The sequence below is a fragment of the Ovis canadensis genome, chromosome X (assembly GCF_042477335.2).
Source record: "Ovis canadensis isolate MfBH-ARS-UI-01 breed Bighorn chromosome X, ARS-UI_OviCan_v2, whole genome shotgun sequence".
NCBI lineage: Eukaryota > Metazoa > Chordata > Mammalia > Artiodactyla > Bovidae > Ovis > Ovis canadensis.
The window spans coordinates 89,198,158-89,270,246 of NC_091727.1; the positions used below are offsets into that span (position 1 = coordinate 89,198,158).

The 72,089-nt window shown below is 40.6% G+C and overlaps 1 protein-coding gene and 1 pseudogene across 1 annotated transcript; both read right to left on the reverse strand.

Moving 5' to 3' along the window:
- Positions 1 to 1,580: 1,580 nt before the first annotated feature.
- Positions 1,581 to 55,900, reverse strand: FMR1NB (FMR1 neighbor). Its single transcript, XM_070290612.1, has 6 exons — positions 55,591 to 55,900; positions 23,951 to 24,070; positions 19,188 to 19,328; positions 17,183 to 17,279; positions 3,218 to 3,369; positions 1,581 to 1,736 (listed from the first exon to the last, which is right to left on the reverse strand). Exons 1-6 carry the CDS (start codon positions 55,898 to 55,900, stop codon positions 1,720 to 1,722), a joined length of 837 nt encoding a protein of 278 aa, XP_070146713.1. The 3' UTR covers positions 1,581 to 1,719.
- On the reverse strand, positions 7,608 to 9,038 carry LOC138930098 (proteasome subunit beta type-6 pseudogene; annotated as a pseudogene).
- Positions 55,901 to 72,089: the final 16,189 nt, after the last annotated feature.

Below are 72,089 nucleotides of genomic sequence, written 5' to 3' on the forward strand. Positions count from 1 at the left end.
CAGCTCAGCACCACTATCTTTCCAGTTGGCCCATCATTCAGAAACCTGAAATTCATACTCTCCTTTCAGCATGCTAACTCTTGCCACACATACATTAATCACCAACTCCTATTGATGCTACACACTTAACAGCTCTCAAATCTACCTCTATCCACAAGTGCCACTATCCCAGCCCAGGCCACACTTTCTCATCCACATTAATACAACAGCTCATAACTGGCTCCCTTGACCCCAATGTTGTTCACTCCCAATTATCCACACAATAGTCAGACTGACTTCTAAGGATTAGCTCTAACCATACCATCCTTTTGCTTGAAATCCATCTTTGTTTCCCTTTGGTCCACAGGATAAAACCCCACCCTTTAATGTGGGTTATAAGTTCTTCTGTTTTAATATCTAAGTCAAAGTTGCTGCACCCCTAAACTGTTTGCAGTGCTTCAAATACTCCATGAAATTTGGCCTTCATATATGAAACATTCCTGCCACTACAGTGACTGCATGGCAAACCCTGTTCAGCCCTCTTATCTTTCATTTTATCTCTTTCTAAAGTCTGGGCTAGTTCCCTTGCCATCTGCTCCCATAGAACTTGGTACTCCTCTTATCACAGCCCTGTCATTACTTCTTTATGTGGCTTCCTCCCCAGCTGGATGGTGAGCTCCTTGAAGGAAAGGTTAAGTCTATCTTGCTCATGACTATGTCCCAAGTACATACTCTGCTAAGTCACTTCAGTTGTGTCCAACTCTGTGCGACCCCATAGACGGCAGCCCACCAGGCTCCCCCGTCCCTGGGGTTCTCCAGGCAAGAACACTGGAGTGGGTTGCCATTTCCTTCTCCAATGCATGAAAGTGAAAAGTGAAAGTGAAGTCGCTCAGTTGTGTCCAAACCTCAGTGACCCCATGGACTGCAGCCTTCCCGGCTCCTCCATCCATGGGATTTTCCAGGCAAGAGTACTGGAGTGTGGTGCCATTGCCTTCTCTGTGTACATACCCTAGCAGGGGCTAAAGCAATGTTTGTTGAATGAATGAGCAACAAGCCCAGGTAAACTTGAGCCCTAGACATTTCAAAGAGGAAAGTAAATCATTAAAAATATCAATTTCTTAAAAAGTCAATTTTATGTATGTCACAGGATGTAACTGTTTTCTTTAAAAAGTAAAAAAAAAAATATAGTAACAGTATTCTGCTCTGGGCGGTGGATTATGGTTGATTTTTCCCTCTTTCTTCTACATAACCTTTTTACCAAGTTCTCTGTAATGAGTATGTCTTACTTTCAGGGTGGAAAAAATGTTATAAATTATAAACTACAAAGAACACTAGTATAAAATACTTTTACCACTTTTCCTCAAAACAAAGTGTCATATACAGTGAAATTTGATCACTGTTTTTTTCTTCACTTTGCTTGAAGGTGAATAACAAACAGCGTGATATCTCTGCCTTAATTAATACCAACAGAAGTATATATGTTGATAATGTAACCCAAGTTGCGAAAATCCATCACTGTCCGGGACCTGAAATGCAAGCAGTACTTTTCATACGTTTTAAAATTCTATAGCAGCTACTTTTAATAAGAATTTGGATTACGGTTTGATGCACACAAACTAAACTGCAACTTTATTTTATATCTGAAAATAAGCACAACAGAAGTTTTTATCCTTCTAAAACGTTCCACCAGATTTAGATGACTAGGACAGTCTCTTCTGCTCTGAAAGGTATGCGGTCTTCTCAATAGGAAAATAATGCTGTAAGAGAAAAGTAAAGCAGAGTTAAAACAACTTCAAAACTAGTACACGTACATCATACTTTGTTATACAAGAACTGACTGCAACAAATTTCTCAAACTATATACTGAATGCTACAATTAGTTTATTTTCAGTTTGCCAATATATCATCTTATTACAGTGAGGCATACAAAATATTGATATACTGTAACAAATACCATTATGCTGGCAATTTCTGAATAACAAAGGTAAATCCCATGCCCTGGAGAACTGCCCACAGAAATCAAGTTTTGTTAGTCTACTTATAATGTCGTGTGTACGTGCATATAATATGCATGCGTGTACTGCATTAAAGTTATACAGGGTAATATATAGGTATGTGTAATAATATACATGTATTATTATTATTGTATAAACTTATGTATTACCTTATATAAGTAATATATCAATTACATACACATATATAATACCTTGAATAAGGATTTTATTTTGTTTTTTCTGATGTAAGTCACTTTTCTTATTCATATAGTCCAAATCTCTATTTTGCAGTTTAATCAACTGAGCAAAGGTTAAGGGACTTACCCAAGCTCCCACTGTAAATAACAGGAAAACTAGGAATAAAGCCAGAATCTCCTGACACTCAGTTTAATGGTCTAGTATTCCACTCTTGCCCTTCTCCATAACTGAGGCTGGAAATTAACACCTCTTATTTGAGTAACACACTGCAATTTTCAAAGCATTTTCACATATGTTATATTGCTTCAGCTACACACACACACACACACACACACACACACACACACACACACACAAATATCTCAGCTAAATCAAGAACCTGAAAGGTTACTTGCCCACAGAAACACTAGTTAATGGCCTGAGTCTCCTGACTCTCAATCTAGTCCTCTACTCCTTGAGGAACACTCCTTTTCCCACAGATCATTTTATTCTCACTTGGTCCCTCACAATTACTCTGGGAGAAGGGAATCCAGGCCAAGGCTCGGGGATCTGTAAGTCTACACAAATGAAGTGAGGCCCACATAGTCCCTGGTGTGTGATTCTGGGATCCCCTTTCTGAACCTTTTCTAATACTACATTGTGTACCTTTGGGGAGCAGGAAGCTGAAACTAGGATTAGCTAGGATCTAGGATTGGATATGTCATGTAGTCAATACAACATGGAGGCCCATGGCCACTATTATACTTAGCAAGGGTGTCTATTATGGAGCTTCAGAATTAGGGCAAGCAGATTCTATTTCTGTTTCTATTCTATTTTTGTTTCCCTGAAGGGCTGAACTACATATACCAAATAGTATGGTACCCAAACAACCTAGAACATTTCTTGTCCACCTTCTTTCCATCCAAATGGTAATAATGACATTATTTCAGAAGCTGATACTCCTGTGGTCCAAACATTTGCAGGATAAAAAAAATAAGTATCAACTGAACCAAGATGAGGATAACAATCAAATGTCAAATACTTCAACTTTAAATCCTTGTCATTACCTATAGTCTCCTGGTCCTTTACGTCACCGTATCCTTCCTCATCCACTGCTGTTTCCAACATTTCAGTATCCCTCTTTCTGTGTTTCTTTCTGTGTTTCTTCAAACGCTTTAAAGCTCTGTTCAATCTTCTTTGTAAAAGACCAGCCCATTTGCTGTAATATTAAAAGTTCAAAGTGAAACTTTATTTCTCAACAGTGATAAAATAATAAATAACAACGGTGGGTTATAAGGAAAAGGTTATTTGGTAACATAACCCTTTACTGTGAGGAGACATTCCACGTCCAAGGGCAGAGAAGCCACAGCAAGACAGAAGGAGGGGCGAAATTGGGACCCAGAGACCCCAAAGAGACTGAGACAGAACTGTGTTGAGTATCTACTGAAGAGGTATGAGTCAGCAGTGGACTGCTGCAGCAACAGGGGCTCTGGGTGCAGTAGACCTGGCTATGGCATAAGCACTCTTGGAAGAAGTCGCCATTAACCCAACCATAGAGCCAGCAGAACTTACACAGGACTGGGGAAACAGACTCTTGGAGGGCACAAATAGAACTTTGTATGCACCAGGACCTAGGAGCAAGGAGCAGTGACCCCACAAGAGACTGATCCAGACTTGCCTGTGAGTGTCCAGGACTCTCCAGCAGAGGTGTGGGTCAGTGGTGGCCTGCTGCAGTGGTGGAGGCACTGAGTGTAGCAGTGTGTGCATGGGACCTTTTGAAGGAGGTCACCATTATCTTCATTACCTCCACCATAGTTTGGCCTCAGGTCAAATAATAGGGAGGGAATATAACACCACTCATCAACAGAAAATTGGATTAAAGATTTATTGAACATGGCCCTGCCCATCAGAACAAGATCCAATTTTCCCCTCAGTCAGTCTCTCCCATCATGAAGTTTCCAAAAGCCTCTTATCCTTCTCCATCAGAGGGCAGACAGAATGAAAACCACAATCACAGAAAACTAACAAATCTAATCACATGGACCATAGCCTTGTTTAACTCAATGAAACTATGAGCATTGCTGTGTAGGGCCACCCAAGACAGACAGGTCATGGTGGAGAGTTCTGACAAAACGTGGTCTACTGGAGAAGGGAAAGGCAAACCACTTCAGCAATGTCACCTTATGAACCCCATGAATAGTATGAAAAGGCAAAAAGATAGGACACTGAAAGATGAACTCCCCAGGTGGGTAGGTGCTTAATATGCTACTGGAGATCAGTGGATAAATAATTCCAGAAACAATGAAGAGATGGAGCCAAAGCAAAAACACCACCCAGTTGTGAATATAACTGGTGAGAGAAGCAAGGTCTGATGCTGTAAAGAGCAATACTGCATAGGAACCTGGAATCTTAGGTCCATGGATCAAGGCAAATTGGAACTGGTCAAACAGGAAATGGCAAGAGTGAACGTTGACATTTTAGGAATCGGCAAACTAAAATGGACTGGAATGGGAGAATTTGACTCAGATGACCATTATATCTACTACTGTGGGCAAGAATCCCTTGGGAGAAATGGAGTAGCCATCACAGTCAATAAAAGAGTCCAAAATGCAGTAATGACAAAATGATCTCTGTTTGTTTCCAAGGAAAACCATTCAGTATCACAGTAATCCAAGTCAATGACCTGACCAGTAATGCTGAAGAAGCTAAATGATTCTATGGAGACCTACAAGACCTTTTAGAATTAATACCCAAAAAAGATGTCACTTTCACTATAGCAGACTGGAATGCAAAAGTAGGAAGTTAAGAGACACCTGGAGTAACAGGCAAATTTGGCCTTGGAGTACAGAATGAAGCAGGGCTAAGGCTAATAGAGTTTGGCCAACAGAACACACTGATCATAGCAAATACTATCTTCCAACAACACAAGAGAAAACTTTACATGTGGACATCACCAGATGGCCAACACCGAAATGAGATTGATTATATTCTCTGTAGCCAAAGATGGAGAAGCTCTATACAGTCCACAAAAACAAGACCAGGAGCTGACTGTGGCTTAGATCATGATCTCCTTATTGCCAAATTCAGACTTAAATTGAAGAAAGTCGGGAAAATCACTAGACCATTCAGCTATGACCGAAATCAATCCCTTACGATTGTACAGTGGAAGTGGAAAATGAAACTTAAGGGACTAGATCTGACAGACAGAGTGCCTTATGAACTATGGGCGGAGATTTGTGACATTGTACAGAAGACAGGGATCAAGACCATCCACAAGAAAAAGAAATGCGAAAAAGCAAAATGGCTCTTTGAGGAGGCCTTACAAATCACTGTGAAAAGAAGAGAAGGGAAAAGCAAAGGAGAAACGGAAAGATATACCCATTTGATTGCAGAGTTCAACGAATAGCAAGGAGATATAAGAAAGCCGTCCACAGTAATCAATGCAAAGAAATAGAGGAAAACAATAGAATGGGAAACACTAGAGATCTCTTCAAGAAAATTAGAGATACCAAGGGAATATTTCATGCAAAGATGGGCTCAATAAAGGACAGAAATGGTATGGACCTAACAGAGGCAGAAGATATTAAGAAGAGGTGGCAAGAATACACAGAAGATCTGTATAAAAAAGATCTTCATGACCCAGATAATCACGACGGTGTGATGACTCACCTAGAGCCAGATATCCTGGAATGTGAAGTCAAGTGGGCCTTAGGAAGCATCACTACGAACAAAGCTAGTGGAGGTGATGGAATTCCAGTTGAGCTATTTCAAATCCTGAAAGATGTTGCTGTGAAAGTGCTGCACCCAATATGCCAGCAAATTTGAAAAACTCAGCAGTGGCCACACTGGAAAATGTCAGTTTTCATTCCAATCCCAAAGAAAGGCAATGTCAAAGAATGCTCAAACTACTGCACAATTGCACTCATCTCACACACTAGTAAAGTAATGCTCAAAATTCTCCAAGCCAGGCTTCAACAACACGTGAACCGTGAACTTCCAAATGTTCGAGCTGGATTTAGAAAAGGCAGAGGAACCAGAGATCAAACTGCCAACATCTGCTGGAATATCGAAAAAGCAAGAGAGTTCCAGAAAAATATCTATTTCTGCTTTATTGGCTATGCCAAAGCCTTTGACTGTGTGGAACACAATAAACTGGAAAATTCTGCAAGAGATGGAAATACCAGACCACGTGACCTGTCTCTTGAGAAATCTGTATGTAGAACTGAACATGGAATAGCAGACTAGTTCCAAATCACGAAAGAAGTACGGCAAGGCTGTATACTGTCACCCTGCTTATTTAGCTTCTAGGCAGAGTAAATCATGAGAAACACTGGGCTGGATGAACCACAAGCTGGAATCAAGATTGCCAGGAGAAATAACAATAACATCAGATACTCAGATGACACCACTCATATGGCAGAAAGTGAAGAAGAACTAAAGAGCCTCTTGATGAAAGAGAAAAAGGAGAGTGAAAAAGTTGGCTTAAAGCTCAATATTCAGAAAACTAAGATCATGGCATCCGGTCCCATCACTTCAGAGCAAATAGATGGGGAAACATTGGAGACAGTGATAGACTTTATTTTGGGGAGCTCCCAAATCACTGCAGATGGTGACTGCAACCATGAAAATAAAAGACGCTTGCTCCTTGGAAGAAAAATTATGACCAATCTAGACAGCATATTAAGGAGCTGAGACATTACTTTGCCAATAAAGGTCTGTCTAGTTATGGTTTTTCCAGTAGTCATGTATGGATGTGAGAGTTGGACCATAAAGAAAGCTGAGCACTGAAGAATTGATGCTTTTGAACTGTGGTGTTGGAGAAGACTCTTGAGATTCCCTTGGACAGCAAAGAGATCCAACAAGTCTATCCTAAAGGAAATCAGTCCTGGGTGTTCACTGGAAGGACTGATGTTGAAGCTGAAACTCCAATACTTTGGCCACCTGATGCGAAGAACTGATTCATTGGAAAAGACCCTGATGCTGGGAAAGATTGAAGGTGGGAGGAGAAGGGGACAACAAAGGATGAGATGGTGGGATGGCATCACCATCTCAATGGACATGAGTTTGAGTAAGCTCTGGGAGTTGGTGATGGACAGGGAGGCCTGGCATGCTGCAATCCATGGGGTCACAAAGAGTCAGACACGACTGAGCGACTGACCTGAACTGCACCTTTTTTATGGAGTGTGACTTTCTATCTTGGATACTTTTATATATTTTTATTAGACTATGTGCCCCTTGAAAGCACACACCATGATCTGATTCACCTTTTTGCCCTTCATAGCACCCAACAGAAGGCCTGGAATCAATATATTCTTGAATGAATTTTAAGTTCTTTTTTTTTTTTTCTCACTAACAGAATGAATTTTAAGGTCATTTTTTTTTTTCTCACTGACAAACTGTTTATTGAATTTTGCAGCAATATGAGGTGTCTCTTATTGTATCTTAGAATCTCAAGATTCAGAGAGGTGGTAAAGTGGCATTGGTGGAATTTGGGACTCTGATCTCCCAGAAGTACCTGCCACTCTACCCCTGATTCCTCAATGGCTGCCAGGTGGATCACCCCTCCACTGGAGCCATCCTGCTCCATTTCCAAAGTGAGAGCACTAGCAGTGAACTACAGGCATTCTTCCTTGGTCATGCCTTCCTTTTGGGTAGCACTGACACAGCCAAAGATATAGGAGCTCCCGGAGCCCCCAGTGGCAAAGGACTGTTGTACTATCATACTCCTCATGGGCACTGAGTACACCTACCCCCCTTCTTGGGGGTTCCAGCCGGCAATGATTATTTCTGTCATCAGGTCTTCTTGGTATCAGTAACACATTTCCTTAAAGAGGCTGGCTGCCATGTATACCAGCAGAGGCTCATTCAGCTCAATGCTGCAGAAACCAAGCTGATAAGTGACTCCATCAGCTACTGCCTGGGTATCAGCTGCTGAGCCTGAGTGGCAGCAGAAAATACAGTCATGAATAGGGGTTGTGAAACATGGTCACAAACAGGGGTCAGCTTGTCACTCACTCGATAGGTGATGTATGACCCAGTGGTTGATCTGCAGTCAGTTCCTAGAACCACCCCCTCAGCAAACTGCATGACCGTGACAGTGGTCCCTGTGGAAACTTCCCTGTTTTCCCAGTCAGAGGCAATGGCTTCAGGCCCCTAGGATGGTGCCTGCCCGGCTCCCCAGGGAACACTAAGGTGGTCGCCATCTTCCTCTCCCGGTATTGCCCAAATTTTAAGTTCTTGAATGATATAATGAGATGAAATAATGCTGTTTTAGGGAGACAAGCCTGGCTGGATGTAACAGGGTGAATTAGAAGGAGCGTAGATGAGGAATCCATGTATATGTCCAAATTAGCTTGGCAAACATCCTTACTCACTCCCTCCATGTGAAAGGCACAGCCATACTTTCCTACTGAAGTACCAGGGAAGTTCTCCAGGACCTAACTCTTAGCCATCTTCCAAACTCCACTTGCAGCCCAATTCCAGTTATTGTCTCTCTTGTGTAAATTATTTGGATTGGATGCATCATCTCAATGTTCTCCTCAGTTTCCAATTCTGCATTTGCATTTGAATGCCAGCTAGCTTCCTGTTACAGACTGAATGTTTGTGTTCCTAAAATTCATGTTGAAGCCCTAGCTCCCAGTATGGTTGCATTTGAAGACAGTACCTCTAGGGAATACTTAAGGCTCAATCAAGTCATAAAGGTGGGGTGCTGATCAGTAAAATTAATGTCAGTATAAAAATAATAAATTTTTGTTTTACTAAAAATCAGAGTGCCTGCTCATCTTACTCTCACACACATCATGGAAAGGCCATGTGAGCACACAAAGAGAAGGTGGCCATCTGCAAACCAGGAGGAGAGCCCTCACCAGAAACCAAATCAGCTGGCATCTTGATCACTGACTTCTAGCCTACAGAACCTTGAGAAAATAAATGCCTATTGTTTAAGCCAACTGTGGTATTTTGCTATGACAGCACTGGAAGACTAATACATTATGCCCTTCTTTTGCACCTCGGGAAACCACTTACTTATTACGACAGCAGGTGACAACAGGACTAGGCCTGGACTAAGCTGTGACTATCAAATATGAGAAGAGGTGAATCCCCAATTCATCCCAAAGGAAACCAAAAAAAAAAATGACAGGGAGTCTAAAAGAATAGAATTACATATTAAAGATAAAGGAAAGTAAATAGTCACAGATGATTCCCAGGATTCTAGCCTGAGAGACAAAAGAAATCACTGATAGAAATGAATAGGTGTCAAGGGGAGATGATTTGGGAGAAAAGTCTAGTTTTGCACACATTGCATTAAATGCAGTTAGAAATACAAAACAGGTAGAGGTGATTTCAGGATGTATGAGTCATTTATCCAGAGAAACCCAGAACACTATGTTCAAAAAGGACTTCAGAAATTAACTCAATTCTCTACTCTAATATTATGAGAAAATCAACATCAAAAGAAGCTCACTATAAAATTGGTAGTAAAGGCAGAACTAGAACAAAGATCTTTTAAAATACTCTTCCTGCTACATACTTGTAATATTTTCTGATAGATAAGAATAAGGCTTTGGGAGAACACCACAGTTGGGAAAACAAAGAAAACCAAACTGAGGTGGATCAGAATGGGAAGGGGAACAATGAAATCCAAGGAAGGAAACTTTCAAAAAGGGAGCAGTCAACAGTGTACTTATGTGATAAAAATGTCAAGTCAGATGGAAATTCAGAAAAGGTCACTGCATTTTGCAATGAGGTTATTAGTTACTTGGCAACAAATTCTTCCTTTTAATAGTACCTAATATCCTAGAATTTTCTTAAATGCTGCCCTTGGAGTCCTTGCAATAAGAACACCTCGGACATATAATCCGCATATAATGAGGTTCTCTTATTATTTCAATAACTAAATTACCTTTAATGGGGTCCAATAAGAACTGGTGTTATGTGAATTTCAAATCTATAGTGACTCATGTTCAAGAAGGGTTCCAGTTGCTCACTTTCTCATCTGATCATATTTTATCAAAGTTCTTAGAGCCCAGCAATACTTTTTATAGACTCTATTTCCTTTCTTTGAATTCATGTCTATAATCCTAGGAACTTCAAACCTTTCAGCAGTTGGCTAATTACTGCATAAACCTTTCCAAAATAACATTACTAATTATACTGTACAGTATAATGAGACAAACAAACATGGGGATTTGAAAATATAAATGCTCATTTTTAAAATTCAATGGGTCATGATTTTTAGGCAGTTTTTGGCATATTTATTCCCAATTCTTTACCTCCCATTCTATGAAAGTAAGTGGTAATAAGACTGTCTACATAATGAAAACCACATTATAATACAGAGAATCACTCAGCAGGATTTGTCTAAATGTAGAAATTTTCAGTAGCAGCCATCTGGCAAGCAGCAACACTGAAAGAGTATGGGGGATGTGCTATTTACATCATCTGTGTATCAGATGATCTACAATCTTAAAAAACACTGTTTTATTAGTTGAAAGAAACATAGTCTTGTCATTTTCACACTGAGTGCTGAATTTTCTTAATTTGAGGTTACAAATTCAATCTGATAGGAAGAAAAAGAACATGAAAATACATTTCATCTGATTTGAACAGGCATTGCATTACAGTGTTTGAATCTTTCCCCTTGCCAAAGCTATGTATACACTCAAGTATCATATCCCTATATAATAAACAGATGTTTAACTGGCATATAAATACAGATTAAACTTTATATAAAAACAGGTAAATATTAGAAGCTAAATTCGCACTTGAAACTACTGTTCTTGGCACTCTACAACTGTAACAGGAATAATTCAGCCACTCGCCTTCTCTCTCACTCTAGACCCCCACCTGCTTCCTTTTGTCCCAATCCACCTGATATTTTTGCTTTTCATCTCTATGTAAGTCTTAAGTCTACCAGTGACACTTAAACCTAATGAAGCTTCTGATCCCTATTAATGAGAATAAAAATAGATCTTACATAACCTTTGAGGACATAATGAATTTCAAAATGCATCTTATATATAAGTTAATAAGTCTATCCCTAGCAAATTCTTAGAAAGCTTTTCACTAATATTCTCTGCTCCCTATTGTATATGTGAACCAGTTCAAACTAGCTTCTCTGTTTACATTTGAACTCAAGTCAAGTAGAAGTAAACTACACACACAAAATAAGTAAACTACAGATTCAGTTATAGATTATTAAAGGGGCAAAGTTCAGCCACTCTTGCTAAGAAATGACAGGCATTTAAGGGGTCTACATTATTAGGGAGACTACATCTGAATGTAATGAATTCTGTGGGGGAGCCCCCTTCCCACCTAGCCCAAATGTTGTTCTCCCTTCAGAAATTTAGCTCAAATAGCATCTCCATCATGGAGCCCACCTGCTCTCTTCCATTCAACCTGATCCCCAATGCCTCAGAACTTTTACAAGTCACTGTCACCACTCATTTTAATCCTTAATTATATTCCACCTTTTATTGTTCTTAGTGTGTCATGATTGGGATTTATTTTAAGGTATATTAATTCCTCAAAATGAAAATCCATCTCTTAAGACATTTCTGTATCCTAATATCTAGCATAAGTAGTGACCGAATATGGTCAATTGTAGAAAGCATGAATTAGACATTAAAAACGAAATGCATTTGTCTTTGGAAAGTGACTATTCTCTTTACATAAACTGCTTTCATTTCTCCCCTCTCTTCATATTATTTCTTATTTTTCATCCCTCCAACTCTTGCAGGTTGTTAGCTCCTTAGGTTGGGGCTTTCCTGGTAGCCTAGATGGTAAAGAATCCTCCTGCAATGCAAGAGACCTAGGTTCAATCCCTGGGTTGGGAAGATACCCTGGAGGAGAGCATGGCAATCCACTCCAGTATTCTTGCCTGGAGAGTCTCCATGGACAGAGAAGCCTGGCGGGCTACAGTCCATGGGGTCATAAAGAGTTAGATATGACTGAGCTACTAAGTACAACATAGCTCTCCTTAGGTTGCTGGTGGTTGTTTAGTTACTAAGTCATGTCTGACTCTTTGAGACCCCATGGACTGTATCCTGCCAGGCTTCTCTGTCCATGGGATTCTCCAGGCAAGAATAATGGAGTGGGTAGCCATTCCCTTCTCCAGGGGGAATCTTCTCTGAGATGGAAAACAGAAAGTGAGTTAATGGGATAGCTCTAAAAAGACACCTTGCCCCCAAAAGAAGGATTTAGCAGACTTTGGCCTTCATTTAAACTCCTTGTTTGCTATCAAGGATAGGATCTGTAGTCTAACACAATGATTGCCTTTGACTCTAAAATCAGCTTATCAGGAAAAACTGCCAGTGCCCCATCCACCCTCAGCCATCCATTGTTCCTGAAACTTCAGCTAAGCAGCAAGCTGAAACTGACACCTGCTCTGAGGCTGCAATGAACAGCTCAGGACAACTGAAGGTACCTACTACTATATTACACAAAATAGTAAAATAAGTAAGTAAATAAATAAATCATAGTAAACCAAAGTTTATAGTGTTCAATATATACATGCTACTCACATTGTTTAAGTCTCTCAAGCAGTTTGTTTATTATCTAAAAAGAAGAATATATATTCCTATCAAGGGATAATCCTCTGGAATTCATTTTAGAGAAAAATCCAGTGTACTTTAACATCCCCATACCTTGGCAGAGGAACACTAGGAGGGGCCATAACAGAGGTATTATACAAGGCAGAATATATCAGACACTCTATAAATTGCTTGGCAAAATGCTAGCTCTGATGCTGTAAGAGCAATATTGCATAGGAACCTGGAATGTTAGGTCTATGAATCAAGGCAAATTGGAACTGGTCAAACAGGAAATGGCAAGAGTAAACGTTGACATCTTAGGAATCCGCGAACTACAATGGACTGGAATGGGTGAATTTAACTCAGGTGACCATTATATCTACTACTGTGGGTAGGAATCCCTCAGGAAAAATGGAGTAGTCATCATAGTCAACAAAAGAGTCCAAAATGCAGTACTTGGATGCAATCTCAAAAAAGACAGAATGATCTCTGTTCGTTTCCAAGGCAAACCACTCAATATCATGGTAATCCAAGTCTATGTCCCAACGAGTAATGCTGAAGAGCTGAAGCTTAATGGTTCTATGAAGACCTACAAGACCTTTTAAAACTAACACCCAAAAAAGATGTCCTTTTCATTATAGGGGACTGGAATGCAAAAGTAGGAAGTCAAGAATCACCTGGAGTAACAGGCAAATTTGGCTTTGGAGTACAAAATAAAGCAGGGCTAAGACTTACAGAGTTTTGCCAAGAGAATGCACTGGTCATAGCAAACACCCTCTTCCAACAACACAAGAGGAGACTCTACACATGGACATCACAAGACGGTCAACATCGAAATCAGATTGATTATATTCTTTGCAACCAAAGATGGAAAAGCTTTATACAATCTCCAAAAACAAGACTGGGAGCTGAATGTGGCTTAGATCATGAACTCCTTATTGCCAAATTCAGACTTAAATTGAAGAAAGTCGGGAAAATCACTAGACCATTCAGCTATGACCTAAATCAATCCCTTACGGTTATACAGTGGAAGTGGGAAATAATACTTAAGAGACTAGATCTGATAGAGTGCCTGATGAACTATGGATGGAGGTTCATGACATTGCACAGGAGACAGGGATCAAGACCATCCACAAGAAAAAGAAATGCAAAAAAGCAAAATGGCTCACTGAGGAGGCCTTAAAAATCACTGTGAAAAGAAGAGAAGGGAAAAGCAAAGGAGAAACGGAAAGATATACATACCCATTTGAACGCAGATTTCCAAAGAAGAGCAAGTAGAGATAAGAAAGCCATCCTCAGTGATCCGTGCCAAGAAATACAGGAAAACAACAGAATGGGAAAGACTAGAGATCTCTTCAAGAAAATTAAGAGATACTAAGGGAACATTTCATGAAAAGAAAATCTCAATAAAGGACAGAAATGGTATGGACCTAACAGAAGCAGAAGATATTAAGAAGAACTGGCAAGAATACATGCTTGGGGCTGGTGCACTGGGACAACCCAGAGGGATGGTACGGAGAGGGAGGAGGGAGCAGGGTTCAGGATGGGGAACACGTGTATACCTGTGGCGGATTCATGTTGATGTATAGCAAAACCAATACAATATTGTAAAGTAATAAAAAAAATTAATCTTAATAAATTAAAGAAAAAAAAGAAAAAGAACACACAGAAGAAATATACAAAAACGATCTTCACAAACCAGATAATCATGATGGTGTGATCACTCACCTAGAGCCAGACATCCTAGAATGCAAAGTCAAGTGGGCCTTAGGAAGCACCACTTGGAACAAAGCTAGTGGAGACGATGGAATTCCAGTTGAGCCATTTCAAATCCTAACAGATTGCTGTGAAAGTGCAGCACTCAATATGCCAGCAAATTTGGAAAACTCAGCAGTGGCCTCAGGCCTGGAAAAGGTCAGTTTTCATTCCAATCCCAAAGAAAGGCAATGCCAAAGAATGCTCAAACTACTGCACAACTGCACTCATTTCACACGCTAGTAAAGTAATGCTCAAACTTTTCCAACCAGGCTTCAACAACACGTGAATTGTGAACTTCCAGATGTTCAAGCTGGTTTTAGAAAAGGCAGAAGAACTGGAGATAAAATTGCCAACATCCGTTCGATCATCAAAAAAGCAAGAGAGTTCCAGAAAAACATCTATTTCTACTTCATTGACTATGCCAAAGCCTTTGACTGTGTGGATCACAATAAACTGTGGAAAATTCTGAAAGAGATGGGCATACCAGAACACCTGACCTGCCTCCAGAGAAATCTGTATGCAGGTCAGGAAGCAACAGTTAGAACTGGACGTGGAACAACAAACTGGTTCCCAATAAGAAAGGGAGTATGTCAAGTCTGTATATTGTCACCCTGTTTATTTAACTTATATACAGAGTACATCATGAGACATGCCGGGCTGGATGAAGCACAAGCTGGAATCAAGATTGCCAGGAGAAACATCAATGACCTCAGATATGCAGATGACACAACCCATACGGCAGAAAGCAAAGAGGAACTAAAGAGCCTCTTGATGAAAGAGAAAGAGGACAGTGAAAATGTTGGCTTAAAGCTCAATATTCAGAAAACTAAGATCATGGCATCTGGTCCCATCACTTCATGACAAATAGATGGGGAAACAGTGGAAACAGTGATAGACTGTTTTGGGGGGCTCCCAAATCACTGCAGATGGTAACTGCAGCCATGAAAATAAAAGACACTTACTCCTTGGAAGAAAAGTTATGACCAACCTAGACAGTATATTAAAGAGCAGATAAAAAAAAAAAAAGAGCAGAGATATCACTTTGCCAACAAAGGTATGTGTAGTAAGGCTATGGTTTTTCCAGTAGTCATGTATGGATGTGAGAGTTGGACCATAAAGAAAGCTGAGCACTGAAGAACTTATGCTTTTGAACTGTGGTGTTGGAGAAGACTCTTGAGAGTCCCTTGGTCTGCAAGGAGATCCAAGCAGTCCATCCTAAAGTAGATCGGTCCTGAGTGTTCATTGGAAGGACTGATATTGAAGCTGGAACTCCCAATACTTTGGCCACCAGATGCAAAGAACTGACTCATTTGAAAAGACCCTTATGTTGGGAAAGATTGAAGGCGGGAGAAGGGGACGACAGAGGATGGGATGATTGGATGTCATCACCGACTCAATGGACATGAATTTGGGTAAACTCCGGGAGTTGTTGATGGACAGGGAGGCCTGTTGTACCGCAGTCCATGGGGTCACAAAGAGTCAGACATGACTGACTGAACTGAACTGAATCCTAGCCACCTATTTCTAAGAAATAATATTTCAGTTTTACTCATGGGTTTTCTTTTACATGAACACAAGCTCTCAAGGGAAGATGAAAGTATCAAAGATTCTACCCCTATTCCCATTCACCTGTGAAAAGAAACAAAAGAAATAAGCCTAGGAATAGAGATAACTCACTCAGTATAGGAAACTAAGTAAAAACTGAGAAAAAAATTGACAGTTATATGCAAACTGGAAAAGCTGAAAGAAAGGCTGTGATCCAACAGTGTCTTCAAATTTGTCTGAGAAAGTTATGAAAGCATGAGAACTTTTAAATCAATATACAACTGCCTTCCAGGCTAGCCATCTCCAACCACTGTATTCCTTTGTTTGTTCAAATACTCATTTATTCAACAAAAATATATTAAGCATCCACTGTATCTGAGGCACTTTGCTATAAATTGAAAATACAATGAGGAAGATGACAGATTCACTAGACTTAAAAAAAAGGTACAGAAAAGAAAAAAGACAGAATCTTTATGCAAAATAAGGTAACGTGTATAGTCTAAATCTTCCAGTGAAATCTAACTCGAATAGAAACATAAAATATGCTTAATCTTCAACAGGCATTTTATCAGAAAATTTAATAGGTACTTGTTCTCAGGGTTGTGCTAGTGCCAACCTTGCACTTGCACAAACCTGACAGTGAGCACCTCACTCACTCCATCTTGTCCTGGCCCTGCTCTCTACCTCTACACACACTCTGTCTCAGTAGGCGGGAAGCTGTTTCAAAAAAAAAAAAAAAAAACTTACAAGCATCATGCCAACAGCCCACTGGGATTTTGATAAGAAATCTGATACAAATTGGCTTGAAGTCAGATCAAGGCTTTCAAACCCAATAGTAGATGACCATCTATTATATGGAGAGTAGCGCTTCTGGGAATCCTTCTGATTTGCAGTTAACCACCTCTACTCCACATACCCTCACCTCGCTGATTTATTTTTCCTTTCAATTGGGATTTTGTTTTGTTTGATGAGGGAATGTACAAATTAGGACATGCAAGAGGATGTCTTAAATGGGTGGAAAAATTAAAATAGCATGCATTAAGAAATATTCTGGTAACTTAACTTTTTCCCAAGCTACCTTGTTAAGCAAAATGGACCGAAACGTAATCCCTGTACTTTTGAAGCTATGAATGAATGTGTCTACACAGGAATGCTCAAGTATACTCAGCAATTGGCAAATAAAAGTTGTTTGCTTACCTCCTCCAGCAAAAAGAGCAGCAATAAATGGGCAGACATCCCAGGAATATCATGCTCATCACACCAAACCCAAACATCCGGAACATCTGTGTAGGCTCTGGTGGTTTAATTATATCCTGTTACTTTTATGACTTAAGCAAGAGAAGCAAATCTGAGCTCTTTCATAAAGTCTTTATTTAAAAAACTATTAGTTAATAAAGTAAAATGAGATATTCTTACATGGCAGGTAAATATCATTGGTACTCTATAAACAGCAGGAGTTTATGAAATGTTCTAGGAACACAACTAAAGGTTCAGTTTGTGTGTTCTCTCCAATGGACATGATTTAGCAACTGAACAACAACCCCAAAGGAAGCCTTAACAAAACAATCCTGTTTCTGTTAATATACTAGATTATTACTATTCAGACTATATATGTTTCTTCCTGTGATGTAAGCATGTTTTTTCCTTGGCCATATGTTATACATTCTTGAATACTCAGGGAGTGAATCAATCTATGAATAGCTAACTTGATAAAGGAATGGTTTCTTAAATGTTTACTTCTAAATATAAAACATTATATTAAATGAAAAATCAAGAATTTGTAGGTGATTAAGTATATTTTATTCTTATATTCATTGGGAAATGCATTCTAATATGATTGGGGGATTGTAAGTCATGGTTCAATTTTTCCCTCTACAAGAATCAAATGTTTTTTTCACACATAATATAAAGACTAAATCAATGAATGAATTATAACACCATGTGACACTGTTAAAACTGTAATACTATATTCACGATAGAGTTTAGGTTTATATCATTAATACTAGATGCTCAACAATTGAATGCAGAGAAGGCAATGGCAACCCACTCCAGTACTCTTGCCTGGAAAATCCCATGGGCGGAGGAGCCTGATAGGCTGCAGTCCATGAGGTCGCATAGAGTCGGACACGACTGAAGTGACTTAGCAACAGCAGCAGCAGCAACAATTGAATGGGGCCTATATTAACCTAAGACACTGTTCTGTATGCATTTTTAGTACCATTTGTTAGTGCTTAATCATATCAATCAAATATATCCATCAAGGGACCAACTGGTAGTATGTCCCCACTATCCAAATGAAGGAGCAAAAGCAGATGGTCTGGTGCTCAAAACATTGTAAAGAAAAAAAAAAATCTTAAGAGGAGAATCTAATTCATAAACAAAATAACAAAGAAAGAAACTGATCAACAGACTTAACAAGAAACATTCAATTTACTGTTACATACTGAGATGTTGAAGAAAAAGATAAATGAGAAGAATTCTACTCAGGAAGAGAAGGTGGGAAGAGAAAGTAAGCTAAGGCATGCCTGACTGGTATTGTCTCCCAGGCACATGGATGGTTACATCTCGTAAAGCCTGTGATCTGTGGGAGAAGACAGTGACTAAAACAAACTCAAAATGCAACAGTTAGGACTTCCCTGGTGGTCAAGTGATTAAGGGGCTTCCCCGTTGGATCAGCAGTAAAGAATCCACCTGTAAGGCAGGAGATGCAGGAGATGCGAGTTGGATCCTGGGTAGGGAAGATCCCTGGAGGAGGAAATGGCTACCCACTCCAGTATTCTTGCCGGGAAAATCCCATGGACAGAGGATCCTGGTGGGCTACAGCCCATGGGATCACAAAAGGTCAGACACAACTGACTGAGCAACTGAGCATGCAGGCACCAGCGGTTAAGACTCCATTCTTCCAATGCAGGGCATGTGGATTTGATCCCTGTTCAGAAACTAACATCCCACATGCCACTTGGCCGAAAAATTGTAATAAATACAACAACAAAAACCCGCCATAGTCACACCTAAGAACTAAGCAGAAACAGCTCATGAATAGAGGTCTCCAGGCCTTTCTATAGATGGTAGTATTGCTCTAGGGCTGGGAGCCTCCTTTAAGGGTTAAGCTAAGAGATCCAACAGTAAACATATGCCATTGTGACCTGTTTATTCAATTTTAAAAAACAGAAATATAATAAATGTAAAAGGATTAACTTACTGTCTCTCAGCGGGGCAAAACAGCTAACCGTAGTGGTCTTGAGTGAAGAATAACAGCATTTGTATTTCAAACATTCATCCTTGCTAAGATCTTGCCCCTGCTTGCAAGGCTTTAGCACCTGACCCTCCACTGGAACGCATGCTTTTAGAAACAAAATGCAAGAAAGAGATTTCAGCATGGTTAATAAGCACTCCCCCTAAATTAAATAATTATGAAAGACAAAAACAAAGAAAAAACAAACCAGCTTGTACATTTAAAGAAAAGATTGAATGGCATATATAAATAGTAATGAATGCTGAAAAAATAAAAGTTTTCACAAAATTACTTCACGTCACATTTCCAATTCTAGATGAACTCCAGAAAAATATAAATTGTTAACAGATCATTGGTAAGGTAGTTTTAAAATTACTTTAAACATAAGTTGAGCAGTAGTGATACAAATATAACACAGAACAGAAGGTGTTAAATAGCTAGAACAGGCCAAATGCCTTTAAAACTAACACCTTGTTAAAAGAATACCACAGATACCCTCTTATTCAATGTTACTAAGCTACAGAAATGTACTGAATTTATCAATGAAAATGAATGCAAGTAAAATTCACACCATTCACTGCTAGAAAATAAAGTAATATTATTGGCATCAACCTAGTTTCTGTCAACACTTAATCATATTGGCACTGAAATATGTTTTAAGATTCTTCCTTTTGGCCTTAAGTTACAACTCTAATTCTGAATAGGCAATTATTTATGGCATGAATACCAAGATTCATGCAACTACAATAAGTTCATACATAACTGAATCTGTAAGATTCACAAGCTCAAATAGCTGATTTTTTTTTAAAACATCCTGCTTTATATGAGAAACAAATGACAACTAAATAGGCAGATATCAGATTTTTATTCAAAAAGAAAACCTCTACAGTATGGCTTAAGGTCAGCATAGAATCAATCTCCAATATTATCAACAACTACAGACTTAGAAAAGTAGTTAAGTGATGTTTGGGCGTCCCTGGTCTCTCACAGGTTAAAGCATCTTCCTGCAATGCGGGAGACCTGGGTTCAATCCCTGGGTCGGAAAGTGCCCCTGGAGAAGGAAATGGCAACCCACTCCAGTATTCTTGCCTGAAGAATCCCAAGGACGGAGGAGCCTGGTAGGCTACAGTTCATGGGGTTGCAAAGAGTTGGACACGACTGAGGGACTTCACTCACTAAGTGATGTTTTACAATCAGTCTAAAGCACTTCAACATCAGCAAAAAAACAACATAATGGTTATATTATTACCTCCTGGTATGTTCTTATTATATTCCGCTTCTTTAAAGATTGACAATTCCTGAAGCTCAGGTAAAAATAATAACAGCTACCATTCATTAGTCATCTATTTGGGCCAAGTATCTTGCTTTATACATATTATTTCTAATCTTCACAACAAACTCTTAAAATTGGTTTTATAATCTCCAGTTTTAAAATTAAGAAATAAAAGATCAGAGGAACTTGTGCGAGGTTACAAATTTAATACATTACTGGTTGGCCTGGATACTCATTTCCCAAACATTTTAGACATGTGAGAAATTAGCCTACTTTGTTGTTATACTCTAAACAGGTTGTTCTTCAATCTTGCCAGGCCCAGAGTGACTCTCCTCCCCAGGATGGACTGCATCTGGAATACCATGTGCAGTCCTGGACATCACACACTCAAGAAAGAGTGACAACTGTCAGGCTCTGGTCAGAGAGCTGATGAACTTCCTGTGTGCTGAGTTCCTTACTATTGCTGCTACTGCTAAGTTGCGTCAGTCGTGTCGTGTCCAACTCTGTGCGACTCCATAGACGGCAGCCCACCAGGCTCCCCTGTCCCTGGGATTCTCCAGGCAAGAACACTGGAGTGGGTTGCCATTTCCTTCTCCAATGCATGAAAGTGAAAAGTGAAAGAGAAATCACTCAGTCGTGTCTGACTCTTAGCAACCCCAGGGACTGCAGCCTACCAGGCTCCTCCGTCCATGGGATTTTCCAGGCAAGAGTACTATTGGTATTGTTCAAAGACCACTTTCCAAGAATGAAAATCATACAAGAAAAGATTTTAAATCATAGAAGAGACTGGGCTAGATCATCTGTAAGGTCCCTTCTAATGCTGGGCTTCTGTTATTTTATATCTAAATTAGTATCTGGAGTTTATGCCAGATACTAAAATTAGCTTTCAGATTCAAATCACTAATTTTGAATAATAAAAAGGTAGAACAATTTTTATCAGCTATAAGCATATGATTTTGTCCAAAGGGAGGAGGACTATGGGACCTCTCAAGGTTCCCTGTCTGTCTCAACATTATCATTTAAATCTGCAAGAGATGAATCTATTACTCTGCATGCATGCTAAGTTGCTTCAGTCATGTCTGACTCTTTGTGACCCCATGGACTGTAGCCTGCCAGGCTCCTCTGTCCATAGGATCCTCCAGGCAAGAATGCTGGAGTGGGTTGCTATGCCTACCAAAATACTAAAAACAGTCTAACAATGAAATGACAGTCTTTTTGCTAGTGCTTATGTGGGACGGATATTCATTTTTAGTTACATAAGGGAAGAAATATATTGGCTAAAAGTATTTTATATTTTATGAACTTTTTTTCTTTTTTGAGAATAAGGTATTTACATTTTATAAGTACTAATATTTAATCACTGTTGAAAGATGTGAATCAACCTGTGTTGTGCTTAGTCTCTCAGTCATGTTCGACTCTTTGCGACCCCATGGACCGTATCCTGCCAGGCTCCTCTGTCCATGGATTTTTCCAGGAAAGAATACTAGAGTGGGTTGATATGCTCTCCTCCAGATCTTCCCAACCCACGTCTCCCATATTGCGGGTGGATTCTTAACTGTCTGAGCCAGCAGGGAAGCTCTGAATCAACCTAGGTATGATATTTCTCTTAAAATGGGACAGTTTGATTTTACTGGGCAAAAACATCAATTTATAAATTGGTTTTCACTCAACTTACTGCACTAGGTTGGAGGAGTATTTCATAAACGCAGATATTTTATTTTGACTATTTTTAAAGGTGGCTTCCGTGTTTGTATAATGTACTTATTATAAGTAGCTTGGGATAGTTTATATCTGCTATCTTCTTGAGCTCTAAAGCTTGAATCATCATTTGTTGTTTATGACCAACTCCAACACCCATTAAACTATTCTCTTAGCTTCACAACAAACCATCTTATCAGACTTCTCTTTCTCCAATCAATTTAACCATAGAAGTACTTTTAAACAAATTACTTTAGTTTCTTTATTTTGCTCTTCTCATTAGTAGTAGGTGTTATAATGCTTGTTTTGAACTTGAAATCTCTACAGAGAAACATGAAGAGATTTATGCAAAGTCATAGAAGAATTCAGTGGTAGAGTCTGGAATTAAACAATGGACACAATTTTGTGCTTATATTTGTATATCAAATTTTGTTAGAATAAACTCTGCATGATTTTTAATAAAAGCTTCATCTTTATAATTCACATGTCAATTTATTTGAACTTTCTCCTTGAAAAGGCACTACATGCTGTACAAAATGAAACGTGTTTATTTGTGGTTAATCTCAGGAGCCATCATGTGCTTGATAAACACATTATATACAGAACCACAAAAAGACAAAGATAATGTGACTTGAAACCTGAACTTTTTATCATTGCTGGGCATACACACCAAGGAAACTAGAATTGAAAGAGACACGTGTACCCCAATGTTCATTGCAGCACTGTTTATGATAGCCAGGACATGGAAGCAACCTAGATGTCCATCAGTAGATGAATGGATAAGAAAGCTGTGGTACATATACACAATGGAGTATTACTCAGCCATTAAAAAGAATACATCTGAATCAGTTCTAATGAGGTGGATGAAACTGGAGCCTATTATACAGAGTGAAGTAAGCCAGAAAGAAAAGCACCAATGCAGTATACTAATGCATATATATGGAATTTAGAAAGATGGTAATGATAACCCTATATGTGAGACAGATGTATAGAACAGACTTTTGGATTCTGTGGAAGAGGGCAAGGATGGGATTATTTGGGAGAATGGCATTGAAACATGTATAATATCATATATGAAATGAATCACCAGTCCAGGTTCGATACATGATACTGGATGCTTGGGGCTGGTGCAGTGAGACGACCCAAAGGGATGGTATGGCGAGGGAGGAGGGAGGGGGGTTCGGGATAAGGAACACATGTATACCTGTGGTGGATTCATGTTGATGTATGGCAAAACCAATACAATATTGTAAAGTAATTAACCTCCAATTAAAATAAATAAATTTATATTAAAAGAATAAAAACAGGAGGTTTGGTACTGAAAAAAAAAAAAACAGATGGGGAAACATCTGGTATATTCCATAATATTAGAGCTACAGTGTACCCTGATTAATGCCGCAGAAGACACTGCTTTCACAAAATTGGGTCAGTGACTAAATTTCAAGCAATGCCATTAAGGTAAACTGAGGTTTAGAAATTTGTAAAGGAAAAGTATTATATAAAGAATAACAAGCATTTACGGAATGCCTTAAAATACTACCTCAATTTATCTTCACAAATATTTCTGATATGCATTTTCATTTTAAAGATGAAGACATTGAGGTTCAGAGGTTATTTTGCCTAAGGCAAAGGGCAGAGTCAGGATTAAAACTCAGGTGTATCTCACTCCAATACCAATAGACTACACTGCCTCCTAAACATTTAACTACTGTTTTCAAAACGAGGACCCTGGGAGGAATAAAATAAAGCAGGAACTTACTTGTTGGAAAGAAAAATCTTATCAGAGATCTCAAGGCAGAAGTTTCATTCAGAGATTGCCCATCAGCATTTTCACGGCTCCACAGAATATAGTTATTTGCAGATACAGAATCCGTAAACCCTTAAGAAAAGTGAAATTATTAACCCCAACATAAAGTTATCACCTTCCTTGACCCTTTAAAAGAAATTACCTTTGCTTAAGTTAAATATGGAAAGTCTAAGAACTAACAGACATTGTATTTAAAACTCATAGCAGCAGCTGCTGCTGCTGCTGCTGCTAAGTTGCTTCAGTCATGTCCGACTCTGTGCGACCCCATAGACGGCAGCCCACCAGGCTCCCCCATCCCTGGGATTCTTCAGGCAAGAACACTGAAGTGGGTTGCCATTTCCTTCTCCAATGCATGAAAGTGAAAAGTGAAAGTGAAGTCGCTCAGTCGTGTCTGACTCTTAGCAACCCCATGGAGTGCAGCTTACCAGGCTCCTTCGTCCATGGGATTTGCCAGGCAAGAAAACTCATAGCAGCTAGGTACAATTAATAATCAGAATACGTTTTTGCTGTGAAACTAAAAAACTGAGTATTAAGTTTAAATAAATTAATTTAAAAATACATTTTAAGATGTTTAAACTATAGGCTGGAACATGCCATTGTTGACTACAATAGTCAATTTGCCTCTGATAGTCTTGACATCATCTTGACATTGTATATTGTCACCCTGCTTATTCAACTTATATGCAGAGTACATCATGAGAAACGCTGGACTGGAAGAAACACAAGCTGGAATCAAGATTGCCGGGAGAAATATCAATAACCTCAGATATGCAGATGACACCACCCTTATGGCAGAAAGTGAAGAGGAACTAAAAAGCCTCTTGATGAAAGTGAAAGAGGAGAGTGAAAAAGTTGGCTTAAAGCTCAATATTCAGAAAACGAAGATCATGGCATCCAGTCCCATCACTTCATGGGAAATAGATGGGGAAACAGTGGAAACAGTATCAGACTTTATTTTTGGGGGCTCCAAAATCACTGCAGATGGTGACTCCAGCCATGAAATTAACAGATGCTTACTCCTTGGAAGAAAAGTTATGATCAACCTAGATAGCATATTCAAAAGCAGAAACATTACTTTGTCGACTAAGGTCTGTCTAGTCAAGGCTATGGTTTTTCCAGTAGTCATGTATGGATGTGAGAGCTAGACTGTGAAGAAGGCTGAGTGCTGAAGAATTGATGCCTTTGAACTGTAGTGTTGGAGAAGACTCTTGAGAATCCCTTGGACTGCATCTAACCAGTCCATTCTGAAGGAAATCAGCCCTGGGATTTCTTTGGAAGGAATGATGCTAAAGCTGAAACTCCAGTACTTTGGCCACCTCATGTGAAGAGTTGACTCACTGGAAAAGACTCTGGTGCTGGGAGGGATTGGGGGCAGGAGGAGAAGGGGACGACAGAGGATGTGATGGCTGGATGGCATCACTGACTCGATGGATGTGAATCTGAGTGAACTCCGGGAGTTGGCGATGGACAAGGCAGCCTGGCGTGCTGTGATTCATGGGGTCGCAAAGAGTCAGACACGACTGAGTGACTGAACTGAACTGAACTGAACTGAGTCTTGACATTCGGTGTGAAAGTCATTCAGTCATGTCCTACTCTTTGTGACTGCATGGACTGTAGCCTGTCAGGCTCCTCTGTCCATGGAATTCTCCAGGCCAGAATACTGGAGTGGGTAGCTGTTCCTTTCTCCAGGGGATCCTCCCAACCCAGGGATCCAACCCAGGTCTTCTGCACTGCAGGTGCATTCTTTACCATCTGAGCCAGAAGGGAAGCCCAAGAATACTGGAGTGGGTAGCCTCCACTTGCGGAGGATCTTCCAGACCCAGGAATTGAGCCGGGGTCTCCTGCATTGCAGGCAGATTCTTTACCAGTTAAGTTTCCAGAGAAGTCCTTGACACTCAGAGGCCCAATCAATTAACAACTTGGAAACAGTATGTATTCCAATTAAACCAGATGCCATCACAGAAACTCTTGGCAAATATGCTGGCTTCTTTATTTACTGATTTAAAAAAAAAATCAAGGTTTTAGACATTATAAACATTATCTCCTTCCTTACCACTTCAGAATAATCTGGTTTTAGTTTTACTTGCATGATTCCCTCCTATATAAGGGGAGAGGATATCCATCCTCATTCCATAATAAGGATTTGTCCATATCATTAAGGATTTTCCAACATTATCTTTAATAACAGCATTCCATTATACAACTCTATTATAAATGAGTTGATAATTTCTCCCATAGAAAGACATTTAAGTTTTTTACAATTTATTGATATTACAAAGAACACTGGAGAAGGGAATGGCAAACCACTTCAGTATTCTTGCCTTGAGAACCCCATGAACAGTATGAAAAGGCAAAAAGATAGGACAGTGAAAGATGAACTCCCCAGGTCGGTAGGTGCCCAATATGCTGCTGGTGATGAGTGGAGAAATAACTCCAGAAAGAATGAAAGGATGGAGCCAAAGCAAAAACAACACCCAGTTGTGGATGTGACTGGTAATGGAAGCAGGGTCCAATGCTGTAAAGAGCAATACTGCATAGGAACCTGGAATGTTAGGTACATTAATCAAGGCAAATTGGAAGTGGTCAAACAGGAGTAGGCAAGAGTGAACATCGATATTTTAAGATTCAGCAAACTAAAATGCACTGGAATGGGTGAATTTAACTCAGGTGACCATTGTATCTACTACTGTGAGCAAGAATCCCCCAGGAGAAATGGACTAGCCATCAGTCAACAAAAGAGTACAAAATGCAGTATTTGGATGCAATCTCAAAAATGACAGAATGATCTCAGTTCGTCTTCAAGGCAAACCATTCAATATCATGGTAATCCAAGTCTATGCCCCGACCAGTAATGCTGAAGAAGCTGAAGTTGAACGGTTCTATGAAGACCTACAAGACCTTTTAAAACTAATACCCAAAAAAGATATCCTTTTCATTATAGGGGACTGGAATGCAAAAGTAGAAAGCAAGTAACAGGCAAATTTGGCCTTGGAGTACAGAATGAAGCAAGGCAAAGGCTCATAGAACTTTGCCAAGAGAATGCACTGGTCATAGCAAACACCCTCTTTCAACAAAACAAGAGGAGACTCTACACATGGACATCCCCAGATGGTCAACGGTGAAATCAGATTGATTATATTCTTTGCAGCCAAAGATAGAGAAGTTGTATAAAGTCTGCAAAAACAAGACCAGGAGCTGTTTGTGGCTTAGATCATAAACTCCTTATTGCCAAATTCAGACTTAAATTGAAGAAAGTCAGGAAAATCACTAGACCATTCAGCTATGACCAAGTCAATCCCTTACGATTATACAGTGGAAGTGGGAAATAATACTTAAGGGACTAGATCTGATAGACAGAGTGCCTGATGAACTATGGATGGAGGCTCATGACACTGTAAAGGAGACAGTGATGAAGACTATCCACAAGAAAAAGAAATGCGAAAAAGCAAATTGGCTCTTTGAGGACGCCTTACAAAACACTGTGAAAAGAAGAGAAGGGAAAAACAAAGGAGAATATAAAAGATATACCCATTTGAATGCAGAGTTCCAAAGAATAGCAAGGAGAGATAAGAAAGCCTTCCACAGCAATGCAATCAGTGCAAAGAAATAGAGGAAAACAATAGAACGGGAAAGACTAGAGATCCCTTCAAGAAAATTAGAGATACCAAGAGAATATTTCATGCAAAGATGGGCTCGATAAAGGACAGAAATGGTATGGACCTAACAGAAGCAGAAGATATTAAGAAGAGATGGCAAGAATACACAGAAGAACTGTATAAAAAAGATCTTCATGACCCAGATAATCATGATGGTATGATGACTCACCTAGAGCCAGACATCCTGGAATGTGAAGTCAAGTGGGCCTTAGGAAACATCACTATGAACAAAGCTAGTGGAGGTGATGGAATTATAGTTGAGCTATTTCAAATTCTAAAAGATGATGCTGTGAAAATATTACACTCAATATGGCAGCAAATTTGGAAAACTCACCAGTGGCCACAGGACTGGAAAAGGTCAGTTTTCATTCCAATCTCAAAGAAAGGCAATGCCAAAGAATATTCAAACTAGTGCACAAATGCACTCATCTCATACACTAGTAAAGTAATGCTCAAAATTCTCCAAGCCAGGCTTCAACAATATGTGACTCGTGAACTTCAAGATGTTCAGGCCGGTTTTAGAAAAGGCAGAGGAACCAGAGTGTAGGAGACAGGAAGAATAAAAGAAAAGCATGCCCCGGTAAGGGCTACAAAAGAAATTTATAATTATTGATAAACTGGATGCTATAAGGCATGAGACTCTTGGAACAAGTCCAGAGGGAAGAGTTCATAGTCTTGAAAACAAAATATGATCCTGGGTTCAGAAAACCGACCCCAGACTGTTTCTCAACTGACATCTCAGACTCACATGTTTAACGTATCTGGTGGAAAATCTATAGATAAGAATATTAGTCTTAGTTACTGATTTGTTATTGACTACTGTTTCTTAGTTACTCAGTGGTTAATGATCATTTTGTTCTTTGGCCCTGAAGGCCACATGAGCTTAACTCCCCACATATGCTTTCATTAATAAAGCTGGCTTAGATTCAGTTTCGGCACCTTCACCTTGGAGTGGTGTTGGTCCCCTGATCCTCGCTTTTCACTGAATTCTTGTGTCTTGTTTCTCATTCTCTTGCCATATCGTGCTTTCAGAAACAGTGCTTGTCGAGGGGGTCTTGACACCAGAGATCAAGTTGCCAACATCTGCTGGATCCTCAAAAAAGCCAGAGATTTCCAGAAAAACATCTACTTCTGCTTCATTGACTATGCAAAAGCCATTGACTGTGTGGATCACAATAAACTGTAGAAAATTCTGAAAGAGATGGGAATACCAGATCACCTGACCTGCCTCTTGAGAAATCTGTATGCAGGTCAGGAAGCAACAGTTAGAACTGGACATGGAACAACGGACTGGTTCTAAATGGGAAAAGGAGTATGTCAAGGCTGTATATTGTCACCCTGCTTATTTAACTTATATGCAGAGTAAATCATGAGAAATGCTGGGCTGGAGGAAGCACGAGCTGGAATCAAGATTGCCGGGAGAAATATCAATAACCTCAGATATGCCGATAACACTACCGTTATGGCAGAAAGTGAAGAACTAAAGAGCCTCTTGATGAAAGTGAAAGAGAAGTGTGAAAAAGTTGGCTTAAAGCTCAACATTCAGAAAACTAAGATCATGGCATCCTGTCCCATCACTTCATGGCAAATAGATGGGGAAACAGAGGAAACAGTGGAAACAGTGGATGACTTTATTTTGGGGGCACTCCAAAATCACTGCAGATGGTGACTGCAGCCATGAAATTAAAAGACTCCTTGGAAGGAAAGTTATGACCAACCTAGACAGCATATTAAAGAGCAGAGACATTACTTTGCCAACAAAGGTCTGTCTAGTCAAGGCTATGGTTTTTCCAGTAGTCATGTATGGATGTGAGAGTTGGACTATAAAGAAAGCTGAGCACCGAAGAATTGTTGCTTTTGAACCGTGGTGTTGGAGAAGACTTTTGAGAGTCCCTTGGACTGCAAGAAGATCCAACCAATCCATCCTAAAGGAGATCAGTCCTGAGTGTTCATTGACTCATTTGAAAAGACCGTGATACTGGGCAAGATTGAAGGCAGGAGGAGAAGGGGAAGACAAAGGATGAGATGGTTGGATGGCATCACCAACTCAATGGACATGAGTTTGGGTAAACTCTGGGAGTTGGTGATGGAAAGGGAGGCCTGGTGTGCTGCAGTCCATGGGGTCGCAAAGAGTCAGACTGAACTGAAAGAACACTGCCTAAAACACTCCTAGATACAGTGAATAGACTGGTGGCTACAGATGTGGTGGGGTGGGAGAATTGGGTGAAGTGGGTCAAAAAGTACAAACTTCCAGTTATCAAATAATTAACTCCTGAGATAAGGTACTGCATATTTGAAAGTTGTCAAGAGAGTAAATCTTAAAAGTTCTTATCACAAGAAAAAAAAATTTTGTAACTGTGTATGGTAACAGATGTTAACTAGACTTAACTGTGGTGATTTTACAATACATACAAAAATTAAATCGCTATGTTGTATACCTGAAACTAATATAATGTTAGATGTAGATTATATTTTAATTAAAAAAAATAAAGAACTCTACAATGTAACAATTATCACTGGAGCTATATATCTGCAGATATTTATTTAAAAAATCCTTAGGATAAATTCTTAAGGAATAGCTCTTGACCTTGGCCACACTACCCTCCAGTAAGGCTGCTGCAAAGTATACATCTACCAGCAGTGCAGGCAAGTGCCAACATTCTTGGACCTTCACCTTTTTGTTGTTGCTTGTCAGTTTGATGGCCAAACTAATGGTATTCCTTGTTTTAATCTGCACCTTTAGTTATCAGTGAGCTGATCTCTTTCATATATTTGTTGTGTAGTAGAGAATTTAACTCTTAATCTGCCACATACATTGGAAATATTCTTCAAAGCAGTCAGTTACCTTTATATTTTTTATGATGTTTTGGGAAATTGAAAAGTATAAAATGTTTTTGGACTTCCCTGGGTGGTCCAGTAGTTAAGAATCCTCTTTTCAGTGTAGGGGACATGGGTTTCATTCTTGGTGGGGGATCTGAGATCCACATGCCACAAGCAGGGCAACTAAGCCCATGCACCACCAACTAGTGAGCCCAGGTGCCACAATTAGAGAGCCCACATGCCAACTACTGAGCCTGCATGCTCCAGAGCTAGTGCGCCTCAACAGCTGACTCCGTGCAGGCAAAGTTAAAAAAAAAAAAAAAGCTTAAAAAGTTTTATGTAATCAAAGGTATCAATCTCCTACTAAATATTTCTGCATTTCAGGTCATGTTTTAAAAGGCACTGTGGACAAAGAATGTCACCAACCATTACAGTAAACAAAGAATGTTGCCGGCCACATCCAGTAAGTCCTTAGACATTGCAGCTGCCAAAGACAGTGTACCCTGAGGGGGGATCAGGATGGAGAAAATCAGGATACTGGTCCTAGATAGTTAAGATGCATATCAAAGGAATAATTTCAATAAGCCAAGACTCTTACATCTTCAAGTATACAGAAAAGCACTAAATTCATTCACTTGAGATGTCTGTTTTTCTTTAATTAGCAGTAATCTTTTGATGTTTGACTCCTTGGGTGTTTTTTTTGTTTTCATTTTGTTTTTGCCAAAACTCCTATATATCCTGGCTCCTCCCCTAGTTCTTTTGGAACGGTCCTTCAGAGCTATCTCAGAGGCTGTTTCCAGGCTTAAGTCCTCAGAAAGTCTGCCAAATAAAACATAATTCTTAAATTTTACGTTGTGCATTTTTTCAGTTGACAGCATTTTAAACTCTAACAGTTCCTTCTACACTTTGTTTCACTTTTTATTTTTTATGGGCTTAATTTTTTATTTATGTTGTTGTTTTATTTTAATTTGAGGCTAATTACTTTACAATATTGTAGTGGTTTTGTCATAGACTGACATGAATCAGCCATTGGTGTACATGTGTTCAGGATCCATCCTGAACCCCGCTCCCACCTCCCTCACCATCCCATCATTCTGGGTCATCCCAGGGCACCAGCCCTGAGTACCCTGTCTCGTGCATCGAACCTGGACTGGCGACCTGTTTCGCATATGATAATATACATGTTTCAATGCTATTCTCTCAAATAATCCCACCCTCGCCTTCTCCCACAGACTCCAAAGACTGTTCTATACATCTGTGTCTCTTTTGCTGTCTCGCATACAGGGTTATCATTACCATCTTTCTAAATTCCATATATATGTGTTAGTATACTCTATTGGTGTTTTTCTTTCTGGCTTACTTCACTCTGTATAATACGCTCCAGTTTCACCCACCTCATTAGAACTGATTCAAATGTATTCTTTTTAATGGCTGAGTAATATTCCATTGTGTATATGTACCACAGCTTTTTTATCCATTTGCCTTCTGATGAACATCTACGTTGCTTCCACATCCTGGCTATTATAAACAGTGCTGTGCTGAACATTGGGGTACACATGTCTCTTTCAATTCTGGTTTCCTCAGTGTGTATGCCCAAAAGTGGGATTGCTGGGTAGTATGGCAGTTCTATTTCCAGTTTTTAAGCAATCTCCACACTGTTCTCCAGAGTGGCTGTACTAGTTTGCATTCCCACCAACAGTGTAAGAGCGTTCCCTTTCCTCCACACCCTCTCCAGCAATTATTGTTTGTAGACTTTTGGATAGCAGCCATTCTGACCAGCGTGAGATGGTATCTCGTTGAGGTTTCAATTTGCATTTCTCTGATAATGAGTGCCGTTGAGCATCTTTTTCATTGTGTTTGTTAGCCATCTGTATGTCGTCTTTGGAGAAATGTCTATTTAGTTCTTTGGCCCATTTTTTGATTGGGTCTCTTATTTTTCAGGAATTGAGCTGCAGGAGTGGCTTGTATATTTTTTAGATGAATTCTTTGCAGTTGCTTCGTTTGCTATTATTTTCTCCCATTATGAAGGCTATCTTTTCACCTTGCTTATAGTTTCCTTCGTTATGCAAAAACTTTTGAGTTTAATTAGGTCCCATTTGTTTATTTTTGCTTTTATTTCCATTACTCTGGGAGGTGGGTCATAGAGGATCCTGCTGTGATTTATGTTGGAGAGTGTTTTACCTATGTTCTCCTCTAGGAGTTTTATAGTTTCTGGTCTTACGTTTAGATCTTTAATCCATTTTGAGTTTATTTTTGTGTATGGTGTTAGAAAGTGTTCTAGTTTCATTCTTTTACAAGTGGTTGACCAGTTTTCCCAGCACCACTTGTTAAAGAGATTGTCTTCTTTCCATTGTATATTCTTGCCTCCTTTGTCAAAGATAAGGTGTCCATAGGTGCGTGGATTTATCTCTGGGCTTTCTATCTTGTTCCATTGATCTATATTTCTGTCTTTGTGCCAGTACCATACTGTCTTGATGATGGTAGCTTTGTAGTAAAGCCTGAAGTCAGGCAGATTGATTCCTCCAGTTCCATTCTTCTTTCTCAAGATTGCTTTTGCTATTCGAGGTTTTTTGTATTTCCATACAAATTGTGAAATTATTTGTTCTAGTTCTGTGAAAAATACCGTTGGTAGCTTGATAGGGATTGCATTGAATCTATAGATTACTTTGGGTAGTATACTCATTTTCACTATATCGATTCTTCCAATCCATGAACATGGTATATTTCTCCATCTATTTGTGTCCTCTTTGAGTTCTTTCATCAGTGTTTTATAGTTTTCTATACATAGGTCTTTTGTTTCTTTAGGTGGATATATTCCTAAGCATTTTATTCTTTTCGTTGCAATGGTGAATGGAATTGCTTACTTAATTTCTCTTTCAGTTTTCTCATTGTTAGTGTATAGTAATGCAAGGGATTTCTGTGTGTTAATTTTATATCCTTCAACTTTACTGTATTCATTGATTAGCTCTAGTAATTTTCTGGTGGAGTCTTTAGGGTTTTCCATGTAGAGGATCATGTCATCTGCAAACAGTGAGAGTTTTCCTTCTTCTTTTCCAATTTGGATTCCTTTTATTTCTTTTTCTGCTCTGATTGCTGTGGCTAACACTTCCAAAACTATGTTGAATAGTAGTGGTGAGAGTGGGCATCCTGGTCTTGTTCCTGACTTTTGGGGAAATGTTTTCAATTTTTCATCATTGAGGATAATGTTTGCTCTGGGTTTGTCGTATATAGCTTTTATTCTGTTGAGTTATGGTCCTTCTATGCCTACTTTCTGGAGGGTTTTTATCATACATGGATGTTGAATTTTGTCAAAGGCTTTCACTGCATCTATTGAGATAATCATATGGTTTTAATCTTTCAATTTGTTAATGTGGTGTATTACGTTGATTGATTTGCAGATATTGAAGAATCCTTGCATCCCTGGGATAAAGCCCACTTGGTCATGATGTATGATCTTTTTAATATGTTGTTGGATTCTGTTTGCTAGAATTTTGTTAAGGATTTTTGCATCTATATTCATCAGTGATATTGGCCTGTATTTTTGTGTGTGTGTGTGGCATCTTTGTCTGGTTTTGGTATCAGGGTGATGGTGGCCTCATAGAATGAGTTTGGAAGTTTACCTTCCTCTGCAATTTTCTGGAAGATTTTGAGTAGCATAGGTGTTAGCTCTTCTCTAAATTTTTGGCAGAATTCAGCTGTGAAGCTGTCTGGTCCTGGGGCTTTTGTTTGCTGGAAGATTTCTGATTACACTTTAAATTTTCATGCTTGTCATGGGTCTGTTAAGATTTTCTATTTCTTCCTGGTTGAGTTTTGGAAAGTTATACTTTTTTAAGAATGTGTCCATTTCTTCCAAGTTGTCCATTTTATTGGCATATAGTTGCTGACAGTAGTCTCTTATGATCCTTTGTATTTTTGTGTTGTCTGTTGTGATTTCTTCATTTTCATTTGTATTTTGTTGATTTGATTCTTCTCCCTTTGTTTCTTGATGAGTCTGGCTAATGATTTGTCAATTTTATTTATCTTCTCAAAGAACCAGCTTTTAGATTTCATTTTTTCTATGGTCTATTTCTTTTGCATTTATTTCTACTCTAATTTTTAAGATTTCTTTCCTTCTACTAACCTTGAGGTCATTTCTTCTTTTTCCTGTTGCTTTAGGTGTAGAGTTAGGTTATTTATTTGACTTTTTTCTTGTATCTTGAGGTATGCCTGTATTGCTATGAACCTTCCCCTTAGCACTGCTTTTACAGTGTCCCATAGGTTTTGGGTTGTTGTGTTTTCATTTTCATTCATTTCTATGCATATTTTGATTTTTATTTTGATTTCTTCTGTGATTTGTTGGTTGTTCAGAAGTGTGTTGTTCAGCCTCCATATGTTGGAATTTTTAACAGTTTTTCTCCTGTAATTGACATCTAATCTTACTGCATTGTGGTCAGAAAAGATGCTTGGAATGATCTAAATTTTTTTTAATTTACCAAGGCTAGATTTATGGCCCAGGATGTGATCTATCCTGGAGAAGGTTCCATGTGCATTTGAGAAGATGTAGTTTCACTTTTTAAATGTAAATCTTTAATTCCTAGAAAATATTTTGATATATGAAGTAGGGATACATTTTTTCAGTTTTCTTAAGTCCATTTATTAAATCCATCCTTTCCTACTTATGATATCACCAGAATATTCTAAGTCCTCAGTCATAGATTTGTTTCTTGACTTCCTATTTTGTTCCATTAAACTATCCATTCATGTACCACTACCACTGTTATAATTTATCTTTGATTGTCACAAGATTTAGTAATTGATCTGGCAATCTTTTCATTAATCCTCATTACCAAAATTTTATTCTCAACTCTGAAGAATTTTTTAGATGAAACTTAGAATCATTCTGTCAATTCAAAAAATCCTATAAATATTTTTATGGTAATTATGTCCATTATTTAACATTCATTCAAAAACATTTATTGTGTGCATTTTATACCTGGTTTGAATTTTCTTACATGTAGATTCATTGAGATAGAATGGATAATAGTACAAAATTACCTCACTCAAGAATCTCACTCATTCAAGTCTCTTTTTTATCTCCCTGAGTAAGGTTTATAGTTACATTCATATAGGTCTTATACCATTCTTATTACACTTATTTCCATATGTCAGGTATATTTTCTTTTTATATGAATATGATCTATATCATCACATTTTCTAGCTGATTATTGCTGGTATGTAAGAAAGGTAAGGAGTTTATTTTCTAACTTACTACTTTGTTTGACTCTCCTTAGTGCTCATTGGTCTTCAGTTTCATTTCAGACCTATACAACCACAATATCACTAAATACAGATGAAGACCAGAAATTTCTGGCTTAAGAGAGAATTTTTTTACTAAATTAAGAATGTACTCCCTTAGTCCTGGTTTACTATAAATTTTCTATTATTTTCCTTTATTTTTAAGCAAGAATGGAAGTAGGATTTCATCAAACACTTTTAATATTTACTATCATGATGATATTTTCCTTTGCCTCTTAATTGCTAAATATTAACATATTCCCCAATATTAAAACATTCTTGCATTCCTGAAATAAAGCCCAAAGTATTAATGCTGTATACAGAATTTGTGGATCAACATTTCTAAGTCAAGTGTGCCTGCAGCTTTCTGTTGTTTGCTATCTCTATAGGTTTTGGCATGACGGTTATATCTTCTTCCTAAAATAATCCGGGAAGCTTTTCATCTTTTTTTTTCTATACTTAAACAGTTTAAACAGAATAAGAAATATTTGATCCATTAAAGGTTTGGAAAAACTCATCCATAAATAGTCTGAGTCTGTAAGTTTTGAAGGGGGATGGTTCCTTTCTAGACGGTTCTATTCTATAGAAAATAACTATTGCTTCATGCTCATGAGTTTATTTTAATTTTCCTAGGAAATCATCTGCTTATAAAGTAATTATCAAGATGGAATCATAAGAATATTCACTTGCAATTTTTAAATCTCCTTTATATCAATGAAAATATTCTTTCTTATTTTAATGAAACCAGCTTCCATACACATGTACCTGAGTGTATATTCTCAGCCTGTAGGGTACTTTATTGCAATATGGACTTTATTATATGAATATGAACTTTGTTATACATGTTCAGTCAGTTCAGTCGCTCAGTCGTGTCTGACTCCTTGTGACCCCATGAAATGGAGCACACCAGACCTCCCTGTGCATAACCATCTCCTGGAGTTCATTCAAACTCAGGTCCATCGAGTCGGACATGTTATACATGATAAATCAATCTAACTGTATTATTCAAATGGTCAATATTTTTACTTTTTTCTGTCAAGTACTAAAGTATGTGTATCATAGTCTGCCACTACAATTGTATATTTGTCCATTCCCAGTTCAATTTCTAAGACCATTTGTCTTACATATTTTAGCATTATGCATAAATATTCATTCATTATAGTTTTATCTTCACTGTGTACTACAGTATCTTGGCAATGTTAAAAATACCTCATTTTGTTCTGTTTTATCCTAACCCCTACTTGTTCAATAAATATGTTTTTAGTGCCTATTATATTTGAGGTTTTGGGAATATATCAGTGAACAGATCAGGTAAGATCCCTACCCTCATGAAGCTCACGTCTGCAATGCAGCAGACCCCAGTTTGATTCCTGGGTTGGGAAGATCGCTGGAGAAGGGATAGGCTACCCACTCCAGTATTCCTGGGCTTCCCTTCTGGCTCAGCTAATGCCTATTATAGTTGAGGTTTTGGGAATATATCAGTGAACAAATCAGATAAGTCCCTACCCTCATGAAGCTTACGATATAGTAGAGAAAAAAAAAACTAAACTAACAAATGAAATAACTATAAATTGCAATGTGTGTTATAAGGAAAGTGGCTATCAATACAATATAGGGTAGAGGATCTACTTTAAACAGAACCTGACCTCTCTGAGATATTTCAGCTTACAAAAAAAAACTGGCCATACAAGGGGCTTGGAAGCCCAGGGAACAAGAAATTAGATTAACATTGCCAGCCATATTTTGCCACATTAGAGGGCTCATTGCTCTGCATCATACAGGAAAGGAGCTACAGTTGGAAGGAGACTTGACAGGATCTTTGTGTTCTGTACTGCCATTTGTTCACTCAGTGCCGACCTTGACTACCCTTGTCAACACGCCATTTGAAGGAAGTATCAGCTGGCAGCAGCATAAAGTGACCTGAGTCTCCATACTAGGTTGTCTTCTGCAGGGAGTGTGCTCTCTGGAGTTCTTGCAGGATGCAGATTGATCTCCAACTCAGGGTACTCTAGCCTCCAAACCCTGCCTGACAGGCTTGGCTTTAGCTGAAGTGAAATACAGGTCTGCTGCAACTTCTCTCAGTAGTGTCTAGCTTGGCTATCTTTCAGAAACCCCTCCAAATTCCTGGTATATAATGATAGCACCCTTCTTGGCTCTCTGAGTTTTCAACTATTACAGATCTTTTGGTCACTTCAATGAGTACAAAAGGAAGAGGCAATTAAATGTTTTACTCAGGTAAGCACCTATCAGCAGCAGCCTGAACCAAAAGCCTCCAGCACGTTTAATCTGCTCCCTACCACTGCTCTCTTCCCTACTCTGAAAGACAATTATTTTTAAATTAACATGAGCACTATTTCCCAAAGTATATAGAAGTATCATCAGCATTACATGATTTGATTTTAGGTGGAACACAGCTGAATATTTATGGGTGTATTTAATTTTTACTATTTACGTATTTATTATGAAAGTGTAGAAAAAAATATACATGACTAGCATAGAAAAACTACCATGACACCAAACAAGGTTTGACATCACTCACCATATGGCAAACCTTTATAAAAATCCCCTTTGATATCCCTGTTCTTTCATTTTCAGAAGCAGCTGTCCTTTTCTCTCTCCAGAATCTCCCATCAGCCAGTACCCAGGTCTTTTCAGAGCTTCCTCTTCACCTTATTAGGCTCCAGACTCTTTCCCCTCCCCCATTGTTTTTCATATGCAGAATAATTCCATCCTCTATGCTTCTAATTTGCATCTGTACACTCATTAAGCTCAGCAAATAAAAGATTAGGAACCAGCATTCCTAAATGGCAACAAGAAATGGTAAAGAATCAATTATGTTTCCCTGTCACAAAGATTTTTTATTTTTTAATTTCCCTGTTACCAAAAAAAAAAAAAAAAAAGACTGAAAATCTAACTAAGTTTCAAAGGGAAAAAATAAAACAGACTCAAAGCTGTGGGCTTCATGGGTATGTGACCTGTGCAATCTACAGAATGTGATTCTTAAAACAGTCCTGCTGCTGCTGCTGCTGCTAAGTTACTTCAGTCGTGTCCGTAGACGGCAGCCCACCAGGCTCCCCCGTCCCTGGGATTCTCCAGGCAAGAACACTGGAGTGGGTTGCCATTTCCTTCTCCAATGCATGAAAGTGAAAAGTGAAAGTGAAGTCGCTCAGTCGTGTCTGACTCTTAGCGACCCCATGGACTGCAGCCCACCAGGCTCCTCCGTCCATGGGAGTTTCCAGGCAAGACTACTGGAGTGGTTTGCCAATGCCTTGTCCAAAACAGTCCTACACTTGGTTTAATGTTATTCTATCATCTTGAAATTCATAATACATTTTGAACAGGAGAGCCCCCCTCCTACTTTTTCATTTGGAAAATCATGCTGCTAGCCCTGCTCTGTAGTGAAGTATGTCAGATGTGGAACTAGATTAAAGGGTGAAGAGACAGAATGCGAACAGTAGCTAAGGGGTATCAGCTTGAAGAGGATTTTGCTAGGGCTTTATTTGAGGGTCTACCTATGCTGCAGTCTTTTCTGGGCCTCAGCCTCAAATAGACCTGAATTTGCATTCTGACTCTGCCAGGTACTAGCTAGTCAACTTGGACAAATTAGTAAGCTTCTCTTTGCCTCAGTTTACTCATCTGCAAAATGGGAACAGAATTTACTTTGAAGAATTCTAAGCATTACATGAAGTCATACACGAAATGCTTAGTACAATATAAAACCATAAATATTTCATCATATGTCTTTCACTTTTTAAATTGTTTATAACTTTAATAATATTACTTTGTTTTCAGGATATTTATTTTTATAAATAATTCTCTTAATCACAAATATGACCAGTTTTCCATTTATAACAGTGCTACAGTTTCCTTTTAAAACAAATGCATTTATATTAAAAAGTGAGGCAATTTAAAGAAAATATGAATAACTGGTAGCATTAAGATAACAAATTATGAAGGTATTATACAAATGACTGAGGCAGGAGAAACACCTGTCTAGTGAAATCTCAATTTTTAGACAAGATAACTGAAACCTAAACAGGTAAAACGATTCCTCAAACGTCACATAGCAAGTCAGTGGCAGAATCATGATGACTCAGGTCTCCTAAATCCTAGTTCAGGGCTCCTCCAACTACAGCACATATACAAATGGTTAAAGCAAGACCAAAGTTCGTGCTTAGTGTGGTACAAGGCAATCAGACCTTCTATTGAGGTGCACTGCCTCATTTACTCACCAAGCATAACAGAGAAATGAAGTATAATACAGAAACTAGTCAAGAGGTTCTCTGCCCCCCATGGAGCTAAAACATTCTGAATATGTTACCTACTGGTCAATCTTCATTTCTCTTTTTTAATCTCCCCAAAAAAAAGACATGCAATAAGGACTAACCCAATAAGTTAGAGAACTGGTGGAGGAAATGGGATCAAATTCCCAGTCCTGATCTACTGGTTTCTTCATCCTGTATGCCACTAGTTTATATGCCTTGTGCATAAAAACAACCTGAAAAGCAAGGTCAAAATGACAATACAACCTGGAGCTAACCCAGCAGTTACTTCAGATCCCTCAACCTCAATTCTCCCTGGTGGCATTAAATCTAAGAGAACTCAGAAGGGTCTATCTATGAAGAAGGGAAATTTTAGCTCTGGGAACATGTATCCTGATCTCACTGCAATACTCCAAGGGCATGGCCAAATTATTTTTATTTATTTTACCCTGAATATACTCTGACCACCCGATGCAAAGAGCCGATTCACTGGAAAAGACACTGATGCTGGGAAAAACTGAAAGCAAAAGAGAAGAGGGCAGAAGGGGATGAAATGGTTAGACAGCATCACTGACTAAATGGACATGAATTTGAGCAAACTCTAGGAGACAATGAAGGACAGGGAATCCTGGCATGCTGCAGTCCAAGGGGTCGTTAACAGTCAGACATGACTTAGCAACTGAATGAACAACAACAACAGTGTGTTTTAGTTTGCTAGGGTCACTGTAAGAAAGCACCATAAACCTGGTGGCTTGAACAACAGAAATTTATTGTTTCAACAATTCCAGTGGCCAGAGGTCCAAAATTAAGATGTCAACAGGGTTGATTCTTTCTGAGAACTGTGAAAGAAAGCCCCTCTCCTTGGCTTATAGATGGCTGTCTACTCCCCATGTCTATTCATATAGTCTTTCTACTATCAATGTCTATCGCTGTGTTCAAATCTCTCCTTTTTATAATGAAACCATTCATAACGGATTAGGGCCCACTTCACTTTAACTTGATTACCTCTATAAAGACCTTATCTCCAAATCAGGTCACATTCTGAGGTACTGGTACAAAAAATGTACTACAACATTTTTTGATGCAGGGAGAGGGGAGATACATGTCAACCCATCGCATAATTGAGTTAAATCATTTTTTTTAATTTAAATGTATTTATTTTAATTGGAGACTAATTAGTTTACAATATTGTATTGGTTTTGCCATACATCAACATGAATCCGAATAGCCAGGACATGGAAGCAACCTAGATGTCCATCAGCAGATGAATGGATAAGAAAACTGTGGTACATATACACAATGGAGTTAAATCATTTTAAATGCAAAATGATATTTAATCCATCCAGTGGTAATTACCTTTTGAGGATCTGGGAAATTTGACAACATATAGAATGAATCATGGATTATTTTAAGAGAAAAGATGTTAAACCTATATTGGAAAAAACTCTTCATGGAAATAAAGAAATTACACTGAATAATAGTATTCTCTTTTTCAAAGAGATCTACTCAAAACATAAGTAGAAAATGAAGAACTCATGAACCAAGAAAATAAAAATGTACAATACATAGTTGTGTTTTCTAAATTACTTTTTCAGAGACTGAAAAAGGTCTCAGTTTGTAAGGTTCTCAGTTTTATTTGTAACTAACATTTACAAATACATTAAAAGTAATTCAGAAATACTTTGTATTCCAGATGAATAGTAGGAAAAATACATACAAATAATCTGAAATAATATGATTTGTAAATGATCATTTAAAATGGATCTTAAAATGTTTTTCAAAGAGCAGAAATCAAATCTTTCTACCTTGCTTAAAACAGTTGATAAAAGAATGCATAACGTATACTTTATTTAACAATAAATTTTATCCCAAAGCAGCCATGACACAGTATATAGTGGGCTCTGTTCCTTTTACTTACAATGCCTCTGCCCAATTTTGCCTCCTCCTTTTGATTGTGGAGGACCTTAGTTGAAGAGATAGAAGGACTCTGGGGAGGGCAGGGAGAGAGAAGTCACTGAGATTAGACGTGGGGATCATGGAAGGTCTTTGGGTTTGAAGCTGGAGCTTGAGGGAGGGAGGGAGGGAAGAATACTGTGGGAAATCCAAGTCCTTTATGCAGAGGAGGAGACAAAATACCATAGTGAGGGGGTTGGGAGGGAGGGCAGACTAAAGGAGGTAAGGTAGACAAGGCCCTTTCTTGTCAAAGGTATCTTTGAGCTAAGAGAGGAGGCTGTGGGTAAAGGAAAAGTACTAGATTTGGGGGGAGGGGCAGCAAGAAAGATCTGGAGGAAGAAGTAGGAAAGACTTTGAGTGAGGAAAGTGAGGCCACAAGAGCACTGAGTAGAAGGAGGAAAAGACGACTTCTGAGGAAGGAGAGTACCTGTGGGTGGTGAGGAAGAAAAACCTGTGAGTGGGGAGATTAGGGGGCCTTTGGAGGGCCAAAACAAGCATCTGGGGGAGGGGGGTGAGCAAAGGTCTCAAGGAGGGTAAATGAAGCAAAGGATTTTGACTGAGGAGCTCTTTGTGAAGGTAGGTTCGAGTGAGAAGAACAATGAAGGCATTTTAAGAGGGAGGTGAGAGAGTGAAGACCTTGAGTGAGGGGAGTAAAGGGTTTTGTGAAATAAGGAAGAAAAGTTTTTGAATGAGGGGAGAGAAGACTTGTATGATGAACCAAGTAAAGTCATTATGGGGAGGTGAAGAATGAAAGGACCTTGACTAAAGGTTAAGAAGAACTTCTGGAGTAGTGATGAAGAGGGGAAAGCACTTGTGAGAGTAAGAGAGGAAAGGGATTTGTGACTGAAGTGACAGCGGGAGGATCTTCATGAGCATATGTAAAGGAGAAAAGTTCTTTGAGAAAGGTGAGGAAGTTTAGTACTATGTGGAGAGAGGGAAGTTCCTACTTTGTGAAAGGACTGGAGGGGAAGAAGCCTTACAGGGGAAAAAGGGAAGTCATTTTGTTAGGTTAGAGGAGGCAGGGATGGCAATCATGAAAAAAAAGGGAAGGGCTGCCCTGGTGGCTCAGTGGTAAAGAATCTGCCTGCAATGCAGGAGACCCAGGTTCAATCCCTGGGTTGGAAAGATCCCTTGGAGAAGGACATGGCAACACACTCCAGTATTCTTGACTAGAGAACTCTATGGACAGAGGAGCCTGGTGGGCTACAGTCCATGGCGTCGCAGAGAGTCAGACAAGACTGAGCTACTAACATGTTCACTTCCACGTTTGTGAGAGGAAGTGAGCAAGGAAAGGTCTCTGAGAAAGGAGGTGATGTAGAAATGAATTTGATAGGTTAGGTAAGGGGGGTTAATAAGGTGAGGTTAGAGGTGGAAGAGCTTTAAGAGAGGAGGCATGGAGGTTAGCACTTTGAACAGTGAGGTGAGGGAGCTTAGTAATGATAAATAGGAAAAGGAGTACGTCAAGGCTGTATATTGTCACACTGCTTATTTAACTTATATGCAGAGGACATCATAAGAAATGCTGGGCTGAATGAAGCACAAGCTGGAATCAAGATTGCCGGGAAAAATATCGATAACCTCAGATATGCAGATGACACCTCCATTATGACAGAAAGTTAAGAAGAACTAAAGAGCCTCTTGATGAAAGTGAAAGAGGAGAGTGAAAAAGTTGGCTTAAAGCTCAGCATTCAGAAAACTAAGATCATGGCATCCAATTCCATCACTTCATGGCAAATAGATGGGGAAACAGTGGCTGACTTTATTTTTGTGGGCTCCAAAATCACTGCAGATGGTGATTGCAGCCATGAAATTAAAAGACGCTTACTCCTTGGAAGGAAAGTTATGACCAACCTAGACAGCATATTAAGGAGCAGAGACAGTACTTTGCCAACAAAGGTCCGTCTAGTCAAGGCTATGGTTTTTCCAGTGGTCATGTATGGATGTGAGAGTTGGACTATAAAGAAAGCTGAGCGCCAAAGAATTGCTGCTTTTAAACTGTGTTGTAGGAGAAGACTCTTGAGAGTCCCTTGGACTGCAAGGAGAACCAACCAGTCCATCCTAAAGGAGATCAGTCCTGGGTGTTCATTGCAAAGACTGATATTGAAGCTGAAACTCCAATACTTTGGCCACCTGATAGGAAGAGCTGACTCATTTGAAAAGACCATGATGCTGGAAAAGATTGAAGGAAGGAGGAGAAGGGGACAACAGAGGATGAGATGGTTGGATGGCATCACCGACTCAATAGACATGCGTTTGGGTGAAGTCCGGGAGTTGGTGATGGACAGGGAGGCCTGGCGTACTGCGGTTCATGGGGTTGCAAAGAGTCAGATACGACTGGGCGACTGAACTGAGACTGAACTGATACTGATTATGTGATAGGAGATAATAAAAAGTTCTTAGGAGAAATGAGGGATGGAAGTCATTCATGAGGGAAAGAAGGGAATTTGTGCAAGTTGGTGAGGAAATTTAGTAGCTTGTGAAAGGAAGCTAGGGAAGAAGATCTTTTAGAGAATATCTATTTTAAGTAAAGACACTGAAACACTCATCAAAACTTCCCTATAAAGAAAGTCCAGGAGCAGATGGCTTCATTGGTGATTTCTATCAAATATTTAAAGAAGTAATACTAATCCTTCTCAAACTCTTCCAAAAAACAAAAAAAGAGGGAACAGGTCTTTACTCATTCTATGATGCCAGTATTAACCTTATACCAAAGCCAGACAAACATACCACAAGAAAAAAAAAAAAAACTACAAACCAATATCACATATAAATACAGATACAAAATACTGGCAAATCAAATGCAGCTGCATATTAAAAAGACTATACGAAATGACCAAGAGGGGTTTAATCCCAAGAATCCAAGGATGGTTCAACATAATAATATCAATGGAACACACCACCTTAACAGAATGAAGGGGAAAAAAATTCACATGATCATCTCAATTGGTACACAGAAAATATTTGGCAAAATCCAACAACTTTTATGATCGAACCACTCACCAAACTATGAATAGAAGGGATTTTCCTCAATGTGATAAAGAGCATTTATGAAAAATCAACAGCTAACATCATAATCAATAGCAAAAAACTAAAAGATTTCCCTCTAAGATTAGAAGATAAAGATGCCCACTTTTACCACTGCTATTCAACACTATATTGAAAGTTCTAGTTAGAGCAAGTAGAATACAAAATGAAATAAAAGACATCCAAAATGTAAAGGAAAAACAACTATCTCTATTCACAGATAAAATAATTCTATAGGCAGAATATTTAAAGTTCACAACAAAACCTACTAGAGCTCATATAATTCAGCAAAGTTGTAGGGTACAAGATCAACATGCAAAAGTAAGTTGTACTTCTATACACCAGCAATAAATAATCCAAAAAGGAAATTAAGAGAACTTCATTTATAATAGCACCCAAAAGAATAAAATATCTAGGACTAAATTTGACCAAGGAGGTTAAAGACTTGTATAACAAATACTATAAAACATTGCTGAAATAAATTAAAGAAGATATCCATTAATGGAAAGACATGCCATGTTCATAGCTTGAAAGACTTAATGTTGTTATGATAGCAATACTGTCTACTGTGATCTACAGATTCAATACAATCTCTATCAAAACTTGTGACATTTTTGCATAAATAGAAAAGTTAGTCCTCAAATTTATATGGAATTATAAGAGGCCCTGAATACTCAAAGCAATATGAGAAGGAACAAAACTGAAGCAATCACATGTCCAGCTTTCTCAACTTGCTACAAATCTATAGTAATCAGAGTATGGTACTGGCATAGGAACAGACACATAGACCAACAGAACAGAATTTAAGAGTCCATCAATAAACCCATAGGTCTATGGTCAACTGATTTTCAACAGGGTGTCAAGACTATTCGAAGGGGAATGAATAGTCTCTTCAACAAATGGCACTGAAATAACTGGATCAGTTCAGTTCAGCTCAGCCATTCTGTCATGTCCGACTCTTTGTGACCCCATGAATCGCAGCACGCTAGGCCTCCCTGTCCATCACCAACTCCTGGAGTTACTCAAACTCATGTCCATCGAGTCAGTGATGCCATCCAGCCATCTAATCCTCTGTTGTCCCCTTCTCCTCCTGCCCCCAATCCCTCCCAGCATCAGGGTCTTTTCCAATGAGTCAACTCTTCACATGAGATGGCCAAAGTATTGTAGTTTCAGCTTTAGCATCAGTCCTTCCAATGAACACCCAGGACTGATCTCCTTTAGAATGGACTGGTTGGATCTCCTTGCAGTCCAAGGGACTCTAAAGAGTCTTCTCCAACACCACAGTTCAAATATTCACAAGCAAAAAGAATGCTAGACCCCTAACATGCACCACAAACAAAAATTAATACAAACCAGATCAACAATCTAAATATAAGGACTAAAACCACAAAACTATTAAAATAAAACAGATGAATGGATAAAGAAGCTGTGATGCATACATACAATGGAATATTACTCAGCCACAAAAAGGAACATGTTTTGAGTCAGTTCTAATGAGGTGGATGAACCTAGTGCCTATCATACAGTGAAGTCAGAAAGAGAAAAACAAATATCGTACACTAATGCATATATCTGGAATCTAGAAAGATGGTACTTATGAATCTATTTGCAGGGCAACGATGGAGACTCGGGCATAGAGAAGAGACTTACCAATATGGGGTGGAAGCAGGAAGGAGAGGGTGGGACAAATGGAGAGAGTACAGTGGAAACATATACATAGGGGGAACTGTAAAGATGGCGGAGGAATAGGACAGGAAGACCACTTTCTCCCTCACAAATTCCTCAAAAGAACATTTCAACGCCAAGCAAACTCCACAAAACAACTTCTGTAGGCTGGCAGAGGACATCAGGCAACCAGAAAAGCAGACCATTGTCTTCAAAAACAGATTTTTAATCTTTGCTCTTAGGTTTTTGTTGTCAATTTTGTACATTTAAAAACCCAAACTTCACTACCCAAGTTTACCTGAGAGCGAGATTACTGGTTTGACCACTCTTTCCTCCTTTGGACTCTCCTTTTTCTCCACCAGGTGGCCTCTGTCTCTTTTCTCCCCCATCTCTTCTCTATCCAACTCTGTGAATCTCTGTGTGTTCCAGACGGCGGAGAACACCTAAGGAACTGGTTACTGGCAGGATTTGTCTCTCTCCTACTCATTCCTCTCTTTTATCCTCCTGGTCACCTCTGTCTACTTCCTCCCTCTCCTCTTCCCCGTATAACTCTGTAAATACCTCTGAGCAGTCCAGACTATAGAGCGCACATAAGGAAGTGACTACTGGCTAGCTTGCTCTCTCCTCTTTTGATCTCACCGCATCTCATTCCAGTTACCTCTAACTACCTCCTCCATCTTCGCTTCTCCTTGTAACTCAGTGAACCTCTCCGAGTGTCCCTCAATGTGGAGAAACTTTTCATCTTTAACCTAGATGTTTTATCATCAGTGCTGTATGGATGGAGAAGTCTAGAGGCTACTGTAAAAATAAAACTGAAAACCAGAAGCAGGAGGCTTAAATCCAAAGCCTGAAAACATTAGAGAACTCTTGAATTCAGGGAACATTAAGCAATAGGAGCTCATCAAATACCTTCATACCTACACCGAAACCAAGCTCCACCCAAGGGACAACAAGTTCCAAAACAAGACATACCACTCAAATTCTCCAGCAACACAGGAACACTCCCCTGAGCTTCAATATACAGGCAGCTCAAAATTATTCCAAAACCTTTGACGTCTCATAACCCATTACTGGTCACTCCACTGCACTCCAGAGAGAAGAAACCCAGCTCCATCCACCAGAACTCTAACACAAGCCTCCCTAACCAGGAAACCTTGACAAGCCATTGATAGAACCCCACCCAAAGTGAGGAAGCTCCATAATAAAGAGAACTCCACAAATTCCCAGAATATAAAAAGGCCACCCCAAACGCAGCAATATAACCAAAATGAAGAGACAGAGGAATACTCAGCAGGTAAAGGAACAGGAGAGTTGCCCACCAAACCAAACAAAAGAGGAAGAAGTAGGGAATCTACCTGAGAAGGAATTCCGAATATTGATAGGGAAAATGATCCAAAATCTTGAAATCAAAATGGAATCAGATAAAGAGCCTAGAGACAAGGATTGAGAAGATGCAAGAAAGGTTTAACAAGGACCTAGAAGAAATAAAAAAGAGTCAAAATATAACGAATAACGCAATAAATGAGATCAGAAACACTCTGGAGGCAACAAATAGTAGAGTAACAGAGGCAGAAGATAGGATTAGTGAAATAGAAGATAGAATGGTAGAAATAAATGAATCAGAGAGGAAACAAGAAAAACGAATTAAAAGAAACAAGGACAATCTCAGAGACCTCCAGGACAATATGAAACGCTCCAACATTCGAATTATAGGAGTCCCAGAAGAAGAAGACAGAAAGATCATGAGAAAATCCTTGAGGAGATAATAGTTGAAAACTTCCCTAAAATGGGGAAGGAAATAATCACCCAAGTCCAAGAAACACAGAGAGTTCCAAATAGGATAAACCCAAGGCGAAACACCCCAAGACACATATTAATCAAATTAACAAAGATCAAACACAAAGAACAAATATTAAAAGCAGCAAGGGAAAAACAACAAATAACACACAAGGGGATTCCCATAAGGATAACAGCTGATCTTTCAATAGAAACTCTTCAGGCCAGGAGGGAATGGCAAGACATACTTAAAGTGATGAAAGACAATAACCTACAGCCCAGATTACTGTACCCAGCAAGGATCTCATTCAAATACGAAGGAGAAATCAAAAGCTTTACAGACAAGCAAAAGCTGAGAGAATTCAGCACCACCAAACCAGCTCTCCAACAAATTCTAAAGGATATTCTCTAGACAGGAAACACAAAAAGGGTGTATAAACCCGAACCCAAAACAATAAAGTAAGTGGTAACGGGATCATACTTATCAATAATTACCTTAAACATAAATGGGTTGAACGCCCCAACCAAAAGGCAAAGACTGGCCGAATGGATACAAAAACAAGACCCCTCTATATGCTGCTTACAAGAGACCCACCTCAAAACAAGGGACACATACAGACTGAAAGTGAAGGGCTGGAAAAAGATATTCCACTCAAATAGAGACCAAAAGAAAGCAGGAGTGGCAATACTCATATCCGATAAAATAGACTTTAAAACAAAGGCTGTGAAAAGAGACAAAGAAGGCCACTACATAATGATCAAAGGATCAATTCAAGAAGAAGATATAACAATTATAAATATATATGCACCCAATATAGGAGCACCGCAATATGTAAGACAAATGCTAACAAGTATGAAAGGGGAAATCAACAATAACACAATAATAGTGGGAGACTTTAATACCCACTCACACCTATGGACAGATCAACTAAACAGAAAATTAACAAAGAAATGCAAACTTTAAATGATACATTAGATCAGTTAGACCTAATTGATATCTATAGGACATTTCACCCCAAAACAATGAATTTCACCTTTTTTTCAAGTGCTCATGGAACATTCTCCAGGATAGATCACATCCTGGGCCATAAATCTAAACTTGATAAATTCAAAAAAATCGAGATCATTCCAAGCATCTTTTCTGACCATAATGCATTAAGATTAGATCTCAATTACAGGTGAAAAACTATTAAAAATTCCAACATATGGAGGTTGAACAACACACTTCTGAATAACCAACAAATCACAGAGGAAATCAAAAAAGAAATCAAAATATGCATAGAAAATAATGAAAATGAAAACACAACAACCCAAAACCTGTGGGACACTATAAAAGCAGTGCTAAGAGGAAAGTTCATAGCAATACAGGCATACCTCAAGAAACAAGAAAAAAGTCAAATAAATAACCTAACTCTACAACTAAAGCAACTAGAAAAGGAAGAATTGGAGAACCCCAGAGTTAGTAGAAGGAAAGAAATCTTAAAAATTAGGGCAGAAATAAATGCAAAAGAAACAAAAGAGACCATAGCAAAAATCAACAAAGCCAAAAGCTGGTTCTTTGAAAGGATAAATAAAATCGACAAACCATTAGCCAGACTCATCAAGAAGCAAAGAGAGAAAAATCAAATCAATAAAATTAGAAATGAAAATGGAGAGATCACAACAGACAACACAGAAATACAAAGGATCATAAGAGACTACTATCAGCAGTTGTATGCCAATAAAATGGACAACGTGGAAGAAATGGACAAATTCTTAGAAAAGTACAATTTTCCAAAACTGAACCAGGAAGAAATAGAAAATCTTAACAGACCCATCACAAGCACAGAAATTGAAACTGTAATCAGAAATCTTCCAGCAGACAAAAGCCCAGGTCCAGACGGCTTCACAGCTGAATTCTACTAAAAATTTTGAGAAGAGCTAACACCTATCCTACTCAAACTCTTCCAGAAAATTACAGAGGAAGGAAAACTTCCAAACTCATTCTATGAGGCCACCATCACCCTAATACCAAAACCTGACAAAGATGTCACAAAAAAAGAAAACTACAGGCCAATATCACTGATGAACATAGATGCAAAAATCCTCAACAAAATTCTAGCAATCAGAATCCAACAACACATTAAAAACATCATACACCATGACCAAGTGGGCTTTATCCCAGGGATGCAAGGATTCTTCAATATCCACAAATCAAACAATGTAATTCACCACATTAACAAATTGAAAAATAAAAACCATATGATTATCTCAATAGATGCAGAGAAGGCCTTTGACAAAATTCAACATCCATTTATGATAAAAACTCTCCAGAAAGCAGGAATAGAAGGAACATACCTCAACATAATAAAAGCTATATATGACAAACCCACAGCAAACATTATCCTCAATGGTGAAAAATTGAAAGCATTTCCCCTAAAGTCAGGAACAAGACAAGGGTGCCCACTTTCACCGCTACTATTCAACATAGTTCTGGAAGTTTTGGCCACAGCAATCAGAGCAGAAAAAGAAATAATAGGAATCCAAATTGGAAAAGAAGAAGTAAAACTCTCACTGTTTGCAGATGACATGATCCTCTACATGGAAAACCCTAAAGACTCCACCAGAAAATTACTAGAGCTCATCAATGAATATAGTAAAGTTGCAGGACATAAAATCAACACACAGAAATCCCTTGCATTCCTCTACACTAATAATGAGAAAGTAGAAAAAGAAATTAAGGAAACAATTCCATTCACCATTGCAACGAAAAGAATAAAATGCTTAGGAATATATCTACCTAAAGAAACTAAAGACCTATATATAGAAAACTATAAAACACTGATGAAAGAAATCAAAGAGGACACTAATAGATGGAGAAATATACCATGTTCATGGATCGGAAGAATCGATATAGTGAAAATGAGTATACTACCCAAAGCAATTTACAAATTCAATGCAATCCCTATCAAGCTACCAGCCATATTTTTCACAGAACTAGAACAAATAATTTCAAGATTTGTATGGGAATACAAAAAACCTCGAATTGCCAAAGCATTCTTGAGAAATAAGAATGGAACTGGAGGAATCAACTTGCCTGACTTCAGGCTCTACTACAAAGCCACAGTCATCAAAACAGTATGGTACTGGCACAAAGACAGACATATAGATCAATAGAACAAAATAGAAAGCCCAGAGATAAATCCACACACATATGGACACCTTATCTTTGACAAAGGAGGCAAGAATATGTAATGGAGTATAGACAATCTCTTTAACAAGTGGTGCTGGGAAAACTGGTCAACCACTTGTAAAAGAATGAAACTAGATCACTTTCTAACACCCTACACAAAAATAAACTCAAAATGGATTAAAGATCTAAATGTAAGACCAGAAACTATAAAACTCCTAGAGGAGAACATAGGCAAAACACTCTCAGACATAAATCACAGCAGGATCCTCTATGATCCACCTCCCAGAATTCTGGAAATAAAAGCAAAAATAAACAAATGGGATCTAATTAAAATTAAAAGCTTCTGCACAACAAAGGAAAATATAAGCAAGGTGAAAAGACAGCCTTCAGAATGGGAGAAAATAATAGCAAATGAAGCAACTGCAAACAACTAATCTCAAAAATATACAAGCACCTTATGCAGCTCAATTCCAGAAAAATAAATGACCCAATCAAAAAATGGGCCAAAGAACTAGACATTTCTCCAAAGAAGACATACGGATGGCTAACAAACACATGAAAAGATGCTCATCATCACTCATTATTAGAGAAATGCAAATCAAAACCACAATGAGGTACCACTTCACACCAGTCAGAATGGCTGCGATCCAAAAATCTGCAAGCAATAAATGCTGGAGAGGGTGTGGAGAAAAGGGAACCCTCCAACACTGTTGGTGGGAATGCAAACTAGTACAGCCACTATGGAGAACAGTGTGGAGATTTCTTAAAAAATTGCAAACAGAACTACCTTATGACCCAGCAATCCCACTGCTGGGCATACACACCGAGGAAACCAGAATTGAAAGAGACACATGTACCCCAATGTTCATCACAGCACTGTTTATAATAGCCAGGACATGGAAACAACCTAGATGTCCATCAGCAGATGAATGGATAAGAAAGCTGTGGTACATATACACAATGGAGTATTACTCAGCCGTTAAAAAGAATTCATTTGAATCAGCTCTGATGAGATGGATGAAACCGGAGCCGATTATACAGAGTGAAGTAAGCCAGAAAGAAAAACACCAATACAGTATACTAACACATATATATGGAATTTAGAAAGACGGCAATGACGACCCTATATGCAAGACAGCAAAAAAGACACAGATGTGTATAACGGACTTTTGGACTCAGAGGGAGAGGGAGAGGGTGGGATGATTTGGGAGAATGGCATTCTAACATGTATACTATCATGTAAGAATTGAATCGTCAGTCTATGTCTGACGCAGGATACAGCATGCTTGGGGCTGGTGCATGGGGATGACCCAGAGAGATGTTATGGGGAGGGAGGTGGGAGGGGGGGTTCATGTTTGGGAATGCATTTAAGATTTTAAAATTAAAAAAATAAAAAAACTAAAAAAAAAAGAAAGAAACATATACATATTACATTTTACCATATGTAAAATATATAGCCAAAGGGAATTTGCTGTATGACTCAGGGAACTCAACTTAGAGAGGTAGGGTGGGGTGGGAGGACAGAGGGAGAATCAAGAGAGAGGGCACATATGTATACCTATGGCTGATTCATGTTGATATATGGCAGAAACCAACACAATATTGTAAGGAAAGTATCCTTCAATTAAAAATACGTAAATTTTTTTAAAAGAAAACCTACAGAATGAGAGAAAATATTTAAAAATCACATATTCTGAATATATGAACTCTTACAACTCAGTAACAAAACCACAAACAATCCATTTTTAAATGGTCAAATGATTTGAATAGGTATTTCTGCAAAGAGCATATGAAAAGCACATGAAAAGCTACTCAATATCATTAGTCATTCAGTTCAGTTCAGTCACTCAGTCGTGTCCGACTCTCTGCGACCCCATGAATTGCAGCATGCCAGGCCTCCCTGTCCATCACCAGCTCCCGGGGTTCACTCAGACTCATGTCCATCGAGTCAGTGATGCCATCCAGCCATCTCATCCTCTGCTGTCCCCTTCTCCTCCCGCCCTCAATCCCTCCCAGCATCAGAGTCTTTTCCAATGAGTCAACTCTTCGCATGAGATGGCCAAAGTACTGGAGTTTCAGCTTTAGCATCATTCCTTCCAAAAAAATCCCAGGGCTGATCTCCTTCAGAATGGACTGGTTGGATCTCCTTGCAGTCCAAGGGACTCTCAAGAGTCTTCTCCAACACCACACTTCAAAAGCATCAATTCTTTGGGAAATACTAATGAAAACCACAATACGATACCACTTCACTTGCACTAGAACAGCGCTCATAAATAAGGGAGATGGTAAAAAATCCTGGTTAAATGAGGACCCTCGTACACTGTCATGGGCTTCCCAGGGAGTGCTGTGCTGTGCTCTGTACTAAGTCCCTTCAGTCATGTCTAACTCTGCAATCCTATGAGCTACTGCCTGTCAGGCTCCTCTGTCCATGGGATTGTCCAGGTAAGAATACTGGAGTGGATTGCCATTTCCTTCTCCAGGGGATCTACCCCACCTAGGGATTGAACCGGTGTCTCTTAAGTCTCCTGCATTGGCAGGTGGGTTCTTTACTATTAGTGCCATCTGGGAACTTGCCTGGCAATGCAGGAGATGTAAGAGACACGGGTTTCACCACTGGTTGGAAAGACGCCCTGGAGAAGGGCATGGCAATCTACTCCAGTAATCTTGCCTGGAGAATCCCAGGGACAGATTAACCTGGCGGGCTACAGTCCATAGGGTCGCAAAGAGTCAGACATGACTGAAGAGACTTAGCACACATACACTGTCAGTGGCAATATAAATGGCTCAACCACTTTAGAAAAAATTTGGGACTTCCTCAAACAGTTCAACATGGAATTCCCATTTGACCTAGCAATTCCACTCCTAGGTACATGCTCAAGAGAACTGACAACATATACAAAAATTTATACAAGAATATTCATAACAACAGGGCTTCCCTGATAGCTCAGCTATAAAGCACCTGCATGCAATGCAGGAAACCCCGGTTCAATTCCTAGGTTGGCAAGATCCCCTGGAGAAGGGAATGGCACTCCACTCCAGTATTCTTGGGCTTTCCTGGTGGTTCAGATGGTAAAGAATCCACCTGCAATGCGGGAGACCTGGGCTTGATCCCTGGGTTGGGAAGATCCCCTGAAGAAGAGCATGGCAAACCACTCCAGTATTCCTGCCTGGAAAATCCCCATGCACAGAGGAGCCTGGTGGACTACACTCCATGGGGTGGTAGAGTTGGGCATGACTGAGTGACTAAGCACATTCCTAACAGTATTATTCAAAATAGCCAGCAAGTGGAAAGAGAAAAACCCTGGGGAAAAACCCAAAAGCCCAGCAATTTGATAAATGGACAAACAAAATGAAGTATATTCATACCACAGAATAGTATTCAGCCATAAAAAAAGGATGACGCACTGATACATATGCTACAATGTTCCAAAATCTCGAAACCATTACACCAAATAGAACAAGCCATATACAAGGAAGGACAAATATTACATGTTCCCATTGATAGTAAAAGTCCAGAACAAATCCATAGGGACAGGGCCTGGGAAATGAGGAGTAACTGCACTCTTAGTGGGTATAGGTTTGAATTCGGGGTAAGGAAAATATTTTAGAACTAGAGAGAAGTGGTGGCTGCTCAACGTTTCAATATCTAAATGCCACCACACTGTTCAAGACCAGTTGATTTTATGTGCCGAGAATTTCACCTCCATTTTGTTTTATAAATGGCGGGAGGTGAGAGAGGGGTAGGGCTTTGTGCAGGCAAGTAGGGAGGGAAGGGCTTTCTTAGCTGACGGAAGGGATGGAAGGTCCTTCTGAAGGGAGAGAGAGAGGGAAGCCATTTGTCTATCAATAAGAGGGCCGACTGTGAGGGAGCCATAGATGGCCTTCGCACCACCGCGCACAGAGGTCGCCCCCTTTGACATCTTCCCCTCACCCTCACCCTCCAGTTCCCCTGAGGGACCCCTGCCCAATGTCCTCCGGGCAGGCACTCACCAGCACTCGTGTAGAAGCACAGCAGCAGGAGGAACCAGAAACCTAGCAGGAACAGCCCGAAGCGCTGGCTGACCCACACCTTTACTGTAGATCGGCGTGTCTCACCCCGGACGCCATGCACAGATGCCTGCCCCCTAGACTGCTGCGCGGACGCCATGCTACCCCTAGGGTTTGACTCCGTCGCTGGGTTCTCCGCACTGCTCTCCCCTCCCAAATTGACTTTCTTGGACTGCTCCCGCTGCAATCCTCGGAATTTTGCCCGGGTCCTCGACCGAATCCTCCCCCGGGTCGACTTCCTATCAGCAGGCATAGCTCCGGGTGACCGCCACGCTGAGGTACTCCCTCTTTGATGGCCGCCCAAGACCCAGAAGACCTCGGGGCAGTGACGCTTACGTGACATCCCTCTCCCCTGCGGCACGTGCGGCTCTCGTGCCGTGCCTAGGCCACGCCCATTCCTAACGGCGTGGCATGTCTAGTTGTTTGTGCCCATGCGCCGCACGCAAGGCCCGGCCCTTCTCGGGTGTGGTAAACGTTGTCTAATGAATGAGTGTGCCCAAACGGCCTGTGCAAGCCACAGAGCAGCATCAAGCACCAACAAAAAAGCCTCGCTGGAATTCATACATCAGCCTTGGCTCTTAACTCCGCCTCAGAGTCAGTCCTCTGATACCTCTGTGGTCACCACAGTTCATCACTGCAGCAACGCCAGATAAATGTGGCTTTTTAAATGTAAATTTTCATTAATTAAAATTAAATGGAATTTAAAAATTGCTTCTTCAGTCCCCGTAGCCCCGTACCAAGTGTTTGATAGCTACACACGGCTCTGGTGACCATATCAGACAGGGGAAGAAAACGAGCATCTCTGTCATGGCAGAAAGTCGTTATGGGCAGCGTTGGATGGGACAAGTGACCGTTGGGACTATGATAGATATTCAGGTGCTTGCTACCCTGCAGTAGGAGCTTTTAAGTGGAACAACATGATATTTCCCTTTAGAGACCTTAAGGTTGTTATGAATAAATTAAACAGTGGGACAATATGATAATACAAAGTGCGTGCCGCTGCCGCTGCTGCTGCTGCTAAATTGCTTCAGTCGTGTCCAACTCTGTGCGACCCCACAGACGGCAGCCCACCAGGCTCCCCTGTCCCTGGGATTCTCCAGGCAAGAATACTGGAGTGGGTTGCCATTTCCTTCTTCAATGCATGAAAGTGAAAAGTGAAGTCAAGTCGCTCAGTCGTGTCCGACTCCTAGCGACCCCATGGACTGCAGCCCACCAGGCTCCTCAGTTCATGGGCATGTTCCAGGCAAGAATACTGGAGTGGCTTGCTATTGCCTTCTCTGCAAAGTGTGTGAGGAACACAAAAAAGAGACTCAGAACCCTTCGGTTTGATTCCCATTATTTGTCACTAATGAATTAAGTGCCTGCCTTCTCCTGTGCCTCAGTGCTGCATGTGTAAAATGAGAGTTAACATTGTCTGAAAGTCCCCTCCTGTTTCTAAAATCTGACTCGGGCAAAATCCTATTAACTCGCTTGGTTTGGGCATATCTGGAAAAGCATCTTGTAGGTGATGCTGGAGCACTTATTCAACTACCTTGGTCTAGTTTTCAAGTGATGTGAAAACGATCCCCTTCAACTGCATTTCCATCTTTTTTCTTACTAAATTTTACTCTGACTTTCCAAATGGTTTCCTACTAATCATATCCTATTGTCCTTGTTATTCTTTCCAATGTTAATAAGCATTTTATAGTGGCGAGGAGGAAGGAATTTTTCCTACATAAATAATTCTTGAAATGTAGCCTACTCCACCTCACCCCCACATCTAGGAGCAATTCATAATGCTCTATAGTTTATTAAAGGAGTTGACAGAAAAAAGGCGCTGGCTTTCCTTCCCTTTTATCTTTTTTAAATCTCTCTCTCTCTCTCTCTCTTTTTTTTTTTTTTTGGCCTCAACTTTTCCAAAACTAATTTGACCAGAGGACAACTGTATTAACAGCATTTGAAACGACTGTCTTCAACTGTGAGTTGAAGTGTCTGAGATTTTACTGTACTTCTGAGTAACAAGGCACCCTGCCATAGTCTCATAAATGCTGGCAGAAGATGCAAGACTACTGGGTTAAGGACAAAGGACAAAACCTCCCCAAGATATGCAGACACTCGAGAGACTCATGAACAATTGTCCAACAGCAACCTCATTCGTGTCATAGAATCCATGGAAAATGAGCCTGTGACCAGGCACACACAGCCACCCTGATATCTCATGGACTAAGCTAGAGCACACGATTAAGAACTCAGCTCTCTGCCACTTCACGGGTTGTGCTTTCTGAGCTTTAGTTTTCCTTTCTGCAAATTATGGGCTGTGGACATCCTGGTTGTGAGCCAGTCTTTCAGCTCTGGCTCGCTGTGACTTGTACTTGATTGCAGCATTTGATGTTGCTGTCAACAGGCAAGGCATGGCAGTTCTGTACCAGCGCAATACTCATGAGCAATTCACATTATGCTGCTAGAAATCTGCATTATTAACAAAAACTCAGGAGGATGAAATCTCTAAGATTGAGCCTAAGCACTTCCTGTTTTACAAAACACTAATTCAAGATTGGGGGGAGGGGGCGGGCACTAAAAGCCATGTGAAGTATCCACCTTATAGACTATCAGATGGAAATTTAAATCCTGCACTGGGTTTCCTCTTTCATCTTATATTTTTAAGGGAACTAAATTTGATAGTTTTTCTTCCTAGGCTCTAAAATCACTGTGGATGGTGACTGCAACCATGAAATCAGAACATAATTGCTTCTTGGCAGGAAAGCTATGACAAACCTAGGCAGCGTGTTGAAAAGCAGAGACATCACTCTGCCAACAAAGGTCCGTGTAGTCAAGGTTATGGTCTTCCCAGTGGTCACGTATGGTTGTGAGAGCTGGACCATAAAGAAAGCAGAATCCCAAAGAATTGATGCCTTCAAACTGTGGTGCTGGAGAAGCCTCGTGAGAGTCCCTTGGACAGCAAGGAGATCAAACCAATCAATCTTAAGGGAAGTCAACCCTGAATATTCATTGGAAGGACTGATGCTGAAGCTGAAGCTCCAGTATTTTGGTCACCTGATTCAAACAGCTGACTCACTGGAAAAGACCCTGATGCTGGGAAAGACTGAGAGCAGAAGAAGAAGGCATCAGAGGATGAGATGCCTGGATGGCATCACTGATGGAATGGACGTGAACTTGGGCAAACTTCAGGAGATGGTGAGGGACAGGGAGGCCTGGCATGCTGCAGTCCATGCGGTTGCAAAGAGTTGGAGACGACTGGGTGACTCAACAAGAACAAAATTTAATAGTAGTCAACCCAGATGTAATTAGGGAGAAAAATCTGTTGCATGGGCATGAATACAAGAAGTGCTTCATGAGATGGTACATCCACTGCTCAGAATGTAACTATCATTCTTGTGGAAAATTGAGAATTGACCTTTTAAAAATATCACTATAGACAAGTAATCAGGGGAATGCAAATTAATCAACAATGAGATAATTTATGCTCATCAGATTGGCAAAAATTAATAAATATTCACAAGAATGTACAGAAATGTGAACTCAATCATTGCTGGTGAAGGTGCAAAAGGGTACAACCACTTAAGACAGTAATTTGACAGCATCTTGAAAAGTAAAATATTCACATTGTCTGTGACACAGAAGTTCCACTTTTAGGTATCTCTCCTGTCACCCATGACATGTACAAGGACATTCACTGTTATGATGAAAACAATGTAAAGGATCACTGAGACCTGGCTTGCTTTGTGATGCAGGGAAGTGGAAACAAATTGTTTGTTTCTGCAATGTATTAATAGGTAGTACTTAGTGATGATGAGGATCAATCACCTTAGCTGACACAGTAATTCTTTTTTATTTATTTATTTTTTGGGGGGTGGATCTGCAGAGTGGCATAAGGTGGCAGTTTCAGCTAATTTCATGGAACCATTGTTGTGTTCCCTGGAAGAGATATTTCTCTCTTGAATAATAAGCTTCGAAAATAGCAGAAATCAGAGAATGAGAAGCAAAGTGCAAACATTTGTACTAGCGTGTCATTAGGCATCATTCTCACCATCATCTGTTAGTCCTTAGCCCCATGTATTCTGAGTCTGGGGAACATGGTGCCTCATGTTGGTTACTGGCCCTGGTTCAGAATGCACCACCCATCCTGCTAGATAGCACCCCAGACTCACAGCGTGCTTTCTCAGAGGTGGTATCATAACTAGTTTTTCAATAATTGATTTCATTGTTCTAGTAAGTCAACTTTTTTCCTGTTTTTTTTGTGTGTGCTATAATTGACAAAATTGTAAGATACTTAAAGTGTACATGTGATGACTGTAAACAGATTCCTACCATCGAGTTAATGAACACATCTATCACCTCACATATCTCTCTCTTTTTTTGTTGGTGAGAAACTTTAAGTTCTCCTCTTAGGAGATTTCAATTATACAATATAATGTTAGCGACTATAGTCACCATGCTATATGTTAGATCCTCAGACCTTATCCATCTTACAAGTGAAAGTTTGTACCCTTTACCAACCTCTCCTGGTTTCCCTTGCCCACCAGCCCACCAGCCCCCTACTCTCTGTTTCTGAGTTTCACTTTTTTTGTGTGTGTGTGTGTGTGATTCCACATATAAGTGATACCACACAGTATTTGCCTTATTCAACTTAGTATAATGTCCTCAGGAGAAGGAAATGGCAACCCACTCCAGTATTCTTGCCTAGAGAATCCCATGGACAGAGGGGCCTGGTGGGCTGCTGTCCACAGGGTCGCACAGAGTTGGACACGACTGAAGCGACTTAGCATGCATACATGCATTGGAGAAGGAAATGGCAACCCACTCCAGTATTCTTGCCTGAAGAATCCCATGGACAGAAGAGCCTCGTAGGCTGCCATCTATGGGGTTGCACAGAGTCAGGCATGACTGAAGCAACTTAGCAGCAGCAGCAGCATAATGTCCTCAAGTTCCATTCATGTTATCACAAATGGCAGATTTTCTTTTTCCCTATGACGGAATAACATTCCCGTGTGTGTGTGACATCATCTTTGTCCATACTTCTTCAGGAGAACTTTCCTAACCCTCAGATCAGGTTAGATCCCCTGCCCAGCACCGATTGACAGGGGCATTCTGCTGATTGTCATCACTGAGATCTGGCTTGCTTTGTGATGCCACCATCTCCACTTGAGCTTCCAAACTGCCGTGTCAGGAAAGCGAGCGCTCAGGAAGGACATATAGCCTTTCTCTTTCCACCTTATTTGCCAAAGGAAGGTATAGGGACACGCGTCACCTGAGGGAGACACATGCTCAGAAGGAAATGGGATCCAGGAAGTTGGGTGTGCCCTAGAAACATTTAACACCAGCATCATTGCTAACAGCTGTCCTTTACTGAGGAGGTGCCATGTGCTGGACATTCTGCTAAGCACATTTCACTCATCCTCCTTACAGACCTGAGGGCAGTGTTAATATCTCCACTTTTAGGGAAAACAGAGATTCAGAGAGATTATGCGACCTTTTTGAGGCTACAGGTGATATTTAAGCTACCCCTCTGCCCACGCACACCTGGCAGGTGAGTCTGCCAATCAGACTGCATCACCTACACTACACCACAGTACTCGATGCCCTTTCCAGAACCCTGTGCTTTGACACTTCTGATGTTCCTATCCTGGCAAAAGTGTATTTTATCAAACTCCTGTTCACTCCTTGGGATCCAGTTCTAACCAGATCTCTCTGTGAAACTTCCTCTTTTTTAAAAAATATTTATTTATTTGGCTGTGCCGGGTCTTAGCTGTGGCATGTGGGATCTTTAGTTGTGGCATTCAAACTCTTAGGGACTCGTGCCCTCTGCATTGGGATTGTCTTACCCACTGGACCACCAGGGAAGTCCTCTATGAAACTTCTGATTTCCTCCTGTAGAATTCATTGCCCCGGTCTCAGTTGCACTCAGTTCAAATCCCTAGCAGGACACTCATCACATGAATTTATTAATATTATCTGTTAACCTTCTAATTTCTTTCACTGGACTGTGGCAACTTGAACTAGGGAACCACATCCCATTTCTCTCTGTATTTACAGGGAAGAAGCAGAATAGCTTAAATACAGCCAACATTAGTTATACATACATGCCAGACATGGGTCCAAGGCCTTTACATATCCTCACTAATTTCGCTCTCCTACGATTTCTATAAGGTAAGCACTATTATTGTGTGTGTGTGTGTGTGTGTGTGTGCACTCAGTTGCTCAGTTGTGTTTGACTCTTTGTGACCCCGTGTACTTTAATCCACCAGGCTCCTCTGTCCATGGAATTTTCCACGGAAGAATACTGGAGTGGGCTGCTATTTCCTTCTCCAGGGGATCTTCCTGACCCAGGGATCAAGCACACATCTCTTGTGTTTCCTACGTTGCTGGCAGATTCTTTACCACTGCACCACCTGGGAAGTCCCAGGTACTATTATTAACATCATATATATTTTTTAAACCGAGGAGGAAATGTAATGTATAGAATGTTTAAATAACTTACCCAAAGTCTCATATGTAGTGCACAGCTGTGCTGAGATTATTAATAGAACTCAGGGAGTTTAAACCCAAAGTCTAAGCCTGCTTAGCCACAATGCTACTGCTCAAAACTTCCTCCAGCTTATATCTGAGCCCTTTGCTTCATCTATTTTTTTTAAAGAAAATTCTCTCACATAATCATAGTACAATTCTCAAAACTGGGAAATCAACATTTTCTTACTATGTAATCTACTTGAAAAAGTGAAGTCACTCAATCGTGTTTGACTATTTGCAACCGACCCCATGGACCATAGCTTACCGGGCTCATCCGTGCATGGGATTTTCCAGGCAATAGTACTGGAGTGGGTTGCCATTTCCTTCTCCAGGGGGTCTTCCTGACCCAAGGATCGAACTCTGGTCTCCCACATTGCAGGCAGATGCTTTACTGTCTGAACCACCAGGTAATCTACTTTATTTATAGCCAAATTTCCCAGTAATGTCCCTTATAACAAAAGACAACAAAATTTTCTGGTCCAAGAGGCAAATCCCTGATCACATATTGCATTTAACTATCGTATCTTCCTCGCATCATTTGACCGGAAACAGTTCCTCAGTATTGTCTTTCATGACCTTGATAGGTATGAAGAGCACAAGCCATTTATTTTGTAAAATGTCCATTTTTTTTTAGCATGTGTGATGCTTCCACATGGTTAGAGTCAGTTTATTAACTTTTTTAGCTGGAACACCACCAAAGTGTGCTCCGCCTTTCTCAGTGCTTCATATGAAGAAGTACCTATCTATTTGTACCTGTAATTACCTTTTATGCTAATTTTTCTGTGTGCCAATGTCTTTTTCTTCTGTATCTCCATCATCAAATTCACTGCCTGACCCATGGTATATGTGTAATAAACAGTTGAATGAATAAATCTCCTTTCCTCTAAAAGAAAACTATAACTCAAGGCACAAATTTGTGAATCATAACATTAGTTTCTTCCCTATCCTTTTCCCCACAAGTAATAAGCATCAAGTCTCACTAATTCTATGTCCTAAATATCATAGCAATCTCACCCTTCTTCATTCTCACTGCCATTACACTGGCTCATTATTCTAACACCCTAGCCTCCCTGCCTCTAGTCCTGCCCCCTGTAATCCATCTTTGGAAGGTGAGTTACAGAAAACACCACTGTATCATGGAGACTGGGCACAATAATAGGTTTCATTGAGATAACTTAAAAGCCCAAGTGTTAGTAAGATGACATACGTGGTCTCTTATTCTGTCAGCATCCCACAGTGAGACCTGTCTTCCCTCTGGTGACAGAAAGTGATTGGATTTTTCAGTAGGGTTTCTGGCGTTGGTGAGGATGGCAAAGAAGATGCTGTAAAACAAGGAGGGTTCTAAATAAGAGTACAAAGTTCATCTGTACAAAGAGTACAAAGTTCAACTGTAGTTTTCCAAAACCTCTAGTCACGGACTCCAGGCCAAGTTATGAGAAAAAAATCCCAGGGCTGAGATGGGGAGTGGTTTAGAGTCACGTAGCTAGCTCCTATAGCCTGCAGTGAGCTATTCAGCCAGAAGCTGACCACAATACACACTGCCTAGTCAGTAATAGCCCAAAGCTATGCAGATATCCAAGACAATCAGAGGTAGGGAGTCAAGAGTATCTTTGCTAGTGCAGCTATCTCTTTGGTAATCTCCCAGATGAGCCTTAGAAACACCTCTTGATGGAGGGAAATGCCAAGGCCAGCCTGCTGATGGCACCAGAAACTGGGCATATATAGCCTATGCCCACTTGATCTTTGATTACTAAAGAGTTGTGTGCTACTTTGGCCACCTGATGTGAAGAACTGACTCACTGCAGACCCTGATGCTGGGCAAGACTGAAGGCAGGAGGATAAGGGAACAACAGAGGATGAGATGGTTGGATGGCATTACTGACTCGATGGTCATGAGTTTGAGCAAGCTCCAGGAGTTGGTGATGGACAGGGAAACCTGGCATGCTGAAGCCCATGAGGTCACAGAGTTGGACACGACTGAGCAACTGAACTGAACTGTGTGCTACCTGCACGAAGTGGGTCACCCTGTCTCCAAGTGGAAGGCAGTGGAGGCAAGGGAGGCAAGGGAGGCTGTCTTAGCACCCAGAAAATCTAGTCCTGGAAGTGGGTGGGAAGCACATAATGTTGCTTTGAGTTGGTTCCAAGGTGACCCTCTGCATCTATTTAGCATGGGCATCATGGGGTGTGGATGCATGAGTGCAGAAGGTGAAGGAAAACGGTGGCTGAGGCCACTGCCTGGGAGAAGTGTGGAATGCTGGTAAGATCCCTTATAGACAAATGAAATAGGGGGTGACAGATCTAGCTTTGTGACAGTTGGTACTATGGTCACTGCCCCGGACTGGTACAGTCTGTCCATAGCTGGATTAGGAAAACGGAAAGGTTATGTCCTCTTTAGTGCTCTGCTGGCTTCACAGGTTTGAATTTGTCCATGTGGAGCTCTTGAGCTACCCTCAAGAATGAACTGGACTTCCCTGGTGGCCTAGAGTTTAAGAATCCGCCATACAATGCAGGGGACGTGGGTTCAGTTCCTGGTTGGGAAACTAAGGTCCCATGTACCGTGGGGCAACCCATGTGCCATGTGCCACAACTACTGAGTTGGTGTGCCACAACTAGAGAGTCCATGTGCCACAATGAAAGATGCTGCATGATACAGCAAAGACCTCACATGCCACAACTAAGACCAGGTGCAGTCAAATAAATAAATTTATATATATATATATATATATATATATACATATATATATATTTTTTTTCAGCTCCATGGACTGTAGGCTGTAGGGCTTCCCAGGTGGCACTAGTGGGAAAGAACCCGCCTGCCAATGCATGAGACATAAGAGACATGATTTTGATTCCTGGGTTGGGAAGATCCCCTGGAGGAGGGCATGGCAACCCACTCCAGTATTCTTGCCTGGAGAATCCCATGGACAGAGGAGCCTGGTGGGCTATGGTCCATCATGTGTGCATGCTAAGTCACTTCAGTTGTGTCTGACTCTTTGTGATCCTATGGACCATAGCCCACCAGGCTCCTCTGTCTGTGGATTCTCCAGGCAAGAATTAACCAGACCTAATTTTACACCCTGGAATGAAAAACTGCACAGAGACCCAGGGTTAACAGTTCTTTTACCCAAAGCAGTCTCTTCAGATTAAGGAAGAGGGCTTCAGGACAAAGGTGACTTTGTTTAACAGAAGTATCCCTCAACTTTCAGAGGAAATGAGTGGCTAACCCAACATGAGTTGTCTGCCCTGTGGGAAAGGACACAAGAGGCCATTCCACATTTGTGTTCATCCACATTTCTGTGATCCATGCGGTAAGATCTTCCCAGCTACTCGCCATGGTCAGTGTGGGTCCAAAAAAGGAGGGAAACGATTACTGTGCAGTGTGGCAGCCACACAAGCATGCCACTTCAATCTGTTGTCTAGCGCATGACTGCCTTACAGTCCCAGGCACTGTCTTTACAATCCTCCACTGAGTCTGTTCCAAGGTCGTATTTCCTGTAGACTACTTCCAGTTAATAACCAAGCACAGTGGGATATAGATCCAGTAAGCACTATGGATAAGAGGGTTCAGAGGTCCAGTTGATTTTCTCATTGCAGATGCTCTGCTTTTCTCAGGATGTGGTCTTTTCCAGGAGACAAATATATATGTGACTTATTAACTGGGCTTGTGAGTGAGTTGTATTTGTTTCTACAGGGTATAACTTTAAATAGTTTTGGGTGACTCAATGACCTGACTCCTGACTAAGGAGTGAGACAGCAGCCCATGAGTCTATGTAAAGGGATATTTCAATGCTTTATTACCCAAAAATCACTGTACTTCCACCCATTGTGCAGATTAGTCAATGCCAGGGGTTGTCAGCATTTATCATCATGTAACAAATGGCTTAGCAGTATCCCACTGAAAATTGCTAACCCATCAGTGAAACAGGCTTCTGTGTTTGCTACCAAGTCTCAAACTTGAAGCCCACATTAAGCCAGTAGCTAAGGCAAGGCAGGCAACAGGGCCATCTCAGTACCTACTGTGTGGGTAGTCACCTATTCTTGCAGTTGGGTTGACCATTTGGATGTACCATTTCCATTTTGCAATTTTTCCAGCTTGCTGCACTATGTCAATTATTTATCTCAGTTCCAAACCATCCTTCTACACTTTGCTTTGTGAGGCTGAGACTGGCATTCTGCACATCCCATTTCTCCTATGCCAGTGCTGCCTATTAGATTCTGCTGATAAGAGGCTCTAGAGGGAGATTGGAAGACTGGGGTTCTTCATTCTGGCAGAAATAGTTGGGTCTAGTAGCAGCTGCTGAATCCAGTTTCCAGGTTTCACCCTCTGACTCCCCACCCCTCTCAGAACCAGCATCATCATGTCTCCTCAGACACGCCAGCACCAGAGTGTTGGCTGGCACCCTGTCCTCAGTGGTCTAATTTCCCACGTTACTTGGGTATCACTACTGACCAATAGTGCTCCTTTCCTAGAGGTCTGGGTTTTTACCTCTGCAGGTCTTGCTTTTGAGTTTTGGCTGCTCATCATCCTGGCCTCCTCCCATTGTTCATCCAGGCCTCAGATGGTCAATGTTTCTTGCAGAACTCAACTCTGTGACATCTTAATGCTCCAGTTCTGCATTTTCAGTCCTTTAAGATTGGACTAACCAATCTCTACATTAAATTCTCTGTTAAAATCACTGGCATGCGATTTCTGTTTTCCCGACTGGACCATCAGGGATCCACCCATGTGATGAAATTCAGTTTGGTAACAACCCACTGTAGGACGGGAATGTTGGATCTGAGAGTCACATTTTTCCCATTCGCCAGGGCCAATAATTGTCATTCAAAGTGCCTGCACCGTTCAGTAGCAGTGAGACGACCCACTTCCAATATTGGCAAAGTCTTGTTGTCAGAGACATTAGATGTGAGGCTTGTCACAGATAATGAAAATCCCATGGGATCAGAATGAGTTGGGGGTGGGGAGAGGCAGGTATTGCTTCTGTGGCTTCTTACTGTTGTGGTCCATGGTTGAATTTAGCTGCTTCCCAGGTGACTCAGTGGTAAAGAATCACCTGCCTATGCAGGAGATGCAGGAGACCCGGGTTCAATCCCTGGGTTGGGAAGATCCCCTGGAGAAGGGAATGGCAACCCACTCCATTATTCTTACCCAGGAAATCTCATGGCAGATTACAGTTCATGGGGTTGTAAAAGAGTTGGACATGGTTTAGTGACCACACAACAACTGGTGACTTATATATTCCTGAATAGCATTCCTATGTGCAGGAAGTGCTGCCTCTAATACCCAGAGGGCTCCTTCTGTGTAGTGTCTGTAAGGTTGTAGGTTTTCCTACCCCCCGCCCCCCGCCCTGCTTCTTAGCAGCTCCCCGAGGCATGTGGAATCTTAGTGCCTGACTAGGGATCAAACCTGGGCCCCTTGCATTGGAAGTGCGGAGTCTTAACCACTGGCCCACCAGGGAAGTTCCTTGCTGCTTTCCTTATGAGGTTCTGGAATATCTCATACGTACTCCAGTGGTCTCGCTCTGACCTCTATCCTCATTCAAGGCCCTGCCACCCATGGACAGCTGCACTTAGAGAGCTTGCATTAGGGAGAAAACTTTTCTCTGGGGGCCGCTGTCAAAGCTGCCATCAGTGGAAGACAATGGGCTTTCCCGATGAATTATTGATCTTCATAATCTATTAATAAACAATGGATTATTGCAGTTATTAAGTATTGCTGGGGAAGTTCAATATGCCTGAGGGAGGATAGTTTTTAAGGTGAGGTTCATGCTCTGCCAAGCGAAAACAATTTTTTAACTCCTGGAGAAAACAAGAACAGGGAACATGAGCAATGTCTAGGGCAATTCTGTCCAAGAGTCATATAATGTGAGCCCCACATGTAATTTTACATTTCCTAGTAGTCACTATATATTAAAAAAAAAAGAAAAACAAGTAAAAAGAGACAGGTCTGATTAATTTTAGTAACATGGTTCAGTTAACCCAAAATAGATCCAAAATAGTAACATTCCAGCATTTAAATATAAAAAACAGGTATTTTTCATTCTTTTTTCAAACTAAATCTTCAAAATCCGTTGTGCATTCTACACTGAAAATTGCACATTTCAGTTCAGAGCAGCCTTTTAGTGGTCAGCAGCCACATGCAGCTGCCGGCCACACACTGAGTGCCAGTGATGGAGGCAGTCATTTCAGTCACCTGCTGGTATATCAGGTGCTTTGAGTGACTGGGTGACCACTATTTAAGCCACAGTGATCTGTAATCAGACACTGGATTTAACTGACTGCCTACCCAGGCTGGGAGCTGGCAGATAGTACACATTACCACTCCCTCCTGGCAACAGAATAAGCCTTCTCGGTCTTGTCACCAACTGGTATTTGATACTTGTTTCAATGGCGCAATCCTGGCAGGCTTTGGAAATTCAAGAGGCCCTGAAATCACCAGGAGGGATGGCAGTGCCCATACCCACCTAGCAGATGAGTGTACTCTGATGGACTGAGGGAACCCAGCATGTCTGTACTAGTCCTACAGTCAGCTGAAGGGACCCCAAGCATGGTCCCTTCAAAGGGGCCAAAGGCCTCTGCAGCAATGGTGCCAAGTGTCTTGGATCTAAGTAAAACCAGTCCCAAATCCTGTCAGGGAAACTTACTGTGGACCCATCAGGTCCAAGAATAACAATTACTGGGGCACCAGTGCCTGGTAGGTCTGTAGAATTCTCCCTGCACCTATTTTCCAGGCCGTATGGACAAGGGCAAAAGTCAGCCATCTCTCTGAAGAGGGCAGAGGACTGGGCCCAGGGCCAAGTTTGCTTTGGAAGGGACTCAAATCTGGACTGAACGGCCCTCTAGCAGTCGGGCCAGAAAAAAACAAGTCTCCTGGATCACAGAGGCCTGTGGGCCTGGGGAGTCTCATTCTAGCAGCATGAATATGTGGCGAAGTACTCAGCTTCCTCCTCTGCACACTTCTCCAAGTACACAACAGGCTGTGAAGACTTCCTGGCCAGGCAGTGGGAAGCACTCGTGCCTTCAACATCCACCACCTCGTGTCAGCTCTCCGCAGGGCTCGTCTTAATGCCCGCTCAATTATCAGTCATTTTTGTTTCCTACACCCCTATCCTCTCTCTACATCCTCTTTAGGGTGATTTGGGATGTCGATCCCCGCTCTTGGCTTTCCCCATCCACCTCCTTCCTTAGGGATCCCTTTGAGGACTAGAGCTCTAAGAGCACTGCAGTAAGCCTGAAGTGTTGGTCTGGGCCTTCTCACTTTTGCTGAGACATGGGACAATTTACAGCCCCCTTTATTTCCTCTTACTCTTTTGGGTGGGGCCTAAATCAGCACCAAGGGATCATCCCATCCCTTACTCCTGGTAGGAGGAGCAAAATTAGAGGGATGTCCTCCATGGCAACCCACTCCAGCACTCTTACCTGGAAAATCCCATGGGAGGAGCCTGGTAGGCTGCAGTCCATGAGGTCGCTGAGGGTCGGACACGACTGAGAGACTTCACTTTCACTTTCCTCCTTGTGTAAGATCCCATCCACTTCTACAGCCTTCTCTGAATTAAGGTCCTTTGCTCACGAGTTAACACTGAGGCCCAGGGTTTTCATACAATCCATCTATGAAGCCCAGGTGCATTGAAGCACCTGCAACCTCAGTAGGGAAGTCTCCTCTTTGTGGTATGTGAATCTGACTTCCCTGCGAGCATCTGATTATAAGCCCAGGGAAGGCACACATGCTTGGCTGAACCAGCCAATTCACTTGGCAAAAGGGAATCTGGTGGTAAAGCTCCAGCGCTGGCCATCCGTTGCCACTTACCTCCTGGGTGTAGCTTCTTCATCATGTGTAAGCAGTTCGAGTCTCAGTGGACTTCTGTGACTACTACAGGAAGTTTAATTCCCTGTGCGATGAAGCCTCTCTGGACCTCAACCCCCGACCCTCTCTGCAAGCTCCTGGGTGGTACACTGCACAATAGGTCTCAAATCCGCGGATAGGTTGCATCTACACCTCCAACAACAATTTAGACCAAGGGCTCTTTTCTCTCAACTTCTTTTTCCTTAGGGCTCACAGGGCTGGCTGACTTGTAGGGAGTGCCAAGGAATCGGTCTCAGTTTGCCCTCCATGAAGGGCTTTCCATGGTCTTTGTAGCAACTGGTATGGGCCCAGACAAGCCCTGAAATTGCACGTCACCAGTGATTTCAGCTCAGCCAGGTCTCCCACCACCAGCCCTACCTAGGAGGGTGTCACGCAGCCCTGGTGTGACTTAGTTGAGCCCTTTTGCGGTTTCCCTGAGCTAGGAGAGGAGCTTGCCTCCCGTGGGACACGATCTGTGCCTCAGTGGGCAAAGGTAAATGGCATACCAGCATGCAAAAGGAAAAGGTTTTAATGAGGGAAAATTACCAGCAAGGCTCAGGAAGAAGAGGCTCAAGGATGCCCAGGCTCCCAGCAGAGCCACAGACAAAGGCTGGGGCCCTGTAGCCTGCATCCTTGGGGCTGGGCTCCAGGGAAAGGTCTTCCCTGGAAGTTAGTTTTGCAGGGCAGCATTGACGCTGGTGGCCTTGCAGGCTGAAGTTCAAACCAAGGCTTAAATGCTAGCTGTCAAGGGAGCTGTCTGAGAACACAGGCTGCTACCACCTGTGACCTTGTGGGAAGCCGGATTTGGACCATGGGCAGCAGAGCCTCCGCAAAGTTGGATGTGGGCCCAGTCCCTCCTGCTCGTTGGTTACCAGGCAACTTGACAGAGGCTCCTGAAGTCGTGGGCAATCCTGTCCCTCCACACTTCAAGCATAAATCTGACCTCATTTAACACCCTTCAGAGGCTCCTTCAAGTCAAACCTCTAACACGGCGCCATAGGCCTACCCTGGCCGCATTGCTTGTGTCACCTCTCACTCTCTGCCTCAAATTCTCTGTTCCAGCCACAATGAAACTTCAGGAAGCTCTCCCAATTGACTTTTTCATGCCCAGATCAATGACCCGGGACCCTTTTCTCCTAGCTAAACTTTCCAACCTGTCCTCCGATTTCGGTAAATTTCATTTCACTGAGAAGCCCTTTACTGACTCCACACCACCCTGATTTGGGTTGTTTCTGTGTGCACACACCTCACCCTGTGCATCTGAGCACTGACTGTACCATGTGTTGAACTGCCCACTGACTTACCGAGTTTGCCCACTTGACACTGAACTTCTTGAAAATCTGAAACAGTCTCTCTCTATCCCCAAGCCACCTGTGAAGTGCCTGATATACAGTGAATGTTCACTGAATATTTAATGAGAACCAGATGAAATGAGGTGAGTGGCTCAATAACAATTACTAGCTTTCTCCATGTAAAACATGCTGCTGCTTAGTTGTTAAGTTGCATCCGACTCTTTTGCACCCCATGGACTGTGGCCTGCCAGGTCCCTCTGTCCATGGGATTCTCTAGGCAAGAATACTAGACTGGGCTGCCATGCCCTCCTCCAGGGGATCTTCCCAACCCGGGGATCAAACCTGCCATCTCTTGCATTGGCAGGTGGGTTCTTTGCCACTGAGCCACCAGGGAAGCCCCTATGACACCTTAGCAACCACTTATTTAACCCAATGAAGAAACTGGAACATGAAGAGGTGAAATGACTCTTCCAGGAACCAGAGAGCTAGTGTGCAACCAGGTCAAGTGTAGAATCTACCTCCTGATTCCTCCCTCCTCACAGCCTCTTTAGGTACCTTTTTAACAGGTAATATCCAGGCTACACTTGCAACTTTTAATGGTATTTATTCCTTGAGCACTAATATTCTTTGATGCAATACCTTACAGGCTTCAATCTCCAGAGAAATCTGACAAAGATGCCTTACTATTTATCAAAAATAATAATGGAATTTTTTTCTTCCTTACCATAAGCCATCTATGTTCTCTTTGATACTGAATAATATACTCTAGTTCTCAGGATTCCATGTAACCATTTTCTGTTGAC

What these genes read in the sequence shown, in the direction of transcription:
- FMR1NB (XM_070290612.1), bottom strand. Translation starts at nt 55,900, where the DNA reads ATGCCTGCTGATAGGAAGTCGACCCGGGGGAGGATTCGGTCGAGGACC. An exon ending in GTGCTTCTACACGAGTGCTG is followed by an intron (nt 24,071 to 55,590) that starts GTGAGTGCCTGC and finishes ACTTTTCTTAAG; the next exon opens with GGTTTACGGATTCTGTATCT. An exon ending in TGCTCTTTTTGCTGGAGGAG is followed by an intron (nt 3,370 to 17,182) that starts GTAAGCAAACAA and finishes TTAATATTACAG; the next exon opens with CAAATGGGCTGGTCTTTTAC.